At 40.0% G+C, this 72,089-nt stretch overlaps 1 protein-coding gene across 2 annotated transcripts; it reads left to right on the plus strand.

Annotated features, from left to right (window-relative positions):
- Positions 1-1,535: 1,535 nt before the first annotated feature.
- On the plus strand, positions 1,536-35,602 carry PCDH10 (protocadherin 10). Of its 2 annotated transcripts, none has more exons than XM_056490573.1 (5): positions 1,536-5,178; positions 6,575-6,633; positions 7,188-7,294; positions 16,336-16,641; positions 33,964-35,602. In XM_056490573.1, the coding sequence occupies exons 1-5, from the start codon at positions 2,581-2,583 to the stop codon at positions 33,981-33,983; spliced, it is 3,090 nt and encodes a 1,029-aa protein (XP_056346548.1). In that variant the 5' UTR covers positions 1,536-2,580; the 3' UTR covers positions 33,984-35,602. The 2 variants fall into 2 exon arrangements, with proteins under 2 accessions (XP_056346548.1, XP_056346546.1); XM_056490571.1 differs by lacking the exon at positions 33,964-35,602 and adding an exon at positions 31,612-31,686.
- The last annotated feature ends 36,487 nt before the right edge of the window (positions 35,603-72,089 follow it).

Genomic DNA, 72,089 nt, shown 5'->3' on the forward strand with positions numbered 1-72,089 from the left:
TGGAAAACACGCACCGGAACCGCGCTGCCACAGAGCGCGGGGGTGGGTGAGGAGCCACCCTGAAGCGGAGAGAACAGGATGCAGTTTGGGGGAGAGGGAGCATCTCCCTGCCCGCCGCGCCGGCTGCCGCTTCCCTGCGCGCCGCTCCCGTGGCGAGGCAGTGCCGCCTGCGGCAGGGCTGTGCGGTGCGGTGCCGGTACCGCTGCGGCGCTGGCCCGGTGCCGGTGCCGGTGCCGGTGCGGTGTGCGCGCCCCGCGGGGCGGAGGCGGCGGCGCTGGCGGGCGCAGTGCGGCGCTGCGGGCGCTGGGGGGCGCTCGCCGCCCGCACAGCGCCGGGCCGGGGGAGGGGCGGGGCGGGGGCGCCGGAGCCCCGGGGGGAGCCGGCTTTGGACAGCCGGGATGGCCGGGATGCATGGCGAGGGACCTCCTGCCCTGGGCAGGGACATCTCCCGCTAGACCGGCTCGCTGCAAGCCCCGTCCAGCCTGGCCTTGAATAGTTCCAAGGATGGGGCGTCCACAGCTTCTCGGGGTAACCTGTGCCATCCTAATGTGGATTCCTGCGTTTCCGCAGGAAAAACGCACCTGTAGCTCATTGAGATGTGTGGACGGAGCTGACTGATGGATTAAAGAAGCTGCACGTCCCTGCTTTGTGCTGCTCTTCAAAAACAATAACTTCGGGGGGGGGGGCAGGGACAGCCCCCACAAGAATTATAAGTATTTTATTAATTTATTGTTACTCTATGCACTTGGGAGCCTTATGGACGTGGATCTCTCAGCCGGTACCAGAGCGTTTCCCTTGGATTCCTCTGTTTTTCCCTGACAGAGCCCCACTCCAGGGATATCCGCCCCACCACCCTGAGTACCCAATGTCAGAGTATTCCTCATTCTCCCTCTTCCACCGTGCCTGTTACACTAGTGGAAATTCCAGAATGGAAATAGGAAAATACTGGCGCAGGCTCGCGGTACTTTAAATTAGCAGGAGCTGGAAACACGGCACGGAAAGTTGCGCTCTCTCCACTGTGGAACACACCGAGGAGCGGGGAAGGGGGGAAAAGGAACAACAGCCATCACCCCACGTTTCCCTTTGTTTACGCGCTTTCCTCTAAAAGCTTTCCAGCGGAGGAAAGTTGGCTGGGTGGAAACTCCCTCTCCAAGGAGCGGGGCTTGTTGACGTTCACCCGGGTGCGTGCGTGCGCGCCGGGGATGAGCGGCGATGCGGCGGCGGCGGGGAGGGGAGCGAGGCAGAGAACGAGGCAGCGGGGCAGGGATTGAGGGAACGAGGCAGGGATTGAGGGAACGAGGGAGCGGGGCAGGGACGAGCCGGGATCCCCGGGCGCCCGGCGGAGCGCAGCGCTCTGCGCGCCCAGCCCGCGCGCGGCGCGGCCCGCCTGTGACGCAGCGCCCCCGACGCGCGACGCGGCCAATGGGACGCCGCCCCCGGGGGCGGCGCTGCGCGCTGATTGGTTGGCAGGAGCCGGGCGCTGCGCAAAAACAGCGCAGCCGAGCGCTGCCCGCTCAGAAACTGCTGGCGGAGATCGGAGCGGCCGGGCCGGGAGCGGAGCCGGGACGGGAGCCCAGCAGCAGCAGCACACAGACACAGGGGCTAGACGCGAAAGCAGCAAGAGAGGAAAAAAAAAAAATAAAAATCCCCACCTCGATCGGCACCGCCGTAAAAGCAGAGTGATGATGATGATGATGAGCGTACTCATAGCAATAAGAGAAGAGAATGAAAGACCTTTAACAGAAGAGAGAAAAATCTAAAATCCATATATATATATATAAAGAGGAAATCCTAGGGACATCAGGGAATGAAAGTTTTGGGTAGCTCTCTGCCTTTTTTTTTTTTTTTTTTTTAATATGAAATCTTTTTGCGGGTGATTTTTTTTTTTTTTTTTTTTTTTTTTTTTAATTTCGCGGTTTTCTGCCTTTTTCTTGCATCCAAAGAGGGCATGTCCACCGGCTGTTCCAGCAGCATCTACCCTCCAACTCCCACCAGGAAGACAAACCGAGGACAATCTTGAAATACAAAAATTTCCTCCTTGGGATTTGCTGCTGCTGCTGTCTCCGCCGCCACTGCTGCTGCCGCGGTGCAGTGCCAAGACTCTCGGAATAAATAAAAGAGGGCTACTGTGTGTCTCTAGCTACAGCCGCCTAATAGCTGTTTTAGTTGGCCGTATATTCCGAAGATCACAGATGAAGTGGGGACGCCTGTCTTCTTCGTTTGGTCAGCGTGTGAAACAATAATACCCGTAACAAAAACGGAGGGAGATGGGGCAGAAAAAAAATCCTAACATGAATCAGAAGAAATAGTATCTAGCACCCCCCAGCCCCCCAAACCAACCTCTCCCCCTCTCCCTCCCCCGACCCCTCTCTCTCTCTCTCTCTCTCTCTCCACACGCTTGCAGGCGCGGACACGCGCGCGCGCGCACACAGACACACGGACGCGCACACACACACACACACACACACACATACACACACTGTAGTGTGTATTTTCGGAGGAGGAGGAGGTGGCGGTGGCTTTTGGAAGAGGAGGCAGCGGTGGTGCCGGGGAGGGGGGAATCTCTTTCCCCGTCTGGAGATGGTTGTGCTATTCCTCTTTGCCTTGCTCTGGATGGTGGAGGGGGCTTTTTGCCAGCTCCATTACACGGTGCAGGAAGAGCAGGAGCATGGCACGTTCGTGGGGAATATCGCCGAGGACCTGGGCTTGGACATTACAAAACTTTCGGCTCGGCGCTTCCAGACGGCGCCCAACTCCCGCAGCCCTTACCTGGAGCTTAACCTAGAAACCGGGGTGCTCTACGTGAACGAGAAGATCGACCGGGAGCAGATCTGCAAGCAGAGCCCCTCCTGCCTGCTGCACCTGGAGGTCTTCCTGGAGAACCCCCTGGAGCTGTTCCGGGTGGAGATCGAGGTGCTGGACATCAACGACAACCCGCCCTCCTTCCCGGAGCCCGACCTGACGGTGGAGATCTCGGAGAGCGCCACGCCGGGCACCCGCTTCCCGCTGGAGAGCGCCTTCGACCCCGACGTGGGCACCAACTCGCTGCGCACCTACGAGATCACCCCCAACAGCTACTTCTCCCTCGACGTGCAGACGCAGGGCGACGGGAACCGCTTCGCCGAGCTGGTGCTGGACCAGCCGCTGGACCGGGAGCAGCAGGCGGTGCACCGCTACGTGCTGACGGCGGTGGACGGCGGGCAGCCCCAGCAGCGCACCGGCACCGCCCTGCTCACCGTCAGGGTGCTGGACTCCAACGACAACGTGCCCGCCTTCGAGCAGCCCGTCTACACCGTGTCGCTGCCGGAGAACTCGCCGCCGGGCACGCTGGTGCTGCAGCTGAACGCCACGGACCCCGACGAGGGGCAGAACGGCGAGATCATCTACTCCTTCAGCAGCCACATCTCGGCCCGCGCCCGGGAGCTCTTCGGCATCGCGCCGCGCACCGGGCGCCTGGAGGTGAGCGGCGAGCTGGACTACGAGGAGAGCAGCGTGTACCAGGTGTACGTCCAAGCCAAGGACCTGGGGCCCAACGCCGTGCCCGCCCACTGCAAGGTGCTGGTGCGGGTGCTGGACGCCAACGACAACGCGCCCGAGATCAGCTTCTCCACCGTCAAGGAGGCGGTGAGCGAGGCGGCGGCGCCGGGCACCGTGGTGGCCCTTTTCAGCGTCTCGGACCGCGACTCGGAGGAGAACGGGCAGGTGCAGTGCGAGCTGCTGCAGGGCGACGCGCCCTTCCGCCTCAAGAGCTCCTTCAAGAACTACTACACCATCGTCACCGAGGGGCCGCTGGACCGCGAGCAGCCGGGCGGCGACGCCTACACGCTCACCGTGGTGGCCCGGGACCGCGGCGAGCCGCCGCTCAGCACCAGCAAGTCCATCCAGGTGCGGGTGAGCGACGTGAACGACAACGCGCCGCGCTTCAGCCAGCCCGTGTACCAGGTGTACGTGAGCGAGAACAACGTGCCCGGCGCCTACATCTACGCCGTCAGCGCCACCGACCGCGACCAGGGCGCCAACGCGCGCCTCGCCTACTCCATCCTGGAGAGCCAGATCCAGGGCATGTCCGTCTTCACCTACGTCTCCATCAACTCCGAGAACGGCTTTCTCTACGCCCTCCGCTCCTTCGACTACGAGCAGCTCAAAGAGTTCAGCTTCCAGGTGGAGGCCCGCGACGCGGGCGAGGAGCCGCAGCCGCTGGCCGGCAACGCCACGGTGCACATCATCGTGGTGGACCAGAACGACAACGCGCCCGCCATCGTCAGCCCGGTGCCCGGCCGGAACGGCACCCCGGCCCGGGAGGCGCTGCCCCGCGGCGCCGAGCCGGGCTACCTGGTCAGCCGGGTGGCCGCGGTGGACGCCGACGACGGGGAGAACGCCCGCCTCACCTACAGCATCGCGCGGGGCAACGAGGCCGGGCTGTTCCGCATGGACTGGCGCTCCGGGGAGCTGCGGACGGCGCGCAGGGTGCCGGCCAAGCGCGACCCGCAGCGCCCCTACGAGCTGGTGATCGAGGTGCGCGACCACGGGCAGCCGCCGCTCTCCTCCACCGCCGCCGTGCAGGTGGTGCTGGTGGACGGCGCGGGCGAGCGCTCCGGCGGCGGCGGCGGCCCGGCCGGGGGCGCGGGAGCGGGGGGCGGCGGCGGCGGCTCCGGCGAGCATCGCCCCAGCCGCTCCGGGGGGGATAACTCGCTTGACCTCACCCTCATCCTCATCATCGCCCTGGGCTCCGTCTCCTTCATCTTCCTGCTGGCCATGATCGTCCTGGCGGTGCGCTGCCAGAAGGAGAAGAAGCTCAATATCTACACCTGCCTGGCCAGCGACTGCTGCCTGGGCTGCTGCTGCTGCTGCCCCTGCTGCAGCCGGCAGGCGCGGGCCCGCAAGAAGAAGCTCAGCAAGTCGGACATCATGCTGGTGCAGAGCTCCAACGTGCCGAGCAACCCTGCGCAGGTGCCGGTGGAGGAGTCGGGCAGCTTCGGCTCCCACCACCACAACCAGAACTACTGCTACCAAGTCTGCCTCACCCCCGAGTCCGCCAAGACCGACCTGATGTTCCTCAAGCCCTGCAGCCCCTCTCGCAGCACCGACGCCGAGCACAACCCCTGCGGGGCCATCGTCACCGGCTACGCCGACCAGCAGCCCGACATCATCTCCAATGGCAGCATTTTGTCCAGCGAGGTAAGGACCGGCACCCCCCGGCATCCCACAACACCCCAGCCCCCGCAGACTGCATCCCCGAGCCATCCCCAAACATCCTTCGCGAAGCTCCCGTCGGGAAAGGCGTTCTGCATCCCCAATCCCGCTCCTTTCCCCTTTAATCTGCCCGCTGTCTCTGCCCTCTTTGCCCTCTCCTGTTTGGGAGGCTTTAGCGACTGGCGGGGGTCTCAGAGGCGATTGCGGGTAGACACACACACACACACACCGCCGGCTCCCTCCCGCTCGGGCTGAGCACTGTTGCAGCCCCCCCGGTGCCTCTGAAGGAATTTGACCCCGGCTGGGCAGTTCCGGGGTGCAGTTCCCGAGGCAGCGGGAGCTGTGGGTGGATCCCCTGCGGGTTGAGAGATGCAGGGGTTACAGCTCCGTGCAGAATCTGTCCGCTTGACAAGGCTGAGGTGACGTGGGGTGTAATCACAGGATGCTCTGGAGCAACGCTCTAAACCCGTGTCACTTTCCTTCCTGAAATCTTTACATGTGCAAGTAAGGCTTTGGGGCAGACCCCCTTTGGGTCTGTGACTATCACTGTAGTTAGGAGGAGCTTTAATTAATTTGTGAATTAGGGGTTATTAATTGACTTTTCTTTACTCAGTCTGCACAGCTCATTATAACCCCAAAGTTTGCAAAGAAAAGCAGCAAGAAAGAGTTTCTGTAAAATTATACACTGAGATTTAATGTCTCCTACAATCTTGCCTATGTTGTGTTACCTGGTTGTAGAGAATTTTTATCAAAGCCTATGCTATGCCATATTACTCTCCCATTAATCATTTTGTGCTGGGTTGGCTCATATATATTGTCAGCACCTCTCTGCCTGTGCACTGGTGTAAACCTCACATTCTCTCTTATCATACTGAAACCTGAATGTTGGCCAGTCTGACAAGGGTAGTTATATTATTATGTTCTAAGGCATTAAGTCTTGCAGTGAAATTTCTAATACTGATTTGTAATACTGATCTTGCCTCAAAATGTCTATAAAACTCTTGGGTTCTTCTGCCTTTTTGATGACTTGAGGGTATCTCAATACCATACCTGCACCATACTAAGTAGTGCACACTCTAGAAATAGTTATGCTAATTTTTTGTGGGAGTCCTTGTGATGCTCAACAGTGTGCACTGTGAGAAAACGTCAGAGTCTTGTCTCAAAAAACTCCAGAAAAAACCCCTCGTGCCTTCCCATCTGTGTGTGACTAAGAGCTGTTTTTTTCCCCCCCTTACATTCTAGAAACAGATTTTGCAGGCCTGCTTGCAGCTAAACATTACCATTTATAGTGAATATGGTGAGCTGCTCCCTTGTATATTTTCTGCTGCTGGTTACAGAAATATCAAGAGTTACAATATCTCCCACTATTCTTTTCTCCTAGACAAAACATCAGCGTGCTGAGCTCAGTTATCTAGTTGACAGACCCCGACGAGTTAACAGGTAGGAGCTCTGCAGCCTTGGTTTCCTCATGCATGCTTTAGCGAGTCTGAATGGAGTGCAGAAATGAGTTTATTGCAGATGGAGCAGGGCAGTAAAGCAGTGGGAAGTCGGATGTACGTAGATGCACTGAATAAGCTTGCTTTTCTAAACTGTTTTCAGAACTGACTGAAAAAAGAACAAAATCTCGGCTTGTATTAGTGTAAAACGTGCTTCAAATACTTAAGAACATGCTTCTGTAGGGTCCCCGAGAAAACATTGTATCGCTGAGTTAAAGTTCAGCTAACCAGCTTTAGTAAATACTACCAAATTACTTGTACCGACCAGCTGAAACCCAGGAGTAATAACAACCCTTGCTGTCCCTTCCAGCCGGGCTCCCCAGGTCTGACAATCCCTGTTTTTGTTCGAGGTGGGCAGGGCACCTCCGCGGAAGCCGTGCAGCAGGCAGGAGTGGGAGGGGGGAATGCAGAGCCGTGTTTGGCCGTGTGATGGCAGAAGAATGTTTTATGAGCTCCTCTTCCATGTTTATTCTAATGTAAAGATGTTTGTGTGTCCAGTTCTGCATTCCAGGAGGCAGACATAGTAAGCTCTAAGGACAGTGGTCATGGAGACAGTGAGCAAGGAGACAGTGATCATGATGCCACTAATCGAGGTCAATCCTCTGGTAAGTCTGATAAGAGAATGGGAATATCGGATCTTTAAGCAGGGAGACTAGAAGGAACAGTTACTTATAGGAATATAATGCAGGAGAGGCATAAATAAGGTGAGCATATTTATTGTATGGGAGGCTGGGTTTACAGCAGCTTGCTGCTACAGTTGCCTGGACAAGGAGACAATTTTGAACCTCTTTTGATCATGGGGCAGAGCTTTTCATATTCATTTGGTTGGGGGTGGGAATTGGTGTGTTATTCACTGTAGCAAAACTTCCTGCACATTAAAACAAAGTTATTGGTACATTTTATAGTGTGTTTTCTCCTATGGCAGATTTAGAGAGTTTCAAAGCATTAAGCAATTCTGTTTAGTAGGCACTTCAGCTGGCACAGCAATGAGAAGTGAAGGAGGAGTTCCCAAGGGAAAGAATGAGCCCAGTGATTGAATGACAGCCAGACTGTGAGGCTTTTTTTTTTTTTTTTACACCGGGGATCAGTGGAGACACATTGGGTGCTCTGAATGTGTAATACCTTAGAATTTTTGGAGCATTGTCTGTTAATTAATTCGAATTGAGGCACCATATAGTGCAAGTGGTCTCCATGTTAATAAGATACTATTAAATACATTTTCTTGACAGAGGAAAGAAAGGCTCTGAAAGACTATGAATCAGAGGAAATACACACATTGCAGTGTTATGCCCATATGTAGGGCTTGCTGTCTTAGTTCTCATACTGTCAGTTTCCTTGTGAAAGGAACATTTGTTCAGAGCCTGTGCATTAGAATTCACACTCACCCTCGCACTGCATTTTGGCCACAAATGCTGTGCTTTCTTTCCTTCTCCAGGTCTGGTACATCTTTGTGCAGCACAGTGCTGTCTTTGCCCGTGTTTCCTTTGTGCTCTGTCACGTACAGAGATCTGTACAGCAGTGTCACACAAAGCACTGTCAGCTCTCCTGTTTGTTTCGTGCCCCGACCCCCACCTTGGCAGATTCGGGGGCAGGGGACCCGGTGCTGTCACAGCAGTGCTGCCTGCTCTGTTAATGTCCCCTCTCTTCTGGCTGCTGCAGTCCCTGTGCCCTTAACGATGGGAAACCCAGGCACCAGGGGAAGAGGAGGCTGCCACAGGGCCTCTTTCTATTGCTGCAAGTCATTAATATGCAGACCTAATGAGACTTGAGAAGAGCCAAGAGTCTCTGGAGCTCCCTGCTTCTTGCAGGGCTTCATGCTAAGTGAACAGAGTGTCTATTTTGTGTCTGGGAACCTGACAACAGACCAGGTCTTGCCAGAAGTTTACATCTGAACACAGAGCCTCTTTCATTTTTGGCCTATATATGGCGTATGATTTATTATTGTTCGAAAAAGCCATGTATTTAGCCTCCCCCACCCTTTCTTTTGCACTGTTTCTGATGCAGCAATCAGGGCTACTGAGTTATAAAAAGCTCTCTCTCCTCCTGCCCCCCCTGCATTGTGGTTTTTTTCCCTCTTTTACGCATTTTACTGCAGCAGTCATCTCCATGAACATTTCAATCAGCTTAGTCCCTCAACATAATGAACCATAATAACCAAACAGGAGAGAAAAGAATAAACATCTGCAGAAGGGGCTGGTTTTGACTGATGGTGGGAATATAATCATATAGTTGCACATCAACTGCAAGCTATTTTCTTTTAGATGCATTCTGTGCTGTTATTGTTGTGCCTCTGTTCTTTATTCTTTCCCTCCATTTTAAAAGTAGACTGTGAATACTTGTCATATTTGGCATTGATCCTTAGTGGGGCAAATTCTTCACTTCTATTTTATCAAATAGTGGAGAAAAACTATTCTCTGCTTTTAGATAATTTCAAATCATTTAAGAATCTGGTGTGATTAGTGAACATCTTTATCCTCAGTGGTGATCACATAGTAAGTAATGAAAGCTGACAATTAGTCTTGGTCTACTCACAATTAGTAGTTTGAACTGAAAAATCAGAATACACCAATTTCATATATTGGTGCTGAGACTTCAGAATAATTTGCATATACCTATACCATATTTTTGATGTTAGTCTCAAATATTTCAATACAAATCTCTGTATAAACTGCTTTAATCTTCCACACATATAATATATACTTTTCATGTAAGTTTTGGGCTGAATCATGCTGTCTTGATGCAAAGAATGTGCCCTTTAAGCTCAGTGATGACAACATATTTTGACATAAAACCTTCACTCTTCCTATTAGCTTTTAGTGATGAATTTTATGGGGGGGAAAAAGGAGCATAAATTTTGTTTGACCTTGAATGGTTGGAGGAAATATGGAGGGAATGCCTTCTCAATTGTTTTGGTCATTCTGATGCTCTGTAATCAAATGATTTCTAAATTACTGAAGGAAAACACACTGATTGATAACATGGCAGCAGTTTGGGCTGTTTTCTTTCCAAGATATTACCTGATACTATGCAGCATCATCTTTACTTTCAAAAGCACCTAAAATTATTTAGTGGGTAATTCACCCTGGCAGACAAAACTCATTCCCCACCAGTTTTAGTCAGCAGCATGTTCTGCTGGCAAAACATCTTTTTACTGTTCAGCACAGGACTTCTGTCACTAGTGAACAATCCTGTGGCACACAAGTAGCTGTTCTGCAATAGTCCATTGCCATCCAAACTGGGTGTCATGGTCAGTTATTAACTGGGAAGAAACACCTAGGATGAAAATATATCACACTGCCACAGCTTTATCTTGCACAATTATTGAGTGAAAATTCTGAACTATGCTGTTCTGTTCTACATATCATTAAGTGTTTTCTTGGGTTTTGAAATTGGACCAAATTCACCTTTTCACAAAATAGATTTTCTTAAAAGTAATTTAATAATGTTTTAAATGTGCTGAACTGCATGTAAAGTTTTCTTATTCTTCCCATTAAAGTACCACACGAATGCCTCATAATTATCCACATTCTCACCTTCATTAAGACTGATGAAGTACTAAAATACTGTCATCTGCTTTTGGCAGGGAATGGCAAGGAGGGAGATGCTCAAGACCCTATTTTTTTGTGGATTGAATAGTTATTGACTGAGTTAGTAATCAGAGCTTTTGGAAAAAATGACTTTAAAAAGGTGAAGAAGTAGAAGAGGTTTTTGGCAAACAGAGGAGGGATTTCTCAGACCCCAGGTTCTAATGACCTGTGCCCTTCTTTGAAAACTGTTGAGAGAAAAGCTGCTACTTGTTATGGAACAAACACAACTCACACAGCACTTGTACCTCTTACTAACACACTGTATTTCAGCTGTGTTCTGTAGGAGTGAGGTTAGTTCATTTCCCATGGTTGATTAAATTCTTGGCCTCCCTTGTGAAACTGCCAGCTTGGGTGCCAATTAATACTCTGCATGTGTGTACATTTAAATTGTATGATTAGACACCTGTCCTGTAAGATCTGGACTCGTGCCATCAGCTTATTTCATATGGCTGCTCACTAGCTACTTGGCTTTCCCAAGCAGAGTCCTTCACAGTACTATCCTTTTTTTTTTTTTTTCTTTTTTTTTTTTTTTTTTTTTTTTTTTTCCATGGAATTGGCACGATGTCTCAGAGGCACTTCAGCTTTTTTTGATCTGTTTTTGGACAGTTTACACTGGTGGCTGGCTGAAACCTGAAATTAGGCTTCTCCTGGTGGATTTTATGAAGGGAACTGGTAAGGGTCCAGTGTAAAGGCACAGGGTGAAACACTGGCTCACACCTTTTCAGTATAGATTAGCTGAACACCAAGAGGGTTCATTATGGCAGAAGAGCTGCAATACTTCAGTGTCCATAAGGAGAAGAATAAGAGAAGTCAGAAGAAGAATTTTAGTGATAAATGGACAGAGAAAACCAGTATTTCCTCTGAGCCTATGCAGACTGACAGCTAAATCCTGTTTTGAAGATCACTTGGGCAAAAAGTCTATCTCAGACAAAGTGAGAGTGAGCAGGAAAATGACTTAGAAAAGTGCTTTGGCTAAAGTTAAGTGCTATTTCTAATTTTTTTGTTGAATTTTTTCTCCTTCCTTGGTCTGCATGCTTAATACTGTTCACATCTCAGTGGTCCAGATAGGGCTTTGAAGCTGAGATTGGGAAGAGCTGAATATTGAAGAGTCTTTATCCATGTTCTGATGTAGATGAAGTCAATTTTATCCAGGGCAGCACACCAATTATATAGCAAGAAAGAGTGGTAATAACTCTGTTTCATAAAGTCCAATTCTTCAGTAGATAACTACAAAGTAGGTTAACACCATTATCCTTATTACAAAACATGAATCATGGGAAAATGAGCAACTAACCAAATGGATATATTATGGATAGTTGTTCTGGGAAGGGAGCTCTGAAAAGGAGATCTGGTTCCCTACATCACATTTATCTCTCATCTAACTAGCACAGAAGTAAAAAATGTCATTTATTTCCAAGTAAAAGGCAAGGTTCTGAAAAAAAAAAAATTCCACATGTTGGGGAAAACCCTTTCCCAATAATGGTATTGCAAAAAATACTTTGTCAGCATTTAATTTGTTTGGATTTTTTTAAATTTTTTTTTACATCTTTTACTCAGTAATACATATGAAAGTGTTCTCCTGTCACTTTTGGTGTATGGTTCTTCTCCCTTAGATAATTTGAGAAAGAACATGCTATTTAAAAATGGGTTTAGTCCTCATTTTTTGCCTTGACAAAATAGTCTTTCAAACCAATTAAAATTCACAGAGAACTTTTGATTTTCTCCTTTTGAAATATGAAAAGGAAGCAAATTGGGAACATGCTTCTAAAATGCAGTGCTGCCAAGTATCTGATTCAAAGCACCTGAGTTGAGGTAATTCAGATATCAAAATTAATAAACACCTTTTCTTGTTTTTGGCAGCTTTTGAGGGAGGGACAGGGGTTTATTTTCTTTCAAAATCTGCAAAGTTAAGGTTGTGGGAGAGCTCATATTGCCCACTGGCCCCTCTGGTAAATAAGACTTGAACAAATAGGAGTGAGCTAGTGGCCTTTGCCATGAGTTGTTATATGAATGCTGCTTTTGGGATAGTGCAGTGCTTATCACTGTCAGAACTTCAGTGCACTGTACTGTTTTCATCCACAAAGGGCATTTGAAATTTGTAATTCAGAGTCACTTTTAAAATCTCAGTTTATCTGTCTGTAAGGTCGAAGGGAAAAATACAAAGCATTTTTCTTTAATGTGGACTTGTAATTATGATGGATGGTCTAGTTCAAAAGGATCATATATATATATATATATATATATATATAAAATATGTACATATATATATAACCAGATTTATGAGGGAGATGAGATGGAAGTGTTAAACTGCTGAACATTTTGTTATAAATCAAGAATATGATTCTTGGGGTTTGAAGGAGCTCTGTGCTGAGTGTCTTACTCCATCATGGTATGTCCTTCCTTCTTGGAAAACAGCAAATAACCCTCAGCCTTCCTCAACCCTGAGTTAAATGTTTTTCAATTAGAACCAGAAAATTCTATACTCTGACCCACAGGAAAAAGGTGGTGGAAGAATAGCCAGCATTCATACCACAGGCAGTGTAAATTGCATGGCTGTGCAGGGATTTTGAAAATAGGCTGCTAATTTGAATTTCTTTTCTGTCAAAATACTAAACCCAAGGGCTTGGTTCTGCACCTGTTAAACTCTTAGGGACTGTTGTGACTGATTCAAGCTGGAACAATTCCTAACCCTTGCCTCTCTGAACATTTTGTTCCCATTCTAAACAAGCATTTACATTTAGCTATGTGTTCCAGCAGTGTATATTAAAACTCCAATGTATATAATTTTTTTTCTGTTTGCAAGTTCTCCTCTCTAAAAGGGAAAAAGTTTTGCAATACAAGCTCACATTTCATATCCTCTACATTCATTACTTTGTTTATTCAAAATCCTGATTTATGGTGCCTATAACATCCCTTTTATAATAAGCTGTTACATAATACTATTCAGTGCACTGCAGTAGACAAGCAGTTTTCAAAAGGGAACAAAAAAATATTTGGATAGAGACATTTTGCAGTTTAGCAGCTGATTGAGAACAAAATAGTAAAATGGATGGTAATTTTCCAGGTGAAATAAAGATCAATGAAGAGATAAAAAGGGTATATATTTGAATGCATATAATTAAAATAAAATTTTCTAATCTTTCCCTCTCCATAGCCTAAAGAATACAATTTCATATTTACCCTTCAGTTTTTATTTCTCCTACTGTCTTTCAGGAAAGGTTGAATGAATATGGTCATTGATACATTATCAGCAGAATGGAACTCTAATAATTTTCTTATTAAATGTAGGGCACTTTGTTTTTTACATGTAGCTTTGCCAAAAAGTCTGCAAATTGAAATAACCATTTTGTGTTTATTGTCCCTTAAATCTTTGGAAAGGCAAAAGGTATTTTTCTTCAGACATTTTGATATACAAGATACACACACACACTCATGGTTTTATAGACATTGTTAGATACTAATTTCTTTCTGGGAAGCCTGCATCAAAATTTTTTTTTTTTCAACCTTTGATAGCTCCTACTACTACAGAATTTATTTTTGCACTATTTTTCTCCTTGCCTGATGATCTTCATGTGATTCCTTAAGCATATCTGCAGTTCACATTTGCATTCTTCAACAGTTCACTGATCAGAAATTTATTTTCAGGCTTCTGCATGCCAATTATCAAGGCAAGCTTCTAATCGAAACTGGACCTGGCATTGTATATTGCTTAATTTAAAATTAAAAAGTCATTATAAAGTGAGATTACTCTGAGATAAAAAGCTTTTATTTCTCATTTCCTCATGATTTTTTTTTTTTTTTCTGTCTAAATGATTGCCTTTCTTACTCAAGAACTTGTTGATAGCTCATAAACATTGTTCCTTTCTGCAGAGATTGGTGTGGGTTTTTTGTAGTGTGAGATATTACATAAAGATTATTAATATAATTCAAATTATAGTTCAAAACTGTGGTAGAACTCTAATACTAATCCTCACACTGATGATCAAGCTAATCCAGTTCTTTACAGTGTTGGCTGGCAAATGAGCTACATTACATGAATCTTATTAGAGAATCACAGAATCAGCTAGGTTGGAAAAGACCTTTGAAATCACTGAGTCCAGCCTGTGCCCTAGCACCACCTTGTCAACCAGAGCATGGCTCTGAGTTCCACATCCTTACAGTTCAAAAAACTTAAACACCTCCAAGGGGCAGTGACTCCACCACCTCGCTGTTCTGATGTCCCATCACCCTTTCTGTGAGGAAATTCCTCCTGATGTCCAACCCAAACCTCCCCTGGCACAGCTTAAGGCTGCATCCTCTTGTCCTATATTACAGCTGTTCAAAGTTATTTTCCTATTTCTGTTACAAGCAGTGTCATTTTTTTGTAATTCTAATGAAATGCTTGTAAATGCAATGTTTATAACAGATTTAGTTCAGTTATGACACACACCCAAGATGCTCAGTTCTCTTTATATGTACAAGAAAAGGAGATTTTTTTTTTTTTTTTTACCATTCTGCTTTTCTGTATGATGTTGAAGATTTTATTGGTTTAACCCAAACAGCAGCTAAGCACCTGAGAGTGGCTTGCTCATTTTCCTAGATCCAGTGGGATGGGAAGGAGAATCAGGAAAAAGTAAAACCTGTTGGCTGAGATAAGAATAGTTTAATAATAGAAATAAATATAATAATAAAAGAACAGAGAAAGAGAGAGGTATGAAATAGAAGACAGAGAAGTGATGCACACTGCACTTGCTCAGCAGCCACTGACTGATGCTCAGCCCAGCCCTGAGCAGGGATTGACCCCTCCCTGCCAGCTCTCCCAGTTTATGTAGTGGAAATGATGCTCTCTGGTATGGAACAGCCTTTTGGCCAGCTCACATCAGCTGTCCTGGCCATGCTCCCTCTCAGCTTCCTGTGCATTTCCTCACTGGCAGAACATGGGACACTGAAAATGTCCTTGATTTAGTGCAAGAACTACTGAGCAACTAACAAAACATTAATGTGTTACCAACATTATTCTCATATTAAATCTAAAACATAGCACTGCACCAGCTACTAGGAAGAAAATGAACTCTATCTCACCCAAAAGCTTGGAGATGCTGGTATTTATTTTTACTCTGTCCCTGTGCTTTCATACACCATTCCTCTCAAAACAAGTGTAATCCAACGATTTAGTGACTCATAGCCAGGAAATATTCCTTTGGAAGGCTGATCTGAAAGTAGTCAAAAGCAGCATAGCTTGTCATTTGAGATCTTAATAGCATTAAAGGATTTGTAAACAAACAGTTTTGTGTTGGCATGGATAATTGTTTGCTTATATAGGGGAAGCATTAACAATTTTTTCGATAGTCACATCACACTGGACTATATCTGCCATTGTACTGCTAATTGCAGTAATTTATTATAGGGTTGTGTCCCACTTCTTGGAGGGCTTGATGACAGCAAGGACTGCTGCAGCAGCAATGACAACTGTCTCTGAAAGTGATGTAATGATTGAATAAATTCTCCTGATCACTTGAAAGCTCAATTCCTACTTTGTAACATCTGTTTTTAATATCAATAGGCTCCATCTCTATAGTGATGTGCGCAGATAGTTCCTTTACAGGACTCATTAATGTTTCATTTTGTAAATGAAATCTCTGATTTCTAAATGCAGACTTTTAATTTTGTTGGGCAGAGACACATTTATGTAGAAGCAGCTCCTTCATGTTCCTGAGCAGGTATTTTCAACCTGTGAGCAGAATCGAACTTTGTATGAATGGATTCTAAAGAGAGATCTGGATCTGCAAGTGGTTTTGTGAGACAGAGCCACTGATACTCTTCTTGTTGTACCTTTGTTGTGTGTGTGTTAGAGTGACATTCTGGCATTTAGTTATGCTTGTTATAGGGTGTCTTTGATTTCTGAAAACTGGACAACTAGAAATTTTTTTGTGGTGTTGTTGAGGAGGTGAAACTAGTGGAAGAAGTCCTTACAGCGCTTCTATTTCCACATCTCTTCCCTTGGCGTAATCTCATCTGTCAGCAGCCGTTCACGATGCTGAAGCTTATATCTGCAGTTTCTTTTCCTTTCATGCTTGCAGGCATGGATCTCTTCTCCAATTGCACAGAGGAATGTAAAGCACTGGGCCACTCAGATCGGTGCTGGATGCCTTCCTTCGTTCCCTCGGACGGACGCCAAGCTGCGGATTACCGCAGCAACCTGCACGTACCTGGCATGGACTCCGTTCCAGACACTGAGGTGTTTGAAACACCAGAAGCCCAGCCCGGGGCAGAAAGGTCCTTCTCCACCTTTGGCAAAGAGAAGGCCCTGCACAACAGTCTGGAGAGGAAGGAGTTGGATGGACTGCTGTCTAATACACGAGCGCCTTACAAACCACCATATTTGAGTAAGTACGGCGCCAGCAGCTGGTGCGAGCGCTCCTTGGCGGGAACGGCAGCCAGATCCTTCTGCTTTCCATGCTAGGAAAAGGAAAGGCACTGTGTCAGGAATGGGGGGGGAAATAGCTTCTCTTGGATTCAGGCACCATTGTTCAGTGGTTTGTTTTTTTTTAAAATCTTGATTATTTTTGTGTCAGCTAAAATTAGTGGGGGAGTTGCTCAGTTTTGTTTTCTGATGCTGGATTGTTTTCAAAATTTTCTAGGGTCGATGGTTTAAACATTGACGTTGCCAGGCTAATGTTTTCAAAGACTAGGTTTAATTCAGAGAACAGTCCTAGGAGCTTCTTTTTATAATTGAGAAGTATTTTGTGAATAAACAGTCTGTATATTATTTTGAAGTAGCCCTTTACATAGTTTGGAAGGAAGAAGAGCCTTTGGTCTGATCATCTTTCAGCCTACGTAGTACTGACTCCTGTCAGTGCTCCTCTGTGCCTTCTGTCTCATTCCAAAATCTTGCCTCTCTAGTCACCTTTTGACTATGGTTATGTGGCAGGAAAGAGTGTGATAGATCTCAAAAAGACCTTCATAATTCTTTTTGGAGTCTGAGCCAGCTGTAGAACCCTTGAATAGCACTTTGATCTAATATGTCTGTGTTTTATTAGAGACTGTAGTTTCCTTGACTTCAAGAATTTATGATGTTTATCTCATCCAAATAAGCCAAAGACATTAACACTGCAATATTGACCCTTTTTTAAGGCAACAGAAGTCTTTTAGGACAGCAGATTGAGGGTAAAATAGCAAAGAATCTCTCTGAGTGGTATTAATTTATTTATTTTCCTAAAGCATTTAGTTGTTCTGAGCTTGGTGTGCTGGCAGTCCTGATATGTAAAGATCTTTGTTGCAGATCATTCTCAGCACAGACAGCTCAGTTCTCCCTTCTTAATTGGTTGTCCTGGTATTTTCATTCATTTAGGAGAAGTCTTTTTATCACTTTACTCTTTAGATTCACTTTACTGACAACTTTAAATTTGACTACCAGTTCTGATATGTGAAAGCCATTCCTAAAAACCTGTCCTGAGACAATCAGCTTATTTTGTGTGGGCTAAAATGTCATGTACTCATCATCCAGCCATATTCTAAAGACCAGTGTGAAATTTCAATATGGCATAACAACTAACAACTGAACTAACTAGTTCAGTCTTTCCTGAACTATTTTCCATCATTTTTTCTACAAAACATTCTTCAGCATTGAGGCACAATCTAGCAGTATTGATTTTGTCACTGTCAGCTCAGTTAAAAATTTAACTTTAGTTTGGTAGAGTCTTTAGATGGTCTAACCACAGCTGGGTTCTGGTGCAGTAAGGATGGTGCAATGATGGTTGTTATCTGGTGACACCACAATGACAGTTCTGTTCTGATTTGTTCTAGGCTGGGAGATTAATTTCAAATAGCAATGGCATCCTTGTTTTACTGATAGTTTAGGAATTTTAAATTTTTTTTCTCTAACATAAGTAGTTTTGTTGAACAATGTCTTTACATAGAGACACTGATCTACATTTTGCATTTTTTTGGAACAAGGGCGTAAACAACTGGAAGTAAAATATCAGAAGTAACCAATATAAATGACTGTTATTACATAATCCACACTTGAGAATCCAGATTTAATTTTGCTTTTATTCCTTGAACCTCAAAGCTAAAATTTCTACAAAACAGGAGTAATGCTCCTCTGGTTTATTTTCCTTTATTTATTTTTTGTTTGTTTGTTTGTTTTTGGAGATTTTTTTATTTTTATTTTTTATTTTAGATTATAATTGTAAAGCGGAGAACAGGAACAACAAAAAGTGAGCACTAGTTGTAGAAATCAGTAAATAATTTATTAGGAATAATGTATTAAATTAATAAGACAAGAAAAATATATGAGGGAGTTGATTTAAGAAGGAACCTTAGTTGATTCACTGGATAATTGGAATTAAAAATAAAATTATGTTCAACTTCTTAACACAGAAGACCCTGTCAAAATCAGTTTGTCAGCACAACAACTTTTTAAAAGAAATAATTAAAATGTATGAACCAGAGCCTTCATATTAAGCAAAACCACCATATAAAAAGTTGAAGCATATATGAAAATGGCCACATGAAAAATGACTAGTAAAAAATGAAAAGTGTATTGCAGAATGCAAAAACTATTTGAATTTAAAGGTGTTTAAAAAAAAAAAAAGATTCTAAACCAAATGATCAGAAAAAAGCAGAAATTCTAGCTAGTGACTTTTAGGGTAGTCATTAGTGAACATAAAAGGGATATCTTAGAGCAAATAGCCAAAGGCATGCAAACAATACAAACAGCTTCAAGATATTGGGTGCTGTAAGCTGGGAGAGAATTGGTGACTCTCTTTACTGCAGTTGGTGAGGACAGGGAAGTGGCAGAGATTCTAAACTTTTTTTTTTGGCATTTGTATTTACCTGAGGAGGGGCAGAGAAAGGAAATTGTATCTAAGAAGGCACCCATCCCATGTAAACATTTTAAATAAATGTGTGGAAAGTGGAGGAGGATATTGTTGAAACAATTGACTAAAGCAAATAGAAAGGAGTCAGTGGATATGTGTTTCTCTAATTTTCGGCTTCTAACAAGAGCTAGTGACCAAAGGATGTCAGACTTGTGTTTATCACTTAAAAATATACTAGAAAACATTGTAAATGTGAGAAGCCTAAGCACAGGACATACATTTGTAATTTAGGAGTTTTAGGAAAAAGGTAGCTGGCATCTGACCAGGAAAGAAATGCAGAAAGATTGTCAATCTATTAGAATTTTGACAGAGTGAGTGAGAATTAATCAATAGGGTATATTTGAACTGTCAAAAAAAAACCCCTTTAGCACAGCTTCTGTGTAGTAGAAGAAGCTCCTAAAGTAATCAAGTTTTGTCATAGGGCAAAACATTACCAGACACTGTGCCTGAGAGGAAAAAACCATGAGGATAAATGGAAAATTTCAACAGAGTCAGAGTTCCCTAAGCATTAATGCAGAAATCCATGGAGTTAAAAAAAAAAATATTATCTAGAAACAGCCATCAGAAGAAGAGGGCAGTGTTTGCAGATGTCATGAAGGGGTTTGGGGCCTCTGGGTCTCGGGTAGCACATAGCCTGATGTGCAGTGGACCGTGGGCAAACCTCTTCTGCTGCCTCTGAGCTGCCTGGCTCTGGAATGGGAAGCTGCAGGGGTGTGCCAGCACACTGGGCTAGCTGAGGAATCCCCTCCCTGGAGCTGTGCCCTTAGCCAGTGCCACCAAAGGTGACTGGTAGCTCCAGGTGGAGCTTTCATGGTGCCACAGGATTCCTGCTCTGGGATTCCTGCACTGCGTTCAGTGCAGAGCCTTAGAAAAGGTAGATGAAGAAGGTGATGCATATTAGCATGAGAAATTCGAATTCATCCTGAGAAAAATTCCTGTGGAATAATTCCCTGAGAAGTTTCCCACCATGCACAAAGCCAGCAAGAAGGAAATAAAATACCAGGTTGTAAAAAGGAATTGAATTGAAAATAGACCAAAAAAAGTGCTTCAAAACCCCTACACAGATCATGTCACTGTGTTCCTCTAGACAGTCTATTCATTCCATAGAAACACATGGCATAGCAGCAACAATACTGAAAATAACTGTGCAGAGTCATATCAAAAGCTCAGTGCTAATTAATGTAGACAAGCTGTGGTAGGGATGGGAAGTGAAGGAGGCTGGATGGGAAGCGAGGAAGTAAACTGTGTGCTTTTGTTTGCTGGGCTCAGTGGCAAGGGAGCAGCAAAACAAGTGCAGGGCAACAGGGGCACAGACTGATCAGATCATACACATTTGATAAAATGATACCAATTTGACATAAATTGCAGTGACCTGCTGAACTTGAGCAGCATGGTTGAAACTGAAGGCTCACCACAGTGGGCTTTTGGGTGTTTGGCTCTTTGTGGCTGGAGGTTTAGATCATTGCTTGGTTAAGTGAAAGCAGCAGCTATATTACAGATTGTTATGTAAAAAGTACACAAATCTCTTACCTGGCAGAGTTTTTGTTCCATCATCAACTTTTCATCTTGCTGGTCTAAGCCATTGGACTTACTCATACATCAATTTCCACATAAACATACTTATTCTATGTAACACTGAACAAAATATAAGTAGATTTCTGCATACTTAAATAATATCTTTTGTAGAATATATTTATTTAAGTTTTATGTAACTACTACAAGTAAAAATTATAAAGTTGTGATGGGATCAGTAAATTGTAGGAATTTTGAGTTTTCTCATAGGGTGACTCCAGGATTCTCCCTAGCTTACATATTCTTCTTGCTGTGTAACTAACACTTATTACTTGTTATTCATCCACGTGGTTTGAACACTACATTTCTGCAGACAGATAAGAAATTTTCCCAGTGACTTGAATGTTCATAAAACATGAAAGAAATTCTAAACCTGACTGGAGAAAATAAAATAAGTGAAACAACACTGGTGAGGAAAATAAAATGTAGCTTTTAAAGAATTCCTATGCTTTCAATTCTGACAATTTCTGGTTAATTTTTCTTTCAGTGGTGGTTATATTAGCCATTATTTTTATAAATAATATGAATATAGTTACCAAAACCAAGTATCCAAGATTCAAACTCCATTGGACCAGATTCTATAGGATATATAACAGAGGCTATCTTCAGAGACTATTTTCACAATCTGATTCTGTTCTATTTCTAACACTTTGAACTAGGTCCTGAGATTGTAGCAGTGGAAACAGCACCATTAAATCTACCTCAGCAGTATTTTGGTCTATAATTAAAAGCTTTCATTTTTTAAAAACATAATTTTGGTTCACTCTAGATGGGCAATAATTATAATGCTTTAGAGCTTTCCTGAAGTTTCATACTGACATTAGCAATAGAATAATTTTTCTTCTGATTAAAAGTTTAGGATTTTTTCAATATGCAAAACTAGTCAAAAATTGCCAAAACACCTGAACTTTCTATATAAAAATGCTTTTTTTGCTCTAAAAAAAATTACTTTGGCAATGCTTAATCTACTCTGAAAGCAGGTTAAAATAAACTACATGAGGGCAAGATTTCCTGCATGAGATAACAGTGTTTATACAGGTATTCTGGAATAATCATGGTGTTCTGAAGCAGCCCCCTAGTTAGCTCTGCAACATTTTCTACATACACTCAAGCATATTCATCCTCACTGATGAAATGGTATAATTGTCATGGAAAGTACTGCCAGCACCATCAACATATTTAATGTATGAGTCAGGGTTTTATCATGTTAGGTAGGATGTAGAGGATAAAAAAGCTGCTCTCTTACCCAAAGAGCTGATGGCTAAGCAGGGTGAATTGGAAAGGGAAAAGAATCCCTTTCTTTGGACATTTTGATTTGTGTGGCATGGTTTCTAGACACCAGCACTCCCTTTGATAGTTCTGGGCTTGCAGAGTCAGAGGGTGTGGGTGAGACTTGTTAGTGCCATCCAAAGAAATTAAATATAACTTTGGCCTCTTCCCATGCCTGGGCTGCCACTGGCTCCCTTTGCAGCAGAGATTCCAGGAAGGTCTGAACATGATTTTGTCCCAGCACATTCCCTGTGTTTCTGTGCACATGAAATCTGATGGTTTCATTCTACAGAATACTTGTCACCTGCTCAACTTGATCTGCCCAAGTCAAGTTTGTTTACAAACGAAATTGAAAAGTTTTCAAAAGCCTTTCAACAGCTCAATGTTTAAGGATTGGACCATTAATTTATTTAAAATAATCTACCACAGAGCTGATACAAAGCACAGTTGTAATAACTTAGAGTCATTATCCACATCCCTGAATTAGATTAGAATAAATGACCTAGAGGAGGAAAATGTTTGTGTGTTTATACCAGGACAAGAAGTGCCTCACAATCCTTTGATTATTTTTCAAAGGAATAAAAAAGTGCATGTAAATATTTATTGTGTATTTTGATCTAGTTAGGATCATAAAGGCCCAATTCTGTATGCCAGGATTTGTAACACAACATTTTCTGCTGATGTTTAACATAAATATTTGAAAAGATGTTTTAAGCAAGAAGTCTTCACTGTCTTGAAACAACTTTCAAAAAAAAAATAAAAAGAGAAATTACACTTTGGTACAGTCAGTATGATGGAAAAAGAATTTTCTTTCATTTTTTATTTGTCTAGTTACACCTCATTTCTGGAAATTATTTGGGTAGTTTTATTACAGCTGTGATGGACATAATAGTATTCCATTTACATAAACAGCAATAATAGCTTTTTTTGAATGGATACTTGGTTAATTTTTTAAAAAGTCCTGCCTGCATTTTTGCTTTTAAAATTAGCCTACATGATTTCTAATACAAATCAGGTATAAATTTGTGAGCTGTCTGATCCCTTCATTATTAGTTTTTAAATTCAATTTGTGATTTTCACACACACTTGGAATAAAAAGGTGCAGAAATAAAACCAAAGAAATTAGCACCAATAATTTTCATGTATATATTACAGTTCTTGGTCTAAGAATAAAACATTGCAATGTAGGATTAAATGAATTAACAAGTGATATGTGCACAGTCCAAGAGTTGTTCCTTGGTGAACAGAACAGTTTTGTGGTTAAAAAGAGCATTAAAACCATGAGGATATCTTTCATATGATGCCACAGTGAAGCTCCTGACTTTTACTCAGGGATTTATCCCTGGGACAGGCTACAGCTCTGATCTCTGCACAGATGAGAATGATTTTGCCTGTGCAAAATTCCTCAGCAGAAATGGAGGATGGGTAGAAAGGCCATCATCTAATGCTAAGAAACCTAACGGGAAACTTTTCTAAAAAGTCTAGTAGAGCATTCCAAAATTTTCTGTATTTGAAATGCTGAGATTTGTTTGCACTACCTCAAGTTTGCCACTTCAGATGATACATTATCTCTGTTAGGTAAATAAATCTTACAAAAAAACCCCCTACACTTGAAATAAAACTTAAACATGTGTGCTAATTAACACATAATTGAGGGAGAGCAAGACTGATGCATTCTTACTCATAATAGCAGGTTCTCTATGATCTTGGAGAAACCACTTCTGATGATTCAACTGTTCAGTGTTTGTTGCATAACTTCTGAAAGGTATTTTTATCTTACATTCATGGTTTGCATTCTTCTTCAGAATGTATTCCTCTTGCAGCTCCTGCTCAAGAGGGACATTATTGCAGCAATAGAAAGGAAATGGATAGTTCAGAAAGCCAAATTAGAAAGGAATATATAAATGTGTGAAGATAACTTGGCTGTAACCCAAAAAAGCCTATAAATTGCATTATTTTAATCAGATTTTATGGAAGCAATGATTATGAGAAAGTGAAATAAGCATTTTTCTTTTGATTTTAAAGCACAGGTGATAGCTCTTAAATACTATTTGCTTCAATCTGTTTGTGTAACAGTGGTCTTGGACAAAGTTAACAGTACCCAGCACTGTACAAATTACTGATTAAAAATCATGCTGCCTTTAAGTTTACATAATATCTTTTATCTTAGATGACCCTAGAGCTATTTCCAGCTACAGTGTAGGAAAACAATTTTAAAAGTTTTTAAAAATTAGCAAGTTTTATTTAAAAGAAAAATATACTTTAATTAGTCTTAGAAATATGGAATTTCAACTGCTTCTTTTCCTCTGATGGCTGTAAAATCTGAATTTGCCAGTTCTGACTGGAATGCAGAGAAGTCTCGTGTACCTTAGCTATCTGAGACTGGTGCTATATTTATTCATTTAGGTCAATTTTGGCAGTGCTTATGTGTGCTGTGCATATACCATCTGTGGAGATTTTTCTTTTTAATATATGAGATACCATTTTCTCTGTTCCTACCAGTGGGTTATGAAGAAGACCAAAAACCCAGCAGAAAGATTGCTTCAAACTTCAGAGTAATTTTTAAGATAAGTGTGCTATGCTGGTTTAAAATTCCAAAATGCCTCTTGACCCATAAATTTAAATCCTATGACAAAAGTGATTTAGCCACTCAGGGACATGAGTCTCTCTGGGAAGCGTGGAGATGTTTGCAGTTAAAATTTTCAAAGGCACTGAAGTTATTTATTTTTGATAGGCAAAATTCTGTTCATTATAAATGCATGCTGTTCTGAGACCTCCTCAGTGTGACAGTCAGGAGCTGGAGAATTGAATATGTGCCTGATCCTGGGTGTGTGTGCAGCAAATCTTTTCCTCTGCCCAAGGAGCCCCTTGCCTGCAGAGCACAGGCAATTACACTTGCCTTGGCTCTTTTGCTGTACACAACTGTGATTTTCCACAGTCATTTCCACTGCTTTCATTTTAGAGGGTTTCCTTTCCATTTTTCTTACTTTTTCTTGCCTTGACCCAAGTGAAAAAAAAAACAAAAAAACCCCAACAAATTAAAGAAATGGAGCAAATAGCCAGTAGGATGGGGAAGTGGATCTGTTTATCACATTTGGACAAGCACTCTGTGGGGATCAGTGCTGCTGTTTGTTTGGCAAGCCTGTAAACAGCTTTATTTGTGCATTAACCACTGAGAATCCACATTTCCATGCTAGTAGTCTGATGACTGCTGCTGGGAAGTAGCTGTGAATATATTTGTTTTAGAAACATAGTATGGTGAAGTCAGAAAAGTGAAAAATTAGGTGTTGGGTACCTTTTTGGAGAGAAGGTAGGAGATGCAATAGGAATGTAATTTTTAACTTCAATACCTAACAGGATGTTGGAAGAACTAAATATTATGAGGATTCACTGAAAATCCAAACTCTTATGAGGTAGTTTGATTTATTTATTTGTTAGGATAATGGTTTTATTGGTTGAAGAAAATACAGTGGACATGGAGAAGCAAATTTTCAGAACTTGGTTCCTCAATTCTGCCTGAAAATCACATGCTTGTATGAGTTGCAGGAGTAAATCTGCTTTTTTTGCATACACATGAACCTATTCCATATGGCCATTATTTTGCATGACATTTTTTTGAGATCATCAGAAGTAATGTGGCTTAGAAAGGAAAAATAAAGGATGTGGAGTAGATCTCCCAAAGAATTACAGGATGACAGAGTCCTGTTTTTGCAAGTGAGCTGAGTCTCCTGCCTTTATCTTTTTCACCTTCAGCATCACAACTGCATTCAGCCTTGGAAAAAGATCCATTATGAAACTGCTTGAACACAACCTTTCTTTATTCATAAGGAATTTTATAGATGCTGATATTGTGAATTCATCTTTTGTCAGAGTCAAATTCTGTCACTTTGTGACTTTTTTTAGTTGCCTGTTTGGGCTTTAATTTCACATCCATCTCTGCTCAATTGGAATTTAGATGACAATTGAAGGGAGCCGCACGCGGCTGTGCGCATTGATAGGAGCTGAGATCTGAAAAAAGCTCCACCTTACAAATGAGATGCAGTAATAACATTTTTTCTGCTCCACTTGAGATAAAGGACTGTGTGCTTTGTACTTCCACGCTTTTTTATGGCTACTGTAATGAATTAAACAGGATCCTTTGCACCACTGGAATGTCGTGGTCGGCACTCTCACACTCTCTGGCCTGCCTTTAGCCCCTGTCAAACAGCTTTTTTCCCAAAAAAAATCTGGGACCTGGAGCCAGGAACCACTCCTGGAAGCAGATTGAATATATTCACGTGCTGTGGCCCACTTAGATTGCTTGATATGGCTGAGGAATTTTAATAATGTGGGTATAAATCATTCCACTCTGCTAGTCTTCAGTGACAAAGAGCGGTGATGGGCAAACTCCATTTATGGATAGAAACAAGCCAATATGTGATTTTGAAAAAGAGAAGTTTTGAAAGGCTTGTGAGAAGCCTTTGATACACTTAAGTGTGTTTTCTTGGTAAACTGGGAAAGACTCCCTGAAATCAGTGTGTGCTGCTCATGACAAGCAGTGGGCTTCAGAAACAGAAAATAAAACATTCAGAAAAAAAGTGGGAACATACCTGTCAGGTCCTAATGCCAGCCAATCCCTGCTAGGAGAGGGGAGCATTGGAAAAACCATCATGGCAAAGATAAATTGGGTAGGAATTCATAGTGTGATGCTGATGTAATGCTGTAATGCATGTTACCTCATGTAAGAACAAGTAAATTTAATTATTTCAGGCCAAATCCTGCATGAATAATTTAGGCACCTCTGAAGGCCACCAAATGGTGATCTACATGTCTGCTTCTCCCTTGAATCTATGGGGAACTGAGGCACTTATGAGCAATTTAGGAGGAGTGGTTCATATCCCTCCTCTTCTCCCCAGGGCTCTGAAAATTTTAAGTCACGTTGTAGCTGGCCTTTAGTGTGATCTGCATTGCTTAAGCCTCAAACTGAAATGTTCATTTTCAACTGAAAGAAATGTGTACTGCAGATTTTGTAAAAATGGGATAAAAATGGTGACTTTTGAAAAAAACTAAATAGAGAAACATAGAGAAAAAAGAAGATTGAGGAGAAGAAATTGCTGTTGCATACACATAAGGAATTTTTATTTAAAAAAATAATTAAAGAAAGGAATCAAATGCAAGTTTTACTAAGGATGATACCAAAATTATTAGGTTATAGTGGATTGCAAAGAATGTGAATCTGGTAACACAACATGTGTGCAATTAGAGTAAGTTGACAGAGAATTTGGAAATATTCTTATGGAATATACTCTGTGCTGTAAGTTTCACATACATCAGGAGTAACTTGGGAGTTATTTAACAGGCCTTAATACAGTACATAATTATAAGAACTCTTGCAAAATTAAATATTCCGTGGCTCTCTGACTAAAATGGTGATGTCATGTATTATCTTTAGTGTTCTCAGGTAGATAATATGGTTATAATAGTACAGAAAGACAAAGAAGCTTTATTCCCACTGTATCTTGTGGAAAAATGCTCTTTTGTGTTTTAATGGTACATTATTGAATATAGCTTAGTACTTTTCTCTGCTGAGTTGTAGTAACTAAAAAGCATTGTTTGGGTAGTAAATAATCAGAACCAGAGATAAATCAAATCTGACATCTCCTGTGCCCCTGGGCTGCTGCTGGGGGTGGAAAAGGAAATTCTCTGCATTTAGAACAGAAAATCAAATGCACATAAAAGTATCTTGTGTGCAGCAGAACATTGATGACACAATCCAGGGCTTGATTCAAAAGTCAATCCTTCTTAGTCATGTGCTTGATGTAAAGCACATGTTGATTAAGGTCAGTGCTTAAAAGAACTGGGAATTGGTAGTTGCTCTTACTGAAAAGCTTTTTTTTTTTTCCTCTTTTTTTTCCTTTTTTTTTTTTTTTTTTCTCTTTTCCAGAGGATTAGCTAAGTCCAGGTAGCATATAAATCTCAGAGCACCCATTAGCACCAGAGAAACATTATTTCAGTGGCTGTCATGATGTGTCAGCACTTGTATCAGGCATCTCACTTGCCATATGAGAATAGTTGCATGTTCCAATCATCAAGAATACCTAAATACCTTTTAAGTGGGTATTTTCCAATCTCAAAATAAAGATAAAAGAGGTGGCAATGTATGTAGGTCAGCAATTTTGTCAAAATTTTTTTTCAAAAAATAATGATGATCTGTTGTTGTTCTCAAACATGATGTTCAGATTTGAAAAGTGGCAGTTTTATACCAAAGTGCAAAGGAGAAACCTCTCTTCCCCTTTGCCTGGAGTAGGTTTTGTCATGTATTTATATCTAAAACCTATTTGTCAGGTTTGCTGCATTATGGTCAGTGCAGTATCCAGCACTGTCAAATCCTGGCATGGATGGGAATCCTTCTTTCTTGAACTGATTTAAATGAATATAGACATGGAAATGTATGCACTCAATGAAAGGAGAAAGAAAAGCACAGTATATGTGGTTGCATAGTTCTCTTTATACAAAAGAAAGGTTTTTTTGCATAATCATATTTGTTCCAGAAGTAAAGATATACTCTCAAAGGAAGGAAAGATTTTAATGGCCTGTGGAGATAATTTATTTAGTTAAAATCAAGCCTGTTTCCAGAAAACTTTCAGTGCAGCAATAAAAACTTCTGCATTTTGGCCTACTCTAATTTATTCACAGCCTGAAGACCCAGAGCTCACAATTTTCTTGTTTCACATGAAATCTGGGTAATTGTACCCATCAGTCCAAATACTGTTAGTTTATTTTAGAAGCGACATTTATATCTTGGATTTTGCAGATGCCAGGAGGAACATTTCAGCCACACTGAAGGCTATATTCTTATTAGGGGCAAATTCCACCCTGGGGCAACTGACAGGGTCCCATGCAGGAGCTTCTCCTGCCTTGGGACATGCCAGAATTCAGAATGTGGTGTCATTCTCACCTGGCACCCTTCAGACACACTGCTAAAACACTCAACAGTGACCACCAAAGCCAACAGGCTCACTGACATTAGAGGAGATTCAATATTATTAAATTATTTATCTTTATTTTCAAGTACAAAAGTAAGTATGTTCCACCTTGGGTTTTTTTTTTTTTTGTTTGTTTGTTTTGTTTTTTTTTGTTTTTTTTTTTTTTTTTGTTTTTTTTTTACCCCTCCCCAACTATTTGATATAATGCAGAGTCAAAACCCCACATTAATTGTGTAAAATGTAACATGGGCATCTGGAATCCAAAGTGTTTTATCCAAGAGTTCTCTACAGAATATATAAATTTGAAGAACAAAATCTCTTCACTAAAACCTTGAAAGAAAAGGGAAAAAATTCCCCTTAAACTAATTCATAAGAAAAAGATATATGAGTAAAATGCTGGTTTTTATATTGTGTACCAAAGTTTATTGGCCTGGACAAGACACTCTCATATTATAATGCCACTAATGGAATATTCATAAAAGATTATTAGCAATGCTTTACCAAACTTCTTAAAGTAATACATCATTCTTTAAAGGAAGAAAAAAATACTTTTTGGATTGAATTGACACTTGCAGTGACTGGAATGCTTTTTTATCCACAGAACATGGGTGGCAGCAGAGTAATCCCCATCCTACATCCCCCAGCCCCAGCCCCAGCCGTGTGTCTCACCCTTTACCTGGATGCACCACTACGAAGGGTGAGGGAGCTATGGCAGTTTACTCTGCATTCCCATTTCCTCTTTCCACAAAAACAGCTGCTGATGTCTGAACTCGAGCTCCAGCCTAAGTGGGACAGCCAGGTTGTTTCTGACAGAACACATTCTACCTCTGCTTAGGTCTTGGTCTCCACTCACTTGGGCTGAGTTAGAGAGGAATGCTGAACTTGCAGTCTGGTTGATTGGTTGGTCACTAGAATTATCATTTTCTGGCTCTGGACTTAGTGAAGAGCCTTGTTTCATATGCTACAGTTGACATGTAGACTGTAAGGCAAACCATCAAAATACAAAGGACAGTTAAAATTAACAATGCAAATTTAAATCCAACCTTGCTGTAATGCATGTGGAGGTAATTAACTCCTTTTTAAATTATTGCTCACTGCAAGTGAAGCCAGAATAGCTGGGCTGTTTCTGAGTGAAATGCAGGAACTTACAGCATCCTGTGTTCCTTCATCATCTGCTGTGCTCTGTGGGGAAGGCTTGATGAGCCACACAGTTTGTACAGGGACAGTGAGCTGAGTGCCTGCACTAAAACCTGTATGTGAAGACAAATACTGCTTGGATATTGTCTGAACTTAAATAAAATATATAGATCCAAAACAAGATAAGAGTTTACATAGGGGCTTCATCCCTGTGATGATGTTGCAGAGGTTTTTTGATTTAAAAGAAAGGGGTTTAGGTCACCTTTTCTTCTAAGTGAAGGGGAATCAGGAGTATATCTGTAACAGCAACAGCATGGCTGGTATTTGATATTCCTTGGAAATTTTATTGTCCAGCAGTTCCTTTGGATCTTTGCTGTTGGCACTTCTGGAGGGGCTCAGCAGTTGCTCTGTTAAGAGCAGAAATAATGCTGCAGGAGCTTATGGAGCTCCTAAATATAGTCCAGAGGGAAAGTGACAGTAGTTATGAAGGTATAGGATGTGTTTCCTTTAGCTGCTTGGGTTGCCAGCTGTGGAGGGAAGCACTGGGCCCTTCCTCTGTCTCCTTTAGATTAGTTACCACTGCTAAGCAGGAGCAAAATTTGATTTGGAGAGTTTGAAGGTGCTCCAAGCACAGGCAATCCCTTCTAGGCTTTTCCATAAGAGCAAATGCTCCTGCCTGTACTCATAGGTATAAAGTAATGATCTGACATCGAGTTGGGATGCAATAGGATGATTTGCAACAGGATGAAAGGAGGATTTATTAAAGAGATAGGGCTTTACATTATTTTCTGTTCATTTCTGGTCCATGAACTAGGAAAAATTACTGCATACTTTACTTTCTCTTTCCTGTTTATTATGTTAGTGTTTTTCATTTATTTTTCTGTTCAACTACAGCTTTATATGTCTTCTTTTATCAGTCTACTCAGAATTAACTCACTGTGGATGGGAGGTTTATTAGGATGTATTGAGCAACAAACGAATCTTAATAGATTTTTTCTAGGTCTTTTTATTTTATTTTATTTTATTTTATTTTATTTTATTTATTTTATTTTATATTTTATTTTATTTTATTTTATTTTATTTTATTTTATTTTATTTTATTTTTTTTTATTTTTTATTTTATTTTTTATTTTATTTTATTTTATTCCTTTATGCTTTAAGTACTCTTCCTGTAATGCTCAAAATCTTTGTTGTTCCGGGAAGGATCGATACAGCACAAACCCTGTACCCAAAGAATTTTAATTGGAATGCTTGTGAATCTTTAATCATCTTGTTCACCTCAAATAATATTAGAATATATGTGCAATTGGTATAATTACATTATCAGAATTATGAGACTAAAGCCTATTTTCTGCCTACCCATACTCACACAGACTTGAAGCTTTCCTGTGTACCAGTCTGAGAGTTCAGAGCAGGTGATAAAATAGGGATGAAAGAGAGAGCTGTGACCTCAGAGGAGATATTAGGCACCAGAAATTATGGTGTTCTTGTTCCAGCTCTTACACTGACTGTGATACTTCCATTTCTATAGCACTTGCCATCTCTGGATCTCAAAGTGGATTATAAAGAATAGTGATTTAAACCTTCCTGCACCTCTAGGAGATAGGTAAGCAATATTATTCCCATTTTACAGATGGAGAAATTGTGATACAGAGAGGCTTAGTGCTGGTTTTTTAAAAAAGTTTATTTATGAACACACATGCATGCACACACACACACAGAACCAGATGTCAGAACTTTCATTGCTCTTTTTTTTAAGTTGAGTCCATCCTCCTTTCCATTTAACCTCTCTGATTTATATTCCCCATCTGTAAAAAGACGGAAACTGATATAGGCATGGAGAGATTTGCTTGCACATAAATTTCTGTGCAGAACCAGAAAAAAAGCCAAACAAACACTGAGCACAAAAGTTGCCTTTAAAATCCAATGCTTTTTATGTGTTGGCAGAGGATATTTTAAGATTTGGTAAAATTTTTGTCAGTGGGGAGAGCTGCAGTAGTTCTGCAACTTAACACATAATATTTAGTTGCTGCTATAAAAGGGCTTGATTGTTTTGTAATATAAGCATGTTAACTGGAGATTAGAAATTTCAAAATGCATCAATTTGCATGGCAGGAGGCCAGACACAGCCAGTAACTCAATCTCTGCATTATCTGAAAGATGGTGCCACATCAGCAGCACCAAGGCACCGTGTCAGACAGGAGAGGGGCAGTGGTGCTGCATAAAAGCAGCACCTCTCTTTATCTTTCTCCCAGCAAAGTCCTACTGTGTCTGTAGTGCAGCATGAGATCCTCAGTGGCAGACAGCAATCTAGACAGCTGTGCCTAAATATTTACAAGAGAACTGAAATTATGACTGAACTTTGGGAAAAAAAAGTTTTAAAGATCCAATATAAGTCTTGTCATTTTTACTACTATTATTGGAAAGATTGCTTCTTTTAATATTAAAAAAACATACCTTAAAAGATATCTAGATACTGGATTAATCTGATCATATACTGCATCAAAACCTCATGAAGGTTCTGATTTTATTATTCTTGAAAACGCTGTTAAAAAAACATCTTGCAGAAGCTTTTAAAAATGCTTTATAATTCTGCTACTAATTTGCCACAGAACTGAAACACTGAAAACCTCATCTATTAAATGTTTTAATTTTAACAAAACATCTGGCAATTTTCTGTACCTTGAACAGATAGCTTATACAGAAGTGTTTTTCACATTTTTCTGTGTGTAACCTGTAGCATAGGCAGGCTAGATTAGACAAAACTACATCACCCACAGTAACACTTTCCTGTAAGTAATCTAACTTCCCTGTGATAGAGTTCCCAGATTTCATCCCTCTACTGGTGAATCTATATAGGAAATAAGTATGGTTAATGTATATATTTCTGTTAAATGGAATGGAGACTGGATGTGTTTATGTGTCACCATGCAAGCATCAACCTGTACATGATTCAAAGACTCATTCAAAAGTTAAGATTCCTTTTTGTTTTAGTTGTAAAACTTCATGCAGAGAAGCAGACTGAATTTCAGGTAGGGATTTAGTTGGTTTGGAGCTAAGGTAACACCTGATTTTATCACTACAAGCTTCACCAGATAATAAAGATGCTGATGCTAATGATAATACTTGAGCAAGTGAGTTAGTTCGTTGTTTAAATGTGGGACTGAGATCAGAATTTAACCTGGGGTCTTCCTGAATGCTAGCACAAATCATTTGTTACTTCTGCTCCCAATTACATTAAATTAGCAGGTATCTTGAGGTGATATAGCTACTGCAGCTGGTGGATTGGGATATGGCTTTGCTAATGCATTGACCTTCTTCATCTGTGTAGCACGAGTTAATTTTAGTCTGACAGTAAATGCTGAAATTTGAATTGTAGCACTAATGCACCGTTTTTTCATCTGTCAAACTAGACTGAAGGGTCACTTAGTGATGAGGATAATGGTTCACTTTGAAAGAGAAGGAAAACCAGCTTCTGAATTCTAGGGGGAATTCTAGATTTTGCTTCAAAAAAGAAGCTGAACTAAGGGAAAATTAGCCTGTGAAATTCCAGTAATACTTCACCTGTAAGTCTGAATAATTGCCTTATCCTTATAGTGATTCTGTACAGGCACATTGGAATATTTGCCATGACAAGTTAGACAGAATAATAAAACAGCCTATGAAATTTGGTATTCAGGCTATCAAGCCTCAAAAAGAGGTTTTCTCTGAAAAGTGAATCAACATTAAACTGTTTGCTATAATGGGAATTTCCAGCATCAGCTTCTGACAGGTTTTGATTGTTTCTCTACAACCTAAGAAATCCTAAACCTGAGAACTGTTGGAGACTGATTTTTTTAAAATTTTTGTTCCTCTCAGAAGTGTCTTTCTTTCTCTCCTGCAGCACGGAAAAGGATATGCTAGTCACTTCTACAGGACTTACCTGAAGCAGCATGATTTGCACAAAAGAAAGTCGACCAACAAAAAGCATCAGCTTTCAACTTCATTATCTTGGCCATCCAGTTCTGTGTAACTGAAGGATTTGTGTGCTGTTGGAGACATCCTGGCCAACAATAGGACCTAATTGCTCTCAGCAGGCCTGAGAAATGAGTTGAAATGTGTAGAACTGTAGAAACTTCAGAGGCAAATGATCCTGCCTCTCTGATCAGTGTGTGCCTGTTTACAGCACTATATATCTTTCTCTCTCCAAAATGTCACTGAGCCCTTTAGATGTTTATATTCACCACAAAAAGCCAATCGTACCGATAAAAGAGATGTGCATTATAAATGCAATATCACTGTTTTAAACTTGACTGTTTTATATTATTTTTGTGTGATCAAGTGTTCCCCAAACTATTCCAACTTTACAAGAGAGATTGTGATCATGTTCTTTTCACCTGTGGGTCATAAAAATGTTGTTAATCTGAAGACCCACAAAATTATCAAAGACATTTCTGTAGTTTATACACCGTGTTGCAAAGTGTTTACTGTACTATTTCAAAGCTTCTAAATAAATATAAAATATATATATATTATATTATATATAATTTTCCGAAAAACGTGGTACAACTTAGTTGATTTTTAAATGGATTCATACAGTCTACACCATACACTAAAGTGAGAAGATAATTCAGGGTTCCTAAGCTATCCTTGCTAAAAAGAAAAATTAAATAAACCTTTAATAGTACTTCCCCAAAATTCGTATTTTGGTCGATCCTGTTTTTCTTGTTTAAAAAAAAAAAAAAAAAATAAAAAAGAGAAGCTGTAAGCAACAACATTTTGTCTAAAAAAAAGTTGTAAAGAATTTTCAATGCCAAAGATGCAGCTGTCAATATTACCCGAATGAGCGCTATGTACTATCAGAGGTATAAATCACTCTCCATTATTTTTGGTTGTGTTTCTACGGTTTTTAATTTGGAATCACAAAATCTTTTACAAGGCTCTATAAATTCACCTGTATATGTTGTTAAAAAGAACACTGGGTGTCTGTACATTTTGCAATGTAAGATATAATGTAAGTGAAGTTAAGTATTTTAAGAAAATCATCCCAAGCTCATGAGTATGTATACATACATACATACATAAATACATACACACACACACAAACACCCACACATCTCTCTTTAACATAGTTTTGTGAAATGATACAAATATATTGCCTAAAAATATTTCTCTTGTGGCTAGGAATAGTTGTTGATAGAATTCAAATTACAAAGGCAAAGTATATGCCAGGCTCTTTTATCACAAAGGAGATTTCCAATTAGGAACATGGCACATTCTCAGCAGACCCCTGTCCCACTGGAGTTAAAATGGTGTTGGCCACCCTCTTTGTTGGGAAAAGGATTTAGCCCTTGCATATAATCTTTATGTTCTGTAATAATTCTGTGGTCTGAAACAGTATCTTAGAGCGTTTCTTTTCTATGAAATATTGAGAAAAAGTAAAATTTCAAAGGTAAAATTTAAAACTACTTTCATGTCCATGGAGTTTAAGTATCATTTACTAAATGTAAAAATCTAGTAAAACTTTTTCTTTTTTTTTTTTTTTTTGTGCTGTGATTTTTTCCCCCCTCTGTACCTTAATACATCAAATAATGAAGGCAAATGGGAGCATACCTTGTTGTCAGCCAATGTCTATCCAAATTCAAAATAATTCCTAATGAATGTTCAATATTAAGTGAAACAAGAGAAAATGTTTCATTGGTTGCAGTGGGATTTGGATCATGCCATTATACAGAAATTCTGTTGTCCCCATCAATGCTGCCACGGGATGAGTGTGTGAGAGGCCATAATAGAATTTGGGTTTATTATTTTTGTTTGTTGGTTCTGGGATTTTTTGTTCTTTGTTTCTATTAGATAGGAGCATAAAAATCACCTGTATGAAAACCATCCTATTGTGGATCCACATATATACAGGGAATCCAACATTCCTGATCAAATTCCACGAGTTCTTTGCACACCTAGTGGACTGTGCCCTGAAGTTGTTAATTTAATATTCCAAACAAAAAAAAATATGCTCATTAAGCACTTTAATGTGCACATCTAGCACGTCTGTGTAATGACAAATTGTTTCATGAGATCCTTTTAAAAATGTGTGTTATGCAAAACCCAACCCAAAAATCCCCAAACAACTTAAATGTCAATTGATTTGAGCAAATACAACAGTGAAATGTTCCTCCTGCTGTAGGTACTTTTAGTTGCCTGCAGGCTTCATTTATTTTATGAAGAAAAGCAATGGAATTTGTGACAAATATTTCATTTAAAGGAGATTGTTAGAGTCTTGTTTCTGCTTTTAAAGCAAGAAAGTCCTTGCCATTCTTAAACCTGTTTCTAAGAAACTTTTTAATACAGACATATACTGTAATTTATGGTTGTTTTCGGTCCTTGGGAGGAAAAGGAAATGGTTTTACTTTCTACTCCATGAACAACCAAAGTGTTTCTATTTAATGAAACTCTCTTCACATTTTGCATGCCATTTTTTTCTGAAAAAAACCTATTAACTGTATCATGTTCTGTCATTCATTTCCAAAACTGACCTCTTTCCATCAAGTGTGATATACATACAGATTTATTATTTTTTTTTTATTAAGTGTTAAATACCATTGACATTGGTCCAAATATACACAGAAATCCTCCTGAGTTCACTGGAGAGTCCTAGAGGGAGTCATGGTAGGATGCAGAGCTGCAGAGGGAAAGGAAAGATTGAAGTACTACAGGCTGAGCTCTTGAAATAAAGCTTTTGCTAATTTCCCTTGCTCCCTGTGAGCTTTGGTGCACTCACATTTGCTGGCACAAGCCTTGGGACACACTAAAACCCAGCACAGAGCTGCTGTCCCAAGAGAAGGGCAATTTGGGCAGTGCAGAGGCTCAGTCTGTCCTGTTTCTTTGTTCTGGTGGGCAGCTGGCCACCTCCCATTGAAATGGCCTTGTTGAGCATCTTCCCTGTATTCCATCGTGCTGCTGGGTGCTGCCTGCAGGGACAGCTCTGGAAATGCCTCCAGGCACCAGCTCCGTGTGTGCCTCCTCCTCTGAGCACAGGTGATGCAAATGCTGAAGGACTCCCATTTGCATTTTGGACCCAACAGCAAGCTGAAAGCAATCAGGAAATATTTAGGTTGGATATTAAGGGGAAAGATTGATACCCATAAAAAGCAGGGAGGTTTTGGAATTCCTTCGTTGTAGGTTTCCAAGGACAGCTCAAAAACACCTGTGAGGGATGTTGTAAGTGTACTTAAACCTGCCTCAGTGAAAAAGCTCAGAGAAGGCTCTCAGTCCTGTTCTGTAATGCTCCTAGTGGGGCATGCTAAGATTTGGAGGAGTTAATCTGTGCACAGCTGTAGGAATAAGAATGCTCTGTCCTTCAATTAGTTGTTTGAAGCAATATTTAGTGTTTAAACTTACAATTTATGAGCATAATAGAACGAGCTGCCTGTGAGAATAGCTCTCTTTGGAGTAAATCAGAGTTCAAGGAAAGAAGACAGGGTCTTATAAAAAATAACAATATGGAATCAGGTCTGTGAATCTTTTTCTTCAATTCCTGATTTGGGTATGTAGCAATAGATTTCTAAGCAGCTTGCCTATTAAAATTCTTCAAAATCAGACTAGTTTCTTCCAGATGGATTCTTCCAAAACTTAGAAATACTAGAACATTTCACTGCTTGAAATAAAATTCCAATTTTTTGCAGCAATTTTTTGCCAACATGCCTATTGAGGGAAGGTATTTCCATGAACATATTCTTAAATTACTGGAACAAGGTGTAGTAATTTTTCATAAGTGTTGTTGCAAAATTTGGTGAAATGAAAATACACAGATAAATACAATTTGTAAAGATTCCTTCATTATAGCCTCTATATAGTTGTGGGGGAGATACATGTGCGTGTGTGTGTGTGTGTGTGTGTATAACTATAGTTCAAATTCTGGGAAGTTGCCATGAGATTTTTTTCTTACAGCTCCTATCAGTAGATGTAAACAAAAGGGTAGAAACACATGTTAGGGTACTACAAAACTAGACTTGTTCCTTAGTGTAGAATGGAGTTTTGCATTCAGTAATTAAATTCAGCCCCTTCTTCTTGTGTTACAACCAAGCACACATTTTATTTTTTTAATTTACTTCCAAAATGTTACCTGCACATAGAAAGGTTTCTTTTCATTCTTTTTTAAAGTAATATCATTCCTCAGGGTAAAGGGTGGATAAATAGATAGTCTTCCTAGGCTGATAAATTGCAGTTGCAATTTTGCAAGGCTGTTAAATATTTGTATGTCTTACCTGGAGAAAGCTGATCATATCCTGCCACTGTTCCATGTTCTAGTCTCGAGGTTTATGCCATTTGGACTTGTGGATTAAAACCTATACAAAGGTGTAGGGGCCAAAAAAAGCATCCTTGATATACATTTATTTACTGAAATTTGATTGCAAGAAATGGGCATCAGATGTCTGTCTACAAAGGGTAAAAAGTTGTTTATTCTGTTCTATTTGCAGTAATGTAAAAGACAGCCTGTCTATTATGATATTGTGCTGTGACAAATTCTGAAACTGTGAGTCAAATCATTTGCACTGATCCCTACAATCAGAGATCAAATTCTTCTTAAAGAGCTCCCTCTTTTTATTTTGTGTCTAAGAAATGGATACATATATATAAACAAATATACACAGCCATTACAATCCATTGTTGAGCATCTGTGTTTTTGTAGATATCCTCGTATGTAAGAAATAAGCAACAACTAACTTGGACAGATTTCCTGAACTGAAATTGTTTTTGAATTTGAATTTGTTAATAAAGTTCATGATATTGACAGACATCAAGAAAAATGAAATCTCTGTGGGTGTAGCTCTCCAGAAGGCAAACGCTTCACTTAAGAAGCATCCTGTCAAAAAACTGTGTAAATGCAACTGCTGGAAATCTTGCTGAGTCAAGATGAAAGATGCTGTGCTAAAGCTTTCTTGCTCACTGTGTCAGCACTGATTAAAGTGTCCTCTGGATGGTAACCACTTCAGGCAAGCAGAAGATATCAAAAATTGCAAACAGGATTCTGATAATGTTTACCATTCCTGCAGAAGAGAGACTTAGACAAATAGGTGAATCTATACTGAAATACTGGTCTGTCTCATACAATGTGGAAAAAACAGCCAAACATTTAAGAAAAGGGAATGTTTTCAAATAAATGCACTTCAGAAATTACAGTTCATCTGATGCTCAGCTTAGAAGCAAATTTTGGGTAATTCCTCTTAGATTTGCACTAACCCTGGGGAGCAATGTATTGTATGACAAAGCCTTACCCCTACATGATAAAGGGAATGTAACCAAACCAACCTTAAGTTTTAGAAGTGTTGGGTCAAAACCTTCAGGTTGCAGAACTGAGCTTTATTTTATATGCATCAGAGCCTAATTCCATTAAAGGCAGTGGCCCAAGTTGCAGTGATCTGAAGGAGAGCAAAAGGAAGTTTTCATTTCTTTCTTTATGCATTTTTAAGCAAGAGCAGCCTGCAATAAAATTATTTGACATCAGAAAAAGTGAAACTTCACTGGCTTGGCTTTTAGAAAAGCTGCACAATCCAGTTTGGAAATTTGAAAGTTTGGACATGTCTATGTGTCAGTGGAAAACAGACATTTCTGATAATTTTATCTCAAAGCAAAATAACACAAGATATCAAGTGATATAAATGTTTAGGTTTTCTATTAAGAGAGAGACAGAAATGCAGTCCTGAAAAGACAGATTCATGTTTTTATTATGCAGAAGTTCAGGCAACTAAAAATTCATTTGAACAGAGTATTCTTACACTGCCCTAGTTGCTGGCTGAAAATGTGAGCAAAGCAAGCAAAAAAAAAAAAAAATCAACATCAACCACATGGATATTTCAGAAAGTTTTGCTCTGGAAGGTAATAGATCCTAAGAGCATTATCTTTCAGACTTGGCTGAGAGATGTTTTCTATCATCTTTGCTGGTCTAACACTGGAGTGCAAAAGCAGTCCTCTGAATGGTTTGCACCTTCACCAAAGTGGAGGGAGGGTATTCCCATTTGTTGAGAATAATCTGGAAAAAGACCTAGAAGAAGCCTGATGTCAAAATTGCCTAGTAATTCCACCACTACAGCTTTTCTAAGCAGGTAACAGGATGATTTAGGGCTGGAACTGTTATGGGATGCTGAAGGAAAAGCAGTGGTGTGGCACTGTTCCTCTGTTCCTACGTGAAGAAAAGAAACAGAGAGAGAAAACATTCTCTGCTCTACCTAGTCTCAAAGACAACATTAATTGATACTTAAATAGTGTTTTGTTCAGGAACATAAATATCACAAAAGGAGAAAGATTTCACCATGAGAGCAATGTATTTGTTGTGACCTGAGCTGTATTAAAAAAAAAAAACAAAGCAACGAAAACAAGGATGCAAGCAAACATTCTCCTGCTCAGACCCCTGAAGATGAGGCTAAATGATGCCCTTGGAGCTCACAGCCATTCAGTTTTTGAGAGAGCCTCTGATTTACATTCTGGCTTTCAAAAAAGAAAGAGAAGAGAGACAGTGTGCAGGAAGTTAAAGATAGGTAATTAGTATAATCTAGGGGGAAAATACAATATACCTTGTAATAATGTCATTAAACCTCACTGAGCTGCTTGAAACAATCTGTTAAAAATTAAACAAACAAGCAAACAAAACCCCCAAAACAAGAAATAAATCTGCTTCTTGGCACTCCAGGTACACATTTCCATTAGATCCATCACAGCTAAGTTGAAATAAAATGGCTGAGGTATGTATGTGAGGTATCATATTTTTCTTATACCTTTTCCAGGGGATGGGAAGGGGGGAAGTTCTGGCATCCAGCACCTCCTCGGGGACAGGAAAATTCTGGAACATTCCTTATCCTATTGTGAGAATTTAGGAATCTAGAGACTTCTTTCCAGATGTATTATTATATATTCTGCTTCAAGTACTACTTTTTAAAGGATGATACTTCACTGTGGTTTTGACCATTTATGTCAGCTGTTTTTGAGGGCTTCCTGTCATTATGAATGGTAAAGTAATAGACTTACCAGTCTGACTTAAATTTTCATTTTATAATTATAGATGGAGTTCAAGTAGCCCTTATCATACGGAAACTGTGATCAAGGCTCCTGGGTTTAATTTTGTTACTTTGATTCCTGTTGTCACTTCTTGTGCTACAACAAAGGGAATTAATTTACTTTTATTATTAAAGAAATAAATTTTTGTTCCATTCAATAAGTCTGATCTAAAAAGTACCCTTTAATTAGGAAAAGACTGAGGCAAAATCAAGTAGCTTACTGTTTTTCTTTTATATATAAATAATTTCCAGACCTACCACTGCTTGGGAAGGACATGAAATGTTGTAACAGAAAATATTTGAAGTCTGCACAATTATTCATTGGACTGGGGAAATTGCTTTCCTGTTTCCTTTCTATCTGGAGTAAACTGGAAACCACTATTTGTAAACTTTTTAGGTGTTTAATTCTTCATGCACATATTTAGATCCACCACTTTACTGGACACGTTGCTAATATTCACAGGTCTAAAGCTTCAATGGAAAAAAAAAAAACCCTCAAAAAAATCTTGTGTTCTCATCCCAAATATAACTGTTAGCAGTGGAAAATACATGGAAATTGAACAAATATTTATTTTAAAGATAGATATTTTTATTGATAGATATTTAAGACAGATTGTTAAAGATATTGACAGCTGTTCTGTGTGCTTTTATATCCTTTGTTAGTAACCAAAATATACTCCAGTGTTATGACAGATTCCTGCATCACTGTCCTTATTTTCCTGAGGCATAACTGAGAAACCTCATACTGCAGAGATGGGAACAGAACCTGGTTCCTAAATCAAAATAATAGAGAAAAAAACCACCACAACAGTCATTATGCAATAAAATAATGTAAAATCACATGAGTGCTACCATACTGAGCTCTCCCCACATCCAGGTTAACAAGATAACTAGCAGTCTGGAGAGCAATATGCAATTTGGTGCCCTTGGTCTCTCTGTCAAAAGAATATATAATTATTCTTTTCAAAATGGGACAGCTTCAAAGAGAAAAATGAAGAGCTCTTCATCTTTCCACTCAGAGCCTAAATCCTTTTGGATTTGATGATTAGGGAGGGCTGGCAAAAGGAAATTGAGTTTAGATCCCATCATATTAAAGAAGCATTTGTCCTCAGCAGCCAAGATTATGAGCAAATACTGTGATCATATGGCATAAAAAGGGCCTCTACCAGCATTTATTTGTCTGGTAGTTTTGTGCTCAATACATGTTTTCTGCAAACACCTAGAAACAGGATCCTGTTTTGTTAAGATGTTTGTTAGGATGTTAAAGACTAGACACCTAAGATTTCCTGGGCAGATGGAATGACTTCTGGAATGTTTCATCAGGATGTGAGAAGTCTGCATTCAGTTCTTTCCACCTCACTCAGTAATTTGTGCATCCACACCCAGCTTAGAAGAATTTCTGAACATCTCCAAGAGCATTTGAACATCTCTTGGTTCAGGAGCTAGGCACACTTGCCACCTCCCACGGCTCACCACTGATTAAACCCAGACTCCTTTGCCTGCTCTCCAGGGAGTGTTTGGTGCTGTGCAGAAAGGTTTGCTCAGCAGGCATTTGTAGGTGACACAGAGGGTGGCAGCGGGTGTATAACAGAGAGCTTTCACTTCTTCCAGAGGGAGAGATCCAGAACAAACCACCCCTGACATGTGGCCTTGTAGATGAGTGTCTTACCAGAAAATATTTGGACATAACCATGGCAAGGGCAGTCTGAAAATCCTACACTAAGAATGAATTTCTGGGAGGGACTTACCTGGTATTTACCCAGCAAATGTTGAAAAGTTCAGAGGTTCTGGACAATTGAATAATTTTTCTGTAAGGTCTTTCCTGAGACATGCTGTTGATGACAACAAAAGTGCCACACCACTTTTGTCCTTTCCCTGCAATGTGCCTGCACACCAGCATCACAGACTGCAAAGACACAAAGACACAAAGTAAGAACGTGGCTTACAGAAGTATTGGCAGAAAAAGAGGGTTTCCCACCCCCAGAATCCCAAGAACTGCTTTGATGGGCTCAGACTCCCCAAGGCTGCCTCTCACCAGGATCTCTGCTGACCTCTGCTATGAGCCAGGGTTTCAGCCCTAACTTGGCCAGTCCTGTCCCCAGGGAGGTGCTCAATGCCCAGGGTTTTTCCACCACCAAAAGTGGTGGAAAAAGAATATTTCTTTTTGAGATGAAGCTTTGTTTTGATAATTTTGATATTATGTTGTTGTGAAATACTAGAGTATTTAGATTGCAAAACATATTTGTTTCAAATAAATCAAACAAGAATGTTTCATGTGCATATGTTGTCAGTAATATTGTTCAAGGTCTTAATTTTATTTATTTGGTCCTGGCTTGCTCTTACAAAGGAAAACTTTGCAGACATATAACAGAACTCTCTCCTTCTTTCCCCAGTTTCACCCCCTTCTGAGACATTCAAATTGGCCTGACCAATTTGAACAAGTAAGATGATGAGAGACATATGAAAATAAATTTCGTTTGAAGAATTTTGGTCACTTGTTGGCATGTAGATAAAATCCTACTTCAATTCCAGTTTCATCTGAATAAACCAAAGACCATAAATGTAGTTTCTTAGCCTACAGCAGGCCAACATCTTGCCCTGACAGAGGGCAAACTGTCACATGAATCAAAATGCCAAATATCTATGTAGAACTATAATTTTATAGTTGAATGACTAAACGTAAATAATCAGTGAATGCAAACTGAATTGAAAAGTGAGGTACGGGGTTGTCCCTCTGAAAAATCATAGCACAGAGCTCACAACTTAGGGATGAAGAAATGAGCTGATATAAAAAGGTATTTGAGCAAATCATTCTGCATTCTTGAGATAAGCTGATTATACCAGAAGTTTGTCAATTTGTCATCAGCCATCCAGACTCCACTAGATTATATTATTCAAGATTATGTTATTAAGAGTAGAGATCTCTCTCTGCTCCCTATTCCCAGGATATATGTTCCCTTAGGGCTTTCAAAGAAGAAAGAAGAGAGCAGCAGACACTGTTCTGTCTTGATGCTGGTGAGAATACTTGTATTTTAATACATTGTTGTATTCCCCCTGCACTTTTTCAACACACAGGAGCTAAATTGGGAGAAAATCTCTTTCTTAAAAGATCAAAACCTTAGTAGGCTTTGAACCCTTAAATAATATGGAAGATCACAAGAAGCCCATTCAAGTCAGAAGGATCTGCTTATCACCTTGAATTATATCAGTGCCATCCTTCTCTTTATGGCCCTGAGAATGGGCAGAATCAAAGATAAAATAGCATAAAAAATGACACCCTGTGGCCTGCTGATTTCTGGCTGCCATTTGTGTGTTAAATCACCAGCAGCTGTCATGATCAAACATCCGTGGTGGGGGAGATAAACATACACAGACCAAAATTAAGGCTTGTTTCCATAATGGAAGAAGGCAAAACAAAGTAGAAGTGGTTATGGACATCATGGGTTGAGATAAGAACAAGTTCCTGGAACCAGCTGTGAAATAAGGAAATCAGCAGTGACAGCAACAATACTAAAAACAAAGTGTGCAGGGGAGGGGGGTGTGAGAGATCCCATGCAAATGCTCACCACGATACCACATGGAGCCTGACAGCATCCAACCACCGCCCTCTACCCCAAACTGTAAAGGAGCTCTTCCCCTGTTCCCAAAAAATGAGGCCAGGTGGGTCCTGGCCATGCCCCACTCCTGGATACTGGGAAAATTAACCCTGTCCTGGCTGGAACCAGGGCGTTGTCTCCGAACAATGATTTCAAAAATTTCTGAGCAGCCACAGGTCAGAGGGTTCTGGGAATATACAGAGTTTCTCAAAAGCAAGTTACTACCTTAAGTAAGAGCCTGGCTTCCTTTCTCCCACAATTATGGATGCAGCATTTCCATCACCTTTATTTCAACATGAAGCTTTCTTTGTTAACAAACACAAGACACATTTACAGATGTCTGCTGGGAGGGTTCAGTGAATTTTTCTGTCTCCCCTAGCTGCATATTTATGCAATCCATGCTGAGCACTGTTTTGCAGGTAGGAACTTATGCATGAAAAAATGTTGAATTCCACTTGTTTGTAGATTGTGTAACTTTCAACTGGTAGAATCTCATCTGTTACATCTGTTAGCACTTCACTGGGAAGTGTCTTTCCTTGATGGCCTGCCACTCTTCAAGAAGGATGCTTCCCTTTTGTTCCTAATCTCTGCACAGCATTGCTTTCTCTTTGTTAGATGGATTCACTTCTCCAGAATTCACAATCTTCAATAAACACATCAGCACACAAAATGCTTTCATCTATTCTTTAGGTTTTGTAGCATCTCTAGAAATTATTTTGCTCCTTCTGCGTGTTTTGCATAAAGTTGTCAGCAAATCTACTTACTTCACTCTAGGAGAACTAAAGTTTTTACTTTTCCTTTGTTCCTCTCCCAGTTCAGTAACTCTTCATCAGATGGCTTGCACTCTTTGGTGGTGGTTTTTTAACCACTCACTTTGACAACTGAATCAATCATACACGAGCCCAGGGCTCAGATATCCCACTGATGTCAGTGTAAAAAAAATAAAAAAATATCTAAGATGCAGATTTTTATTATATGTGAAATACTTGCAGCAGAGTCTTGAATTTTTACATTTCAGAATGGAACAGGAACAATAATGACACAGAGTGCAGAAGAGAGGTGAATGACTCACGTGTGATTTTTCACCACGCAGAGCCCAGGGCTACCCTTGCTGCTCATTTCACCACTGCCCTGACTGAAAGGAACCTTTTCCTCCTCCTCCTCACCTCTGTGCAGGATGTGGAGTAGTACAGAATGAACTCAGGGTCCTAGCCAGGGCCCCTCCTGGCTACTGCAGAAATTAACCCTGTCCTGGCCAGAACCAGGACAAAGCTTTTTGCATTTCTTACATTGTGGTGACTAAAACTCAATACTCAAGGTGAGGTCACACAGAGATGCTGGTGCAAAGCTGGAGCCCTTACCTGGGAAGTGACATCTCCATCTCTGTAAGCATTGCTCAGCAATAACAAAAGCATCCCTGAATTATCCACACTGGTCACAGCAGAAACCCAAAAACACAGCCCTGTACCAGCTACTATGGAAAAAATTAACTCTACCCCAACCAAAAGCAGCAGAAAATTTAATTTATTTTTTTAATGTTTTAGTTACTTCTAGCCATTCTTTTAAAACAGAAAACAGCAGCTAAAGTTTTAAATCAACAATAGAAACTCAAGCAGTTACTGCAGTTCATTATTAGCTTGGAAGAAAACAGAGCAGCAACTATTTCCCTAATTGTCCTTAAAGTCATTATTCCATATGCAAGTACAATTTGGTTCTCTCCAGAGTCTTTCCCTCATTACACCCTGTGATTCACTAAATTACACGATTGTGATTAGTGAGGCAATGGGTGTCCAAGTGGTATCAGGCAACTACAGGGCTCCTTTTGCAGAGGTCAATTTAATTACATTGTGCATGACAGAAACCAGGCCAACTGAGTGCTGCCTTTGCCATCAGCAATTGACACCTGAGTGTTAATGAGCTGGTAATTAAGAGTTGGCACAGACAGGCACATTTTAGTGTTTGGGACTGGGATTACCATATGCTTCAATGTCTCCATGCTAAAAGCCTGAAGTTAGTAATTTTTATTTTTTTTTCCTAAAATATATGGGATTCTAAAATATAGGGAAATGATGGCATTTGCAAACAAGCAGCAAGAAAACACTTTTAATCGGGACTGAATGCTGCAGTGTCATAATCTTCTGAGAAATCCCTTCCTCTTACTCGTTATCATTTCAGCAGCATTTTATTTTCTGTGACACGTGTTGTATTGGGTTAGTGTGGCCAGGTTTTGGTAATGGGGGGGAGAGGAGGGGAGAGAAGCACCTGTGAGAAGGTGCTGGAAGCTCCCTCCATGCCCAGCAGAGCCAATGCCAGCTGGTCCTAAAGGATGTGCCACTGGCCAAGGCTGGGACAATTAGAAATGTGGAAATTAGGAATCTCTGTGGCAACAGATTTAAGAAGAAAGGAAAAAAAAAAAAAAAAAAAAGTTTTTGCACAGTGTGTGTCTCAAACCATGAACTTTTAATATACTTTTTCTCCCCTGTCCAGCTGCAGGGAGGAGTGATGGAGTGGCTGTGATGGGTGCCTGGCCCACATATTTACCCATATCTGCTCACACTGGACCTGCCCATAATCAGAGGCATGTTTTAAAGCTTCTTTGTAAGTAAAACAACAGTGGCATTAATTTCACTACTGCTGTTTGGCCTAGAAAAGATTAATCACAGCTGAACCTGTATTGAAAAATTCTTCTTACAATTTAGAAATCAATGCAATATCTTTCTCAAAGGAAAGAAAAATGAAAATTGATAATCATTAACAGATAAGCCTTTTATTTCTAAGAAGCTATAAATACAGAAATGTTAGTTGTACTGCTTGTTTGGTTGGTTTTGTTTGTGTTTTTTTTTTTTTTTTTTTTTAATGATTTCCCTAAGTTGTCATGGCATCTTTTCCATTTTTAAAACAAAATCTTGTGTTCCAGTCTCTTCCCAATACAGCTTTATAGAAAAGTCATAAATCTCCACACTGCTAAATATCCAGGATGCAAATTCTTGCATCCTTGGTATCATTCATAATATTGGTTTTAACTTGTTGTGGAGCTTTTCTCAGCCAAACATTGATCACCAGGCTCTTCCTAGGCCAAGGGAAAGGCAGGGATTTGCCCCCACTTAGGGAGGGTGGAATGGCTGGCTGCTCTTGCAGAAGGGAGAGGTGTCCCAGCTGTCCCAGCACCTTTACTGTTCTCTGAAAACAATCTCTACAGTCTGTCCAAACTTGTGGGGAAGAAGGAAGCTGATGAAGGAGTGTGATCCTAAGGAGAGCTGAAAAGTGACTGGAGTGAAGGAGGGTTTGATGACAGCTCTGTAGGGGGGAGGTGGGGAAGGAGGATGGGAAATTAGAGAGAAGGAAAAGCTGTGTGCTGGGGAAACCACCAATGAAACATGATCCCTGAAACATAATTCCCCAAAAAACACAACCCCAGGAAAGCTAGAGTGGGAGAAGGACAAGCTGTGTGGTGGGTAAACCACATCTGGAAAATAACCCCAGAAAACTGGTACTACCAACACTCATGACTATATTGCAATTATTTCAGTTTGAATTTATGGACATTTTCCTCAAGTCCTGTGACCCTTTACAGCTCAACTTTAAGCTTAAAATAATAATTTTACTTTCTGTGTCAAGGAAAGGGAAAAATTGCTCCTTTGCTGGTGTTGTCAGACTGAGGAAGGCTCCAGAGGGCAGGGAGAAGTGGCCAGCTGGTGAGGAAGGCAGCAAGTGGAGATTCTGCTTTCAGCAGGGAGCTGCTGGCCAAGCCTGGCTGCAGGAGGGGATGCAGACTGGAAAGACCTGGGAGAGGTTTGTCAGATGGCTGCTCGACTTGAAAATGTGCTGAAAGCTGTGGGGCTGGTAATCAGGACCCTGAGGGACCCCTACCCTTATTTCAGGGATGTGAGTAGAGTTAAAGAAAGGTTTCTCCTACTTCAACATTTTCTTATTCTGATAACCCACTGCATTTTTTTTAGCTCTCAAGCTATCCCTATCCATTCTGACTCTCCTTTGCTGTTTTTTTAGCAATATTAAACTTAGATCTGAGGTCTGGAATCCCTTTCATCTCTCCTATCCTCATTTTCTTTTGACAAACCATCCTTCCTTTCACTTTGGCTGGTGAGGCTGGATTGTCTTTGCCATGAGAGCTGTGTCTCTAGAGAGAGGCAGGAGTGGTGAGGCAGGCTCATGTAGCCCCTGCTTCACAAACCAGCATTTCTCCTGACATGGCACAGACTAGCAGGTACCCTCTGCAGCCTCACCCAGAAGAGATGCCCACAGCTTGCTTAGCTGCACCTTTGCTATGCTTGGATCAACCAGTTTTGTTGATTTTGCTGTCTCAGGTGGTACTGTGGGATTCAGACCCTGGGCAATAATCATGTGAAAGGGTTTACATCCCTCTGCATGTGACAGCACCTGTGCTCCTGCTCCACCAACCAACTCACCCAGAGCCTTGAAGGACTTTTCCATTACCCTGGTGCCCTTCTCATCAACCTCAGCACTGCCAACCCAGAAAGAATAATAACAACAAGGCTGATTATATTACTTAAATTAATATATTAATATGATATCAATATATAAGTACTGATTGTAACAACAATGACATGAAATGCTTGATATGATATTTATTATATTATAGCTAGGAAAGAGGCAGATGGAAATTTTTAGTGTAGATGGGAAAGGATATTCTGTTTCTACCTTTATTGCTATCAGTGAAGAGAATAAGTAGGATCTGCCTGTGGGTCACTTACATTCTTTAATTCCAGGATCAAGGAGGACTGGAGAAGCCCCTCCAGCAACAGAATGTTTTTGAGTGACCTGATGCATTGCTTCTGCTTAGGTTAATGGTGGTAGTTTGAAGAGTTAATTTTCAAATTATTTGTTTTGTTTTTTTTTTATGCTACATAATCTTGTAAAATTCTGTTTACAAGAATAATATATATATATTTTTAAAACAAAAGGTTCTTCACTGTGAATATTCCAGAGTGACTTTAAAGTCTCCCTTAAGGGAGATGTGCAGAAAACATGAAAGCTTACCAGAGGAGTGCTAGAGTCTTTTTCATGGGTTTCATTACAAACCTGATGAAAAATAAGAAGATAACACTACTTTTTCTGATATTTTATCAACTGGAATATGGTTAATGAAGAGTGGAAGGAACTAGACTTTCAGAATACTGCTGTTTCTTGTTCTTGAAAGGATAAAAAAAGTGGCAAGCTTCATTCCCTGTAGTTTTGACCCCAGACTCTTAACTAGCAATACTTGCAAAACTGCAAATGGGAAAGAGAAGAAAGCAACAAGAATAACCTGTGCTATTCAATAAGATCATGTGAACTTTCAGTATGTATTTGCACATATAAAAATACATTTTTTTTAAGCAAGTCTTATTCACTGCTCATTCAGAATTCTCTAGACATCTGAAGAACCTGATCCTGTATAACATTGCTTTGTATATTGAATTTGAAGTTCAGTGTTTAATTTCTGGTATAACTTTGGATTATATAATTTGCTTTGAAATAAGACTTAGCTGAACATGATTTGAATGAGGAGCTAAAGAGGTGACTGTTAAATCTCAAAAGTGTGAAAGGTGTATAGTGGAGCAAAGAAGGCACTGATGTGCTCAGAACAAACATGTATACATCTGACATTACAGAATTGCTATAGAAGGAGAACTGTTGGGAATTTATTTACATAACTATAAAACACTTCCTATCCCAGAAAATGTGCTGGGCTAGAAAAAGTTGCAAGCTGTTTAATATGGCAGCACAAAAATCTAGCTGCTGCTGAAAGCACAGAATGGACAGGTGATATTTAATGAACAGTAGCTGTGTACTATTGAGCATCAGAAAAGGATCTATATAGCCAGATTAGAGACAGATGACCTTTTTAGAGTTTAGTTAACCTTTTGGTCACTTTTGAGAGTTATCACTTAGGAAGATAAAGGTCAAGCTGGAGTTTGGTCTTCATATATTATTTTTTTCCTGTGATGAAGGGTATGCCTCTGTTCTGCTCTCTTAAGGAGCTGTAAGGAGTTCAGTTTAACAAGAATAGTGTGTGGAATTATTTTTTTTTTAAATTTTCTTAATCCTTGTCAAAATTATTTTGAAGAGGGAGTCCTTTTGTACTAAATGGATGGACCTCAATCTTTAATCTTTTCAGTATCTTCCTGATAATGTAAAAAAAAATTGTGACAGAGATCAATGTTTTATATAATTTGATGCACTACTTCAAAATAATTGCTCAAAGTTGCACCAACTAATCTTTGGTTTTGGATAGGAAGAAAGACAAACTCCTGTGCCCACGAATTCCAGAATATACCTCAGCAATTTCTTTACAGTAATCTATGGATTAATGGGTGTACAGACTCCTGATTAGCAAACTTTTATGGACATGACACACTGATTTATAGCTGTCCCAAAGAAGTCCATGGCTGAGCCTTTACTAGGAAAGAAATATGTCTAACAGCTGCTGATTTCCTGACAGGTTATTGGTTTGGTGTCTTGTGGGCTTTTCTGGTCTTTGTTTGTTTGCTTGTTTTATAGTGTGGTGTTTTTGGTTTTGGTTAGGTTTTTTTTTTTGTTGTTTTTTTTTTTTTAATTGGCTGTTTCTAGTATTATTTTTGGAGGGCTTTTTTGCATGCTGTAGTCCAGCATTTATGTAAAAATGCAGATTTACTCCGGACAGCTGTTTGACTAGTTTCAGCATTTAGTTGCTGATAGAGATGGGCAGAACAATTTCTGAATTTTGTCAGGCTGTTTTCTTCTACCCTTTTCTAGCTGGCATAGGATCAAAAGGAGGTGAAATCTTGTATCACACAGGAAACAGATGCATATGTGTCTAGGTATCCAAGTATTTGTCTTGGAGGTTGAGGAGTTCTCTGCAGAGTGGATTTGAGACACAGGGAAGGGGGCTGTGGGTGAGAGATGCTGAAGTTGATGCTTCTGCTTTTCCTTCTGCCTCTCATGAGAGCAGCAGACAGGACTGACAGTAGTTTTGAACACAAATACTACAATGTGTAGAAAATAAAGAACTGTTCTCTAAGTACAATTAATGAAATATCTGGCTATGACCAGATTGGTTTTTGGGTTTTTTTTCCTGAAACTTTAACATTTGGAGTAATCAAATAAATCTTATGCTAACATTAGGTTTAGGGAATGTTTTCTCTATTTTCCTGTTGCTTGTCACCAGGGAGAAGATGTTGACTCCCACTTTACAACAGCCTCCTCCCAGGGAGTTGTAGAGAACAGAATAACTCTCCTCTTCAGCTTCCTTATGCTATTTGCAATTTTATAGGTTGCTACTCTCTCTGCCCCCTGGTTTTCACATAGCAAACTAATCTACTTAATCCTCTCCTAAAGAAGATTTTCCTATATCTTTGATTATCCTCACAATATTCTGCATATTTTCTAATTTTTCCATCTTTCTGAAATGAGATTAAATGAATTGTATGCAGTATGAGTTCATAAATGTCTGTATGGTCTTTAGGAGGAGTAGCTTGCTGCTTTTTGGTTTACTGTTCCCTTCCTAATAATCTCAAACCTTCTATTTGTCTGCTTTTGAATAGTGAGTTAATTCCAGTATTTTTCTTTAGTGCTAACTCTCTCCTTGATTTGTTTTTGTGAGGCAGAAATCATTTTTTTCCCCTCAATGTGCATCTTCACATTCATCTTTGTCTTCACTCATCCTTTTAAGGTTCCAACCTGTCTCAGTGATCCTCAGCTCTTAAACTATAAACTCTAACCTGTTGTCCTTTCCCTTTGTGCATCATCTTCTCTCTGCCCCATCTTGATCACTTGAGGGCACTGAGCAGGGGAGAACCATATATATTTCAAGGACTAACTTAGCAACTGCTTTGAAAGGGCAATTTACTTTTTTCATTAATAAGTGATCAAAAGATAGGAAATGAAGGGTGGGATCTTCTCTCATCTAATTACAGCTCAGTTTCTTTAGGAGCCTTTAATGAGGATTTGTGACAAAAGCTTCTAGGAAAAAGGAGTATATTTTATTGACAAGATTATCCCTGTGTTCCATGACCCCTTTGAAGGGCTTCAGCTTGAACTGAGAAGTGATTTCTTATCCTAAACAAATCAGTCTTCTTCCCTTGGTTTGTGCTTATGTCTGCTAATATTCTTCTTTTTATTTTTTTTTTTTTTAATGGGTTTTCCTTTTTACTTTGTGCACAAGGGATGGATTAAAATTTACTGTTCTCTTGAAACCAGTTTTAAAGATTGTTACATGGCAAACAGACACAACTGCTCTTCTGTATGTGCTCTGCAGGTGACAAGTTACAGGATGCAGTAATTCAGCATCTCTGTATTCAGATTCCCCTAGGACCATTTGGATGAAGAGCTGAGTGGCTGGCTGTCATTTGTCTTTTATGCACATTTTGTGAATTTGTTCTAAGATGTTTTCTGCTGATAGCTGGGTCAGGTGTGCAGATTCAGCTGGGATAGAGCAGGGCTGGCAGTGTGAGGATGTGAGGGGATGGCTCTGGGGGCTGTGCTGCAGGAGCCTGGCTGCTCTGGCTCACATAATCTCTTCCTGTGTGTCTATTAAATACAGACTATCTTGTACAGCTTTGGCTGGATTTAAATGGGGACTGCCAGGTCCAGAAAATGAATGAGGCTTCCTGCACAGGGTGGGGTTTTCTCCTCTTGGCTGTTTGTCTGGGCTGTCTCTGCCTGCTCTGACTCTGTGAAGTGATGTGGACCAGCAGGGATGGATGTGCAGAGAGAACTGGGAGGAGCTGAGGACTTCATGTGCATGCTGGAAGCACATCAATACAGCTTTTGTCCTTTTTGCTTATTTTGGGTTAATTTTAATCTAATTCCATAGGCTATCTGCTTGACAGGAGTATAAGGGGTGCTTTGATTTTAGCTTACCCCAAAAGGACCCCAGTAAATATGTGTGTTTGAAAGCTTTTTTAAAAGCATATTTGCAATCTGCTGATCCCTAAATGTTGAAGCACCCGGTGTTCTGATGGATGCTGTTTAAGCTCTGCTTCAGTCTCTGGCAGGGCAGGACAGACTGACCCTGGGATTAGCTCAGGTGGTTAGATAATGGTGCTAATAATGCCAAGATTGTGGATTGATCCCTGTTCTGGGTCCCTTCCCACTCAGTGTTCTGTGACTGTGGAGGAGCTTTGAGGGCCTTTTCCATAACTGTGGTTCTTGATGGATCTGCTCTTCTGGTGTGTGTGAAAGGATGACTCAGATTCTCTGCTTTCCCATGGCGTGGGCACCCAAAGTGGGGTGAGGATATTTTCAAAAAGCTGTGGCTAAAGCCCTACTACAGACCTGACCTAGAGACCAGCAAAAACCTGGTTTACTGTAAGGGGAATTGTCCCTTACAAAACTGCTATTAATGTGGAGAGATCACAGACTTACTAGAGACTGTCTAGGCTGAAATGAAAAGGAGATTTGTTCAAGTAAGAGATGCCATAGTGGACATTTATGTTTTTATTTATAAATTGTGTCAAATGATGTGTACATTAGAATCTACATATTTGATACTGCAATTTTAGAATATAGACTGTGTAGGCTTTTAAGAAGTTTTTATAATGTACTTCTAAGAGACTTTTTTACTCCTAGAAAATAAAAAGTAAGAACAATTCAACCGGTTACATCAGCTCTCTGTTACTTGACTTTTTTTCCTTTGATTAGAAAAGCAACAAAATTATGAATTTCTCATAATAATGGAAAGGTCTGGAACAATTTTCATCAACTGTTCTTCAAAATTAGAAACGAGGAGATGCACATAAATTACGGACTGTTGTGCCAGACTTCATATTGATGGAAATTAACTGTGACAAGTCTTTAGTTGCACAAAGCAGGATTTACTATAGAAATTTGAACAGACATTTAAATCCATGGCATGTTTTTGAGGTGCCACTCATACACATTGTTTTATCTTTAAGTGTTTCTTGTTTGAACAAGAACAAGATGTGAAAATATCTGAGTTTTGTCCCAATTTCTGCTTTTAGAGGCCTTTATGCTTTCTTAATTATTTGTTCTGTATTATCTGTATTTATTTGATGACACAGTAGAAATAAAACATTGCTAGACATGTCTAGCCCTTCAAATGGGATTGACCTCTTCATGACTAGAAGTCCAGCACAAAAAGTTATGTAAGGGAGTTGATGGTGATTTTTTCGGTAATGGCAATAAAAACAAATGGGGTGCATTCTAAAGTGATGTAGAAGATTACATAAAATAAACAGAACAAAAAACCTGCAAAACAATGCAAATGCTGATCATTGCTTATTAAAATCCTGCATAAGTCAATATGTGGAAGGGATTTATAAAATAGAATACTCTGTACTTCATGGCTTATAGAGATAACTTTAAATAGCAGAAATGCAAGCAGAATTTTAGTGTAAGATTTTTTTAAAAAACCTTCTAATATCTATGGCCACAAAGGCCTCCTGGCATAGCCAGGACACTGCTGGAACAACTGGTTGAGTTCCATGCATTGCTGTTTTTTAAGCAAACTCAGCCCCAGAGGAGTACAGGCTTGTGCTGGTGCTGGTGCAGTGCACTCATAGACCTTTAACTGGATATGTGGATATTTACTAATTAGCTGTTAGGTTATGGCAGGCAAAGAGATCTTCTTGGAAAAAAACAATTTTAGTTACAAAGGATTGGCATAGTACTTGTAAGAGTATTCAGCATTTTCCACACTTCCATAGTACCACAAAATGGGATTTAAGCACTTTATCTAAAAGGAAGTCTATCTAATTACCTAATGGCATTTTTGTGTCACTAGCTTAAATCACATGCAAAGATTCAGGAATAACTTGTTTTAGTAGATATCTGACAGTGCTAGTCTTAACAGATTTTTTTCCTGTTAATGCTGGTCTGAATTAGGAGTGTCTTTAAATAAAACATCTGCATCTTAATGAATGCTGAGCAGATTTATGCCCTTTATCTATCCTTTGACCTTAATCCTTATAACTCATCTGCGTGTCTAATCCAGAAATTCACATTAAGTCACTTATTCTGTCTTTCCCTTTTCTTTGGAGTTTGAGTGAAATAGAGTAAATAATGTATGATACAATTTTTCCTGTGTAGACAGCTCCTCCCCTCTTCCCCAGACTTTTCATATCATCATTATCAGTTTAACACTGTTAATAGAAGGCAGTCTAGTCTTTCCAAAAAAAGAAGATATTATGGAGAATAATGGAAAAGTAGGGTAATTGAAACAGTTCTTATTACATTTGTTGGAAATTGCACTAATTATGTTGGTGTAAGGCCCTCAAAATCTCACTTGACAAGACTCTTAAAAGGGCTTAGAGCTTTTCATGTGCTGTGTGTTAGACACACAAGAGAAATACTCACTGAAAAAAGCAACAAAAAAATTTACTGGCAAACTTGAGAGAATCAGAGAACTTGACAAAGGTTTAGAGCAGCACTCAATCAACAGGCAACAATTCCTGAAGCATTAACTGTAGCCCATTCAATTTAGCAAACTCCAAGCCTATTCAATTTTGAGTTCCTTAAAACTCTGGGAAGAGGGAATTAGAAGGAGAAAGAGAGAAAAGCAGAAAGGATATAGAAAAGATCAAGTACAGCTACCAACTCCTGTTTTACAGCAGCGTTCAGCTGACAGAAATTCCAAGAGGAGGTGAGGTCAAGACATGTGCTTGCCTTGTGTTCTGGGTTAAGTTCCCCTTGTCCTTCCTGGCCCCTTCCCCAGGTGGGATTTTGGGTCATTTGGCCCCTCAGGAGCTGGGCTGGGGCTCCAGGGGTGGGTGTGGAGCATTGTCTGTGCTGTGCCAGGGATGGGCAGCCCCTGCCAGGCTGGGATCAGGCTCTGGGGTGGGGAGTGTGGCACTGCCTCACCAGAGCATGATGTGACCTGCCCCTCTTCCCCACTCCTGCACCCAAAATGTTCTGAGATGACAATCTCCAATCTCTCACAGCTTGGACTTGGCAGGGGCAAGGAATGGTTGTTTTCCTGAAACTTAGTTTGAGTAAAATTATTTTTGAATCAAGGCCATCAAATCTATTACTAAGCTTAACCTCTTGAATTGTCACTATTTGCAAAATAGCAGGTGGGATTTAGGTTAAACTGACTTCTATCAAAGAAGTGTCACTGTTTATTAAAATTGCTTGGAAAACAAGATTCCCCGAATGTTTTAATTTATTGCTACAAGGATAAGCTTGCCTCAAACATTTTTCTGCATGCTGAGAGATACATGGAATACTGCAAAAGAGATCATCAGCTGCCTTATGACAGCAGTTGTTTCATTATCTGGCTCCTGATTCGAGTCTCCCCATGAAGTACTTCACTCAATGCTATTACATCCTACAGTGTTTGCTCAGTGTCAGATTCTGACTATGAAAGATGTGATTTGCATAAGCAAAACTCCATTTAAATTCTCCCTTGCATAGGGCCTTGGTAAGAGACTTTGCACTCTAAATTCTGCCTGCTGCTCCTACCTGAATGTATTGTAGGGCTCAAGCCTGCCAAGTCCTGATGTGCACAGCTGTGACGGCTGGCACGGGCTCCATGGAAGAGTAAGGGCATAAATAAATTTGTCAGCCTCCATTGCTGGATCCCTGTGTCTGTGAGGATCTCTCTGGGAGCCTGGAATGAGATTCTGACACATGAAGTGAGGGGTGTCCAGTGGGACAGGGAGCTGATGCATTTAACAATAGGATACTGCAGCTCAGCTGGCACATTCCTCTTCTTGAGCTGACAGGAATTACAAGTCTGATTTGGTGGTTAATTCTAACAGTATTAAAGACCAGTTCTAAAGGTGTAGACAGCCATTCAGGCTTTTCAAATATTATACATTTTTAGATAAAAATCTCAAACCCAAGTCCCCTCACAAACCCAAAGGTGGACACACACACACCTGGAGTTTTGTCAATGACTTCAGAGATTTCATCCTTGAACAAGAGCGGCTGCCACTAATTTACTGTCACACTTATGCCTTCAAATGCTCCTTTACTTCCTATGAAAAGCTGCAGATGCAACAAGGTAAACATGCAGCATGTTTTAGCAGGCATTAAAGTAAAGTCTGAGTTGCAAAGAGTTATTCCAAGGCCAAACACATCCCCTTCTAAATTGTGCTTTGCACATTGCTCATCTAAAGCCATTCCCAGCACTTCTGAAAGCATAATTCTTTGGTTTTGGAATGGGCAGTCCATGAAGGGGCTGGAAATATCTTTTGTTAAGATCTTGCTAGGTTTTTTTTTATTTCAAAGATCATCTTATGAGACAACATCATATATCACAGCAGCATGACCCTGTACCTGAGCTCTCAGGGCCCATTTCTGGGCTGTGCCTAGTGATTAAATCTGAGATTGCACAGGTTTGGCTCTGTTGTGTCTCCTTTATAGGAGTGCTCATCTGCTTATCTATTAAAATCCCCATTAATCACAAGAATATTTTTATTTTTGACTGCAATAAGTAATTCTGTCTGTGGTTGCTAACTGGTGAGCCCTGGAGAATCCTGCTTGAGTGGTTGACGTTTGCATTCCCACTTAATTCCTGTTGTCAATCTACTCTCCAAGGCATAATGGAGAAATGTATGTACTTCATTATAAAGTATGCAGTTTATTTCAAACTGATTTTTAAAAATTGCCAGTTAAGGTAGGTTTATTGTATTTTATCAATTTATTTTAAGTTTTATTTAACAATAAATAGGCTTTATTTAAATTATTGATTTTAAATTATGTTTATTTTAAATTATCAATTAATGTAGCTTCATGTGAGGAAGCTGCAATCTGGAGTGATGATTTTCATTTTTTCCCATCTCTGGTAGATAGGCAAAGTTGTTGCCTCTTTAAAAGTTGTTTTAGGATTTATTGAAGCCTGAGTTAATTTTCCATAGCAAACACTTTTGCAGAACCCCAATCAGAACTCACATGAAGCAAGTGAAAAGCCCAGCTAGTGTGTGGGTTGTCCCCACAGTCACAGCACAATTAGAGATGTGACCCCAAACACTCAGTGGTCAGAACTGGACAAGTGTGTGGGCAAAAAGCTTTTATCCCACCTGGCTTCTCAGAGTATTACCTATGACAGTGATTTATGTCCCCCCTTTCCATCTCTCAGGAAAAATGAGATGACTGTGGGTGAGTTTTTGTTTATGAGTAAATACAAGTTCCATTTCTGCCAAGATGTGAGGTGCAGCCCTGCCCTCCTGGCTGGATCAGTGTCTGTGTTGTTTTTATATCAGTAGTAACAACCTTCCAACATATTATCCATTACCAAAGCAATTTATCTGAAAATAAATAGCTGAGGCAGGGTTCTTATGGTTCATCAAGGGCTTAAATATATCTAAACTGGCATCTAATCCAAACTTGTATCTAAGCATGAATGAACTCTGGATACAGCCAGGATTTTGGGGACCTGATAATGTCTCCTGACATCCACACCCCCACACCACCTGGCAAATCTTACATTCTTTACTCTTCAACTACTGCTTTACCAAGGTAAGTGTCTGCACTGATTATATTTGCAGTTGGGATTTTAATAATTGAACAAGATTTTAAAGAGTAACAACTCTTGAACAAAGAGAACATAACAATGGAAAACACTCCTTTATGGAGCAGGACTGCAGTTTTTTGTATGGAATGCTTCCCAGGGGAGTGAAAGCCATGTCAAGGCTTTGGGTAATTTTTGGGGGCTGTTTTTATTTTTTCTCTTCTATTAGGAGAGCTAGGCTAAGGCATGTTGTAACCATAGAGGTAGGTTGGGGTGTGTTTTTCACCTTGCTGGGAGGCAGGATTGCTGCAGCCTGAATTACAAAATGCTGCTGTCATGTCAGGGGCCCTACACAGATCAGTGCTGTGTATAATTTTTGAGTGTGGTTGTGTGGAACAGGCTGAAAGAAGGAGCTGGGAACAGGTTTTGGTCAGCTGTCCAGTGTATTTATGAGCTAGAGGGTTTTTAGTTGCTCTGAGTTACTCATGCCAAAGAGTGGCAAAGCTGTTGTGTGTGTTGGATCACAGGGAGGGATTTGAGAGCAGCAGGAATGATTAATCCTTGTGTGCTCTAAATTCCTTCCTGAAGAAGATGGGACTCAGTGTAAATGTCAGGGACCAGATCTGGAGAGGGTGACAGGGATATTGTGACATGGTATATTGCCTTTCTTTAAACACAGCCTTGTGTTTAAATAGCAGATTTCTCAGTGTCTCTGAGTGAGGCACCTGCATAGCCTGGTGAAGGCTTTTTACCCAGCCAATGGTTTGCAGTGCAGCCCAGTGCTCCAGACTGCAGGGCACTAAGTTGTGCTGTGGGGAAACACTTCTGTGCAAATACACTCCAGAAAGGGAAGAAGTGAAATGTTTAATGACTTTTTGCACACTGTGAGGTAACCCCAGCAGCCTGGAGTCACAATGCAGCAGCTGTGTTGCTCAGAGCAGGTTTGTTAAAGCACAGAGTGGAGCTGTGGCAGTGCTGGCTCAGCTCTCTCCCCCTGAGGCTGTCCCACCATCACCTCCCAGGAGAGCTTGCCTGTGACTGCTGTGGGCTTCATGCTCTGGAGCTATTGTGCTCCAAATGAAACCTGGATTCCTCTGAGACAGCAGAGGTGAGAATGGCTTGAGGCTTCTCCTGGAATATTATTGGACACATCCTAAAGCACTTTTCAGCTTGAGATGGTTTTGTCTGTGGGCTTTGACTCTTAGACTAGGAAGCCCTTTCTTTTTTCCACATTATTCTTTGTTTCAATATTTAGAAAGGGAAGAAGCTTCAAAAGGAAAGTTTGAGACTCAGATTTGGTGTTTTCTTTTTGGTGTGTGACTTGGCTCTTAGCTCAGTACACGTAGTAATCTTTTATTGTCAATAACAGTTACTGTTCTATGTAATGGTCCTATAATTAATTGCACTACTTTAACAAATCTTTTTAATTAAGCTTGCTTTTCACGTGGTGCAACAAAACAAAAAGGAGGCCTCTGACTGTGTTGCAGGCTTTCTACTGACTTGTTTGTGTGCTCTTTGGTGGGCAGATCAGAGGCAGCATGCAAAACAATATTGGAAAGACATGATCTTGAGCAGATGTTTGGTTAATAGAAGTCCCTTGAGATGCACTTGGCAACGTTTGTGTGACGTTTCTTATTGTCCAACAGGGCTCATGAATGTGCCTCAACGGGCAAATGTGTGTTTATTGCAGTTTTATGTTTGTCTGACATGGCAGTTCCAGCTGCAAAGAGTAACAGAGTGCCTCTGAGGCTGTGGCTGGGTGATGTCCTTCTGGCTTTTAGATATGAGCATTTTTTCTGTCCTGTTTCAAGGGAGTATGGGGCCCATGATGTGTGGGAGTTACCTTTTTTTCCTATTTCTTTTCAGATTTAATTTAAAATTGGATGTCTGAAGTTAAAGGCACTTGAAATTGCTCCCTCAATTTAACAGCAGCTTTATCCAGTAATTCTTCTGACCAGCATGCTTTGTTTAGATCCTGCTAAAACTTGGCCTTACTTGCTTTTTTTGAGGTATAGTGCAATATAGAAATAACAAAACTGGTTTTAAACATGCAATACTTAAAATATCTTAGTATGGGAAAACAGCTCTGTGCAGACTGTTGTCATGTTTTTGAGGATTGAAAGAAAAACTGGTCCACTGTTACAACTATGTAGAAACATGATGGTTGTTAGCAACCTAAAAATATGCATTTATTATTTTTATCTTGGATTCAAAACAAAAACAGGTGCACATGCTCTACCTGTATGCCTTCAGCACAAACATAAATAAGTTTGACAGAGGTGAAATCCTGACTATGGAGAAAAGGATCTTGGCATCCAGGCAGGTTTCCCTTTGGTGCCAGATGAGGAGGAGAGAGGAGGGAATAATCCCCAAAAAGAAGAGAGAGAATCAGCTGATGGAGGTCCAGCTGTGTCAGGTACAGGGCTGGTACATTTTTTCCTGTTGGGTTTAGAAGGCAGGACATGAGGAAGGAGGAAAGGAATCTTTCTGTTACTCTACAAGGTACATTATGTGAAAGAAATTTAAAAAAAAACCTCAAGGTGGCATGGAAATTTGCAGTGTAGATGATTAGAAACACTTTTCAGGACTCAGTGCAGAAAAATCATCACTTAAACATATTGTGATATGACTGTTTATCTGGAAAATATTTTAATGCTCTTAAAGGATAATTTACCTGTCAGTTTTGCTACACTTTGGTGTGTTAATTAGTGGCTGTAAGGAAAATACTAATGCACAGAAGAAGGGGGGGAGGAGGCATTAGAAAGTGGTATGTAAGCTCCAAAAGTGTAGAAATAGGTTATATCTGAAACATTTTAATACTTCAGAATTAGCATATCTCTTACATGTCTGATTCAGTTTCTCAGAGAACTGAGTGCAGTCAATCCTGACAGTCTCTCCTGGGACTAAGTCAAAGTTTAATTCTTCTGTACTTGATCAGGTAAGAAAGTTGCCTTAGTTCAGATGAAGTTAGAACTGTTCACAGCAATGGAGGTTTGATATTTTTTCAAGTAAATCACTGCTATAAGCCCTTGTATTTGCATGTCTCATGTAAGACTCTCTTGAATGTTTTAATAACATTTTAATGTTCCAGTTGCACAAGACGTTTTTCTGCCAGTCAAAAATGTTGTGAGTGAAGTGCTGGTTTGCTCTTCCAAGGACTGAAGGGTGACCAAGCTCAGATGAATTCCTCTTGTGGTGATTCAGGTACTTAAAGATTGTCTTCTTGAAGTAACATCTGAGTTTGTTTTGATTGTTTTGTAGGAAGTGCTAGAAAATGTGGGATTTCTTTAATTTCTTGCTTTCTTCTTTGGTGTCTGAGCTTAAGGAAATAGGCTGCATAAAAGGATTTTTTTTTTTTTCTTTCTGAGGTATGGAGGCTTCTTTCTCAGAAATTCTGATTTTTGTTGTTCTTCAGGGCATGGTGGACACCTACAAGCATTCCATGAGGAGTTCAGAAGAGAACTTGGATTTGTTTTCACTTGTTCTGCTTGCTCACCAATGTTGCAACCTTATTTCCTCCTCTTGTTATATAGATAAAGAACTGCTGACCTGATTTTAAAGCTCCTATTTCTTTCATTCATTATGAGATAGGAAGATTAATTATTGTGTTTTTTCTTTAATATAAGTTTTTCATATGTATATTTTCATATTCAAGTTTATGCTTTGATTTATTTTGCTGTTTAAAAAGTTAGGATTTTTTTGTTTCCAGAAAAGAAAATCAAGAAGTCACTTCCACTTCACATGCATGTTTTTATTAAAGAATTGTTGGGAAAGACATAAATCTACCCCTTGGAAGAGGTTTGAGCCTCCAGTGACTTAGAGAATCCTGCTTCCTCTTGGCAAGGTTTTCTTCTGCTGCTGTTGAATCTCTTGCAGTATGATTTCTTTCTTTCAGCCTAGAACTTGCTGATACTGATGCTAGAAATGTTGCTGACCCTCTAGGACTGAGCTTTGGCTTTATTACCTATCTGTAACAGATGTGATGTGGGCTAAAAGATGCCAAAATCCTTTTTTTAATCTATCCCACTGCATCTTCTTTCTAGTACAGCTAGAATTTTTCCTTGTAAATAATGAAATTTGTCTTACATAATAACTTCCTTAGAATATTTTAAAGTATAAAAATCATATATATAAATTATATAAATCATATATTCTGCTTGAGATTTAGTGATCATTTCTCAAAACATGCCACTATATTTAAAATATCTTGATCTGTGGATGTTTTTATTTTATCTTCTTTTCCTGAGTGATCAGTGATCCAAAATCAAGTTCTGCTTTCTTTCAGGTTGGGCTTCACAAAATACCTATCCCAATCTTCATTTCCTTTTGTATCCTCAGTCCATCTCCAAATTAATTCTTATCAAATGATTCAGTAGTGTTGTCATGTGATTTACCTCACCTATAGTGCCAATTATGTCAAACATGTATTATTTCAAACTTGGACAGATGCAGTGACTTTTTCTTGTAACTTGGCATCTGGACATATTATGGAATGCTTTTAGGAAAGATTTATTATCTTAATGAATTTAGACTTTAAAACTCTAAAGACAGTATCCCTTCTTTACCTTTATACCCAGTGCTTGACTACTTGGTTTCATCTTTGTCCTGGTCTGTTTCTCTCTTGGAAGAAGTCTTCTCAAATATTTTTTTTCCTATTTAAAAAAAAAAAAAAAAAAAAAAAAAAAAAAAGGTGAAAACAAGAGTCTCCAAGTTCTCTTATCTCTTCAGGTTTGTGTGATACCTCCATATATCTAGATGAGATACTTGCCAGCTTACTCTGGCAACCTCACTTCTGGTTTTCATTATTTTGGCAAACTGGACATCATTTTGTTGCCTTTGGTTTTATGCTGGTATCTTTTAGTTCTCTAATTGAAGTGCACATAAGAGTTGCTCCTAAGGAGCTCTGGGATAATATCCCTTTTTGTCCAGCCAGGATGCCCCCAGGTATGCCTGCTGTAGTTTTTAATTTCCTCCTGCAGACACACCATTTCCAAAATAATTAAAATGATTGATGATTAAAATATAATTCTGAATATCTTTATAGTCATCTTCATTTATGTCTTTACACTTAATTTAATTATAAATAATTTGTTTCTCAGTTTGTTTCCCTCGTGCCACCTCTTTGTAACAGCTGCAGACAAGAAAAGGAACAATGCTGGATTAATTTCCTAAAGCTTTTTATTTTCTTGGATGCTACTTGATATTGACATGCTCCTTGGCAGTATCAATGTTTTCCTTTTCAAGTCTGTAATTCATGCACCAAAAAACCCACCACACAATCCCCTGCTATTTGACTAGAAAATAAAAAATAATTCCACTGCTTCCAGGGCAGAAATGGATGAGTAAATCTTGTCCAGGGAGGAATGGATAAGTAAATAATTTCCAAAGATAAAGCTGAAGGGTCCATGGTATGTGCTCAGCCTCACATCTGCTCCATGTGTTTGTCTCCTCAGCAACCTTCCTCTACAAATGGCACTGAAGAAGTAAAGTACTTGGCATTCTCAGAAAATAATGGATTAGCAAGTGAAAAATCAAATTTCTGGGTCTGAACAGTGACTTAACTTCTCATCCTTAATTCTTTCAACCTGAGCACATCCATCTCCCTTACCTGGGCTTTCAAGAAACTAAAATCCCTTCCACACATGATGGAAACTGACCTGGCTAAGAGTCCCTTAATTCTAAACACAGTATCCTCAGTTTGCCTGCTGCTGTCATCAGAGATTATTTCCTTTCTGTTCTGTTCTAAATTTTGCAAACCTGGTGTGTTTTATCCTCATCACAGAATGTTTGCATGGATAGAAATTGGGGCCGTTTTTTCAGCTGTACCCAAATTTGGAAAGAACATCTACATTTACTGAGGAAATTCCACTGTCCCATGGCTGTGAGAGTAATTTGTGTTTTGTGTGGTCTGTGTGCAGGCTGTTCCTTCATTGCCTATTGCCTGGTGTTGGTAAGTGCCTGATGATTTGTCTTCCTTACTCTCTGATGCTTGGGAACTCTTTCCCCTCTAGAACAACTAATGTTTAGACAGTTTATCTGAAATGCATCTCCTTGTCAGCATTGAGACATCACTGGTAAAATCATTATTTGTTATTATTAGGATAAAGAAACACCACAGAGATAATGAGACTGTCAGGGTTATAATGTGTTCCCTGTGTTCATGGTCACAAGTCAGAGTTGAAGAGGGAACATTAGGGCTCAGCATAGAGCACCTGCAGTTACAAACACACAAATGCATGGAAACACTTCAGCATCATTTAGGAAATGGAAAGTGCTGTTATTTCATCTGGTTCATCTCTAATTGTTTTAGCCTTTGGCAGGAATAGCTGTGCTGCTGAATCAGCAGGAGCAGGGCTGGATCCAGACTGAGATTGGTTTAGGGGAAATAACACACAAAAGGTGTGTGTACTTTTTAAACTAAAGGCAAGTGAGTGTACACGAAAAAAACTCATTCTGCCAAAATATGCTAAACACACAGCAGAGAAGCCTCAAGAAACAATACAATTCTGTTCTGTTACCACTGCTTGAAGACATGGGTAAATATTTTAAAGGAGAGATATGCCTATTAGAAGTATTTTGAGAAATACGTGTTTGTGTCAGGGAAGAAAAAGAAGAATTTTCTTCTATTTGTGGGTTGGCATTTTGATTTGATTTAGTGTGGAGCTGAGTTTTCAAAATCATGGTTCTTTAGAATTCCTTCTAAGACTTACATGGCTGATATTTAGATTCCACTGTGAAGGCATTTTTTCATGTGTGTTCCAGCTCTTACAAACAAGTTTCACATCTAATGAAATTTCATGGTAGTTTCCATTGTTGCTGTGAATCAAAGACAAAGTTTACCTTTCACAGGCAGTGAAGTATTTTTTTCCTTTGGTAGGCATGTCCTAAGTGAATGTATATTTGAAGTAAATGAAGAATTGAATAGATAGCACTGAAAACTCCACCCCATCATCTCTCTACCCAAGAGATATTTCTATTAAAAAGCAGGGGGAAAAAAACAGCTCTTTCTCTTTCTGCAATTACTATCAGCTTTAGGGTCTTCTGAGTTTATGCAGGCAGTATAAATGCAGTCACACTGGAATTTTAATTCTATTTCATCAGGATGATGATCAGAAGCACATTTCTCAATGGCACAAAGGAAGTATCCTACTGTTTTCATTGCACAAATCAGGGGACAGGCCAATGTGCAGCACACAGGAGAAATTGGTAACACTTTTCAGAAGCAGGTAAAGTTTGATTTGTTTTTGCAGTCTGATTGCAAGTGCACTAAAAAGCACAGATTTTGTGGTTTAGTTCTTTCAAGCCCATACATTCCAGTTGTAGAGAAAATGTTTGTGTAATGAAACAATAATTTTAAATACCAAATTTACCTGGAAAAATGTGAATATTTTACTGCCCCCAGGCTCTTCTGGTTTTAATATATCTGCATGCAGGAATTTAAGAACGTGGGGTGAATTCCATGTTCTCCTTTTTGTGGGTGCTGTTCCCAACTCTTTGCTCTAAATCCAACTTGTAAGCTTGTAAATCCATCCTTGTAAGCTAAGTACAGGCAGCCTTGTTGGCAAGTCAACCAGCAGTTGAGTAGAAAATAAAAAAAGCAGGGAGTGTCAAGGTTTTCTGTGCTGAGCAAGAGGCATTATAGGCTCTGAATGGTTTTTGTTCTTGCATTAGGGTGACTGCACACCCACCTGAAGTGGGGATGGTGTGAATCTCCATCTGTGCCCTGAGATGGAGTGGCATCATTTTCACACTTTGGCATTAGTTATCCTCGTGTGCTGCCTGATCAATGCATCCACACCCAAGCATCTCCAAGACACTTCAGCATGCCCTTTCTTTGCAAAGACCATCTGCATGAATATTTCAGTCTATGCAGACAAATGCCAAAAGTGCTAGAGCACTCTACTCAGGCGTACAAGACTCTTCAAGAGATTTTAAATTGCTGTTATAGAAACTGATGCCACTTTACTCATGTCAGCAGGTTTCACAGGGATTGCTCGCTGGTGACATTTTCTGGAAGTTTTAAAAAGTGAAGATCTAGTAGAGCCAGCCCAACTTCTTATTTTTTAATTATTTCTATTGTGTGTAGCTTGTGTACCTAACAGGCTGGGGTGAAATAGAATAATTTGTGCATGTTATAATGTGTTTGCCATTATCTGGGTGCTGTGTTCAAATAGTCTTTTTCAGAGAATGAAGGAAAAAAAGAGCAATGTTAGTTCTTTTTTATGTTTTTTTTTCTGTACAGTATGAATGATGCTAACTATATTTTAAAGTATTAGGTTGTCTTATTTGCACAGGTGTCAGCTTCTCCAGACATTCCATTTTAGTGATCTCCCATACTCCTTAGGAAAATTGCAATTGGTGAATGGGTCTGAAATGGGTCACTTTCAATATGGTAACCATGTTTTACTGTTGTTACTCCACTGGGCTCAGCATGTGCCAAAATACCCTTTCAAGTGAGGGCTGGTGTTGCTTTTCTTGCCCAGCAGAGAGCCATAGAGCAGTTTCTTGGATGGATTAGAATTATTTTACTTGCCTCACCCAGCTGTTGCTATCCATGCCTTGAGGCAGGGAAGGATGGACTTTCTAGTCTCTTCTACTCTTGCAGAACTGGAGAGAGCATGCAATGTTTGCAGTGTGAAGAAAGGAATCCAGCAGTCTGCCAAGTCAGCTCTGTTTTTAATTTAGAGACTGGCCCCAGATTCCTTTGATGCTTTGGTAACATTTGTTTGCATTGAAGCACCTGATTCTGCCCTCTCAGCTTTGGAGAACCTCCAGCTGCTGTGTAAATTCATCAGGCTTGGCTGGACTGCCTGGCTGGAGATTGATCAATCTGATGGAATAGGCTTGTTTAAAATAACCTGTTGCTGTCCTTTTGGCCATGGGTTGAATGTTCAGTTCTAGTCTGTCCCCATGGGGAAGATTGAAAGTTGCTTCTTGTATTTAATAGAACTTATACAAATTTATTCTGCATTAGAATTCTGAAGTAATTTAAAAAAAAATATAAAAACTCCGATCTTATCCTAAAAAATAAAAAATTTGCTTGAGTATTTATTCAAGCTGAGGCACAATGAGAGCAAACACTGTATGTAAAAGCTGAATTTCTTATACACTAGTTGGGGAAAAAAAAAAGCAAACTTCTAAAGTATTTAAGTAAAAAGTTACTGTAGTAAAATAAGTGGGAGTAGAAAGGAATTGATCAGCTGGATTAGATAATGATGGGCTCTAGGTGTTGGCCTTCTGTCAGTGTCATAGCAGGTGTTTTGGTAAAGTAATATTATTACTTTATATATATAATATATATATATAATATATATAAATATATATATATAAATATATATATATATGTGTATATATATATATATATATATATATATATATGTATATGTATAATATATATATATATATATATATATATATATATATATAAAATGATGTTGAACTCTTTGTTCAACAGGTCACATACTGTGAAGTGGGAAAAAAACTTGTTGCTGATAAGTACCTGACCCCACTGGAGAGGGGGAGCAGAGGTGGAAACCTGCCAAACCTGTGCTGAAAGGATCATTCCCTGCATGATGATGTTTTATTTAAGTCAGTAGATGATACAAAAAGAGCTTTTCCAGTATTGACAAGTGCAAAACAGTAAGGTGTGAGATGCTTGGGGAAAATGCTTGGTCTCCCAATAAGCAATTCCGTGGCAGAATTGCTGAATTTCCCAAAGCACAGGTTAGGAAGAGGTGCATGGCATCCCATTACCTTGAAGAGTGGTGCTGGGGAGAGGGTTTGTACTGATCCTGGTAGCTCTTCCCAATCCATAGGTCATGGCAGTCATTTTTTCCTCCCTCTAAAAATTAAAACCTAATTTGGCCTGACACGAGTCACTGAGCAGTCCATTTAAAAAATTTGTTTTGCTCAGCATTTCTTTGTACAGAGTGCCAAATAAAGGGTGGTTTCACAGATGTGCTGTCTGAGTGAGACTGGGATAGCTCTGAGACTTTTATGGGCATTTTGGAGTTCTCAGCACCACAGCTGGACAGATTCAATGATAATGACCTTTCTAGTCCATATTTGGGCTTAAATACATGTGTCCAACATTGAAATAAAATTTTGGATAGTGAGAATATTAAAGTCTGGAAGGGACTCCTTCTCATGAAAGAGAAACCTCTTTCTCAAAACTGTGCTTTCTCACACTTGCATTCCTAAGGTGCTCCAAATTTTTTTTTGTATAATTATCTGGTGACTTGGATGAGGTACTGATATAATTTTAAAAAAATCCATCCAGAAGAAGTGGGGGCAGGCAGGCTGTCCCTCAGAAACCAAACTTAAACCCGTGACAAACCTGTGAATATAAACCACTGCAAAGTGTATATTTAAATAATTACAGCATTATATAATATAATATTATGTATATATATATAAATATATACAATATATATTACATTATATATAATGTAATATATACATATATATAATAATATACATTATATTCTATATTACATATATAATTACGTTATATAATAGCATTATATTATTAGCAGCAGTCATCAAAACTAGAAGTAAATATTTATTTAGACAAATTTTTAACCCTAAACTTCATCCCTTATTAATGGCAGTGCACATCTGGTTGAGACAAAAATGCTTGCCAATCTTAATTTACTAGTTTTAAATTATACACTCTGTGTCTCTGTGTGTTGAGGAAAATGCCAAAAAGAGGAATCATGTTGGTGGGCAGATAGCTGGTGAATAGGAATCTTGATATAAACAGAGTTTGGGTTTGGATATTTTCTTGCTGTCACTGGGAACTCAGTCTGTACTGAAAGCTTTTCCTTGAGAAATATATACCAAAAAGCAAATAAAACACTCTGTGTCAAAGTGTTAGCCAGCATGTAGCTCTGAAAAGGGCTGCCATGAAGAGTCATATTGGTTGAATTTTAATAGCCCATGCATTGTAAACACTGAAATTGGATATGTCACTGAAAGCTGCTCTTTGGCAGTTTCAGCTTGCATGACCTGCATTTCCTCAGCAGATCTCTATAGGTCCTGCTGCTCTTCCCCTGACACCACTTGAACAAGATCTTTCTAATGGATATGGTTTTTTTCTTATTTTACTTACTGCTCCTCCCTCCAGCATGTATTAGGTATTAACATGTTTTCCTTAGTAACTGGAGCTTGCTTTTCATCTCCTGCTATTTCCTTCTCCAGCAAATTTATTTTAGTGCCACAGCAAAGGAATGCTATATTGTGGTGTAATATTCAAATGGGGGATGTGCTTGAAGCTGCCATATTGTGCATTGGCAAAAAGAAAAAAAAGAAAAAAAGAAAGAAGGGTAAAAAGAGTCTTATTTTATTGAGAGAATTCAGTCCTGAAGGCACTCTGTATCCTGCAGCTGCCCTGGTCTATCAAGAGGAGCTTAGCAGCAAGACATAATCCTAAAATTCAGATGGCAGCAAGCTTCTGCTTTTCCAGCTGGCAGAATCTGGGTGCAGCTCAGGCAGCCCTTGCTGAGCAGCTCTTGGCTTGGCTCTAGCACACCCTGCTCAGCTCAGGCTCTTCCATGCAGCTGGAAGTGTTCTGGAGTGAGGATGGCATGAAAAGTGTGTGTGTGGGGGGAGGCTGTCTGTGTCAAAGCATGGACTTCTGAAGTGTACACTTGCATTTTGAATTTCCATTCAGATCAGCCTGTCATATTTTAAAAGATACACTCATTAAAGAGTTTGGCCTGAGAGATATATTTTTTATAACATGCCATGTGGTAAGAGCAGACTGGCATCAGGAAAATGACATCACAGCTAATTTATGGGGTCAAAAAAAGAAAAAAGCTGTGTGAGGAATCTCTTTTGCTATAGGTTTACACAACAATGCTGAGCACATGAAAGGTGGTGTAAACTCTAGGGTCTATCAATGGCAGAAATCCTGCTATGATATACAGAATAGCAGTAAAAAAGCCACAATAGAGGCTCAGTTTTCCTACTGTGCACCTAAATATGAACATCATAAGTTTTTTTGCTGTTATGTCAGACTATATATTGTATAACTTAGTTATTAGCATCAGTGAGATTATATTTGGAAGAGCTCTCTGAGAACAGCCAGAAATTTGAGGTCAAAACCCAAGAAGAATGACAACTGATGAGTACATGTGTGATTTGGATCAGGATTTCTGAAGCAGGGTCTCCCCAGAAGGACCACAACTTTGGGTTTTGGGTATAGCTTTTAAGGAAACTGTCTGTAGTACTTGGGAAGGGAACTCTTTTTGTGCTTATGCTTGTTCTTAACCAGTGCTCATTATTCTGTGAAGTGCTCCTCATTAACAGGGGACTTCTCTAGCTTCAGTTTTTAGGATATGTAATTGCACTGCATGGAACATTGCTCTTCCCAGTCAGATCAGCACCCTGTTTCTACAAGAAAGGGCTAAATGATGACACTGCCTAGATAACTGCAGATTATGCCACCTGTATGTACCTGTGCTTTGGAGATTGACCTCGCTCTCAAGTGTCAGAATTTTATTCCAGCAATGTCACTTTTGATATGGAAGAAGATATGGGATGTTGAGCTGTGAGCTGGTAGCACAGCAGAGCTTTCAATGAGCATTGGCATGGATTGGCAGTGATTTTGTGATAGTCTTTGACAGCAATAGGGGATTTATATCTCATTTATAATAGTGAAATGTATGTTGCATACGAAATAATTCACTCAGCATCGTTCCTTTTGAACACTGGGTTCTTCAGTTTAGGTTTTTCCCAGGCTGTGTTTGGACACATAGAACTTGGGAGGGTGACATGATGTGGTACTATACATATTGCTGCTATGACAGGGGAGATGTCACCCAGCTGTGTTCTCAAAAGCCAGACCTTTGCTCCTGGTTAAATATTCAGAGATGCTGCAACAGTTCAGTTCATAAAGCCATAAAGACAATTATGTTGAAGAATGTTCATAACTAACACTTAAAAAGAGATCCAATATCTTGGACTCTTT

The sequence above is a fragment of the Oenanthe melanoleuca genome, chromosome 4 (assembly GCF_029582105.1).
Source record: "Oenanthe melanoleuca isolate GR-GAL-2019-014 chromosome 4, OMel1.0, whole genome shotgun sequence".
Classification (NCBI taxonomy): Eukaryota; Metazoa; Chordata; class Aves; order Passeriformes; family Muscicapidae; genus Oenanthe; species Oenanthe melanoleuca.

Coding starts and splice junctions, on each gene's coding strand:
- PCDH10 (XM_056490571.1), top strand. CDS start 2,581: ATGGTTGTGCTATTCCTCTTTGCCTTGCTCTGGATGGTGGAGGGGGCT. Junction 5,179..6,574: donor GCAGCATTTTGTCCAGCGAG/GTAAGGACCGGC, acceptor CTTTTCTCCTAG/ACAAAACATCAGCGTGCTGA. Junction 7,295..16,335: donor TAATCGAGGTCAATCCTCTG/GTAAGTCTGATA, acceptor TCATGCTTGCAG/GCATGGATCTCTTCTCCAAT.